The following is a 59,189-nucleotide window of genomic DNA, read 5'->3' on the forward strand; positions in this document are numbered from 1 at the left end:
GCTTCCAGTAATTGGTCGTTCAAAGGGAGAACAGGCCGTTGTTGCAGTGCGGTGGGCCTGGCGGTGAAGTGGAATTACCTGCGTGATCGGAGTAGCCGAAAGTAGAAAATAGAGGTTGTGTTGGTGGGTGCCTTTGGTCATTTGTTTAGCTTTCTTTCCCAGCCCTTTCTGCTTCAGAATAAACGTGGCCATATGGTCACCCTCTCGGAGTATCTGACGGGAATCTCTGATTGCATCCTGCACAAAATGAAATGCGCTCTTTACTGCTCGGTGTGAATAGCAAGCAAACTATGAAAAATGGGCCTCCTGACAGATGCAGCACTGTCTTGGGAGCTGGTGGCCAGTAAGAAATATCGAGGTGGGGGGAGCTGTGACAGGCAGCAGGTTCGGTGCTGGGGGGAGTGCTGACCTGACCTGATTGTGTCCAACAGTGAGAGCAGTTCTGCTTCAGTGCAAAGCCATTCAGGAGGAAGCTGCTTAGGCAACAACAGATGGTTCAGCAAGCAGCTGGTAGGGAATACTTGAAAGAAACTGTACCCTGTTTCATAACATGTTCATTCCTTTCATTTTTCTATATGTTAGTTTTGTTGTCTCCTAAAAGCACAATTTAGGAAACGTTATCCCCTAAAAGGTCCTGGATGAAGAGTTTTTTCATTGCTGTTTGCTGCTCCTTTAAAAAAATTGCATTCAAATTCTGTGCTACTCCATGTACAGATGAAATTTGTACTATCCCAGGAGTACAGATGAAAAGACTTAAAAATGCTGCTTTTAACCACACAGGAAAACAATTACATATTTGAGGAAAGGGCACTGAGAGGTTAAATGAAAAGTTGGGCCTAGAGGAAAGCTGACTGCTGTGGAACAACACAGCAAATTGTTTTTAACATATTACCCAGCAGAAGCTCTTATTCAAGTTAAACTAACTTAAAACAATTATATTCAGCTGTTTTGAAATCCTTAGGTTTAGACCTTGAAGCCTCTTACATACCCTTCTCAGCAAAACTCCTGGAAACTTAGTCACTTTCATGTACAATTGAGGATTTTGGCCTGTTAGGAAGTGTGCTCAAATGTTTTCTTAAATTACTGAAAAATAAAAATTCAGCAGGTGTAAACAGTTACATGACCATAAACTGTTGGAGAGTTGCAATAGCCTGTATTAGCTGCCTATCCTCACTGTAGGCTATCCCCTTGATTTCTAGGAAAAAACAGAGTCTAGAGTCCTTTATTCCTTTGCTACTTCAACCAGAAAATTCAGTAGCTGGGCTTCTCCACCAAAAGCTGTGACTTAGCTCTGACCTGAAGGGACCATGTCGTTGGAAGAAAGGATAGTTCGCTTTCCATGCCCATTCATTCCTCGGTCTCTTTGTTGGGATGGTCAACAAGGATGCCAATTGTGACGGTGGTTTTCTATAATATGGACACCTGCCTGCTAGGAAATGGACTGAGACCACCAACTCATTTCACATAAGCTAGCAAACAGCTGTCAGATGGTAAACAACTTCTGGTCACTATTGTTCCTGGCTGGATTAGAACCAGTGACCCTGAGGTGAACAGCTCATATCCTGTTACCAGGGACATGTGTCGCAGCTCAGTAAGCAGCTACTGCATTTTATGTTTAATTGGAAAGTTTGAATTGTGTGTACCAGTTTTGCATATTATTGTACATTTCAAAGCTGCTTGCATGGGTTTTTTTCCAGTTTGTACTGTTCAATTTTTTCATTTCGGTTTGGTTTTCTTTGCTGCACTTTTCCAGTTTCTCAACCCAAAGGGGGCACCAAGCAAGAAATGCATCAAAAAATACCCAATATTTTTAGTAATTTTTCACCTAATCAGAAATAATATTTTTCTGCCTGCAGGCAATACAGATGCATACATGTAAAATCAACTTTTATTCGCTTTTTAGAAAGAAAAGGTTTTAGCCCTTAAAATTGCAGGGAAGGGTTCCCACTACAAGCAGAGGCAGCTGTTGTTGGGCTGTCTTCCTGAGTATGCAGACAGCTTTGTGTCCTTGTCACAGCTCTAAACTTTGTCAAACTGTGACAGAATGAAAAGCCATCTTTGATGTGTGTTTTTATTTTTGCTATTCATAATCATGTCAGCATTAATGAAATTTGTAACAGCAACACTGGAGTCATCCCCAGCATGTGTGAGGAGTAACTTAACTCATATCATATGATGGCTTGGGAGATAAAAAGCAGCCTTTTGAAGTGCTTTGGGTTTTGGTTTTGGTCTGGGTTTTTTGTTGTGTAACTTTTTTTTTTTTTTGCATTTGTAGGCCACAGTCTTTTATCTTTGCTTTTTCTTTTTCTTTTTCTTTTTTTTTTTTTTTCCCCCCTCTTTTAAGCAAAAGCAAAGAACCTAGTGTAACCCAGTTCTCAGTGTGACAGAAATGGATGAGATGGTCACATTGCTTCTAGATTTTCCTTGAAGTCAGTGGTGCTAAAGAGAGACTGAAGTCAGCTAAATCTTCACATTGGGATTTGATGATATTCGAGACAGATGGTGTCCTTCTGTTGGATGTTGTAATGGGAGAGAAGGAAAAGTGTAGAGTGTCCACCTGGACATTGTGAAGGGAGATGGTAGGGTGAAGGGAGATGGTAGGCACAGGCAGTCTTAACCTGGGCAGACACAGCTATCACTATTCCATGTGAGCTATACAAATGCAGATATGTGTATTCAGCAGAGTAAATTCCCTTCGAGAAATATGTGGACACAGCATGGAATTTCTGACTGCCTGTAGTCCAGTGCTGCCATAGATCATGTCTAATTACATGATAAAGATTATAATTTTTCATTGAGCTGTTGCACAGGCCATTGAATGACCATGTAATCTCTTTAAGACGCTGATTGCTTACCACCGTGTTCTAGCTCTTGTAAGCTCATCATTTCTCAACGGATTTTTTTTTTCTTGTAGCTCAATTTCAGTCGCTCCCTATGAAGTCTGTATTTTGCATAGTTAAATACATGAGCAGAAAAAAAATCATTGCAGGTAGCCAAAACTTTTTTATAATGTAATCCTGATGGGTTTATGAGAGCCATCTTTAGCATTGTTAGACTATCACATACATCAAATACATGATAGTGTGTTACAGTCAGTAGTTAATGAATTAAGAGTTCAAGCAGGTAAACCGGTAGCAGTTCTGACTCTACAAGTAGACAGCTTTTTAAAAGTTTAAAGAAGTGGACGTGCCAACCAGTCCCATTTCTTGTACTGACTTAAAATTTAAATGCATGTGTTTTGCACTTGCTCCCAATGAACAGTTTTACCCCTGTACTCTCCCAGTCAGGCCTAGAGAATGATAGTTCTGAGGAAGGTGCTGTCTTCCCTGCTCTTCTGTCAGGATGCTAGCTAATACTGTCTGTGTGCAGAAAAACTATATTCTGTTCCTGACAAAGAGCAGCACAGACAAGCTCAAACATCTGAGAGAACGTGAAGACAGAACTCCCTAGAGAGCAACAGGAAGCTTTAAATCAAAAGGCCGTTATTTTTCCATGCCCAATAAGAGGCAGGCTAATCTTCATATCTGCCAGAGAGCTTCAACTCTATCTCAGTTTCTTTGTAGGAGGTTTTGATCCTGTGTGAGTAGTACTTGGCTGCTATGTTTTGTTTTCATGAGGTGTGTGCTCCTTTATCTCAGTAAAAATGGAAACTGTCATTGGTGTCATTAGGTACTGCCTTCTGCTGTGTGGCAGATGTGAATACTTCTAATCCTGGTACGTAATTAGAAGAGGGAGGCAAAGGTGTGGCTGGCTGGCTTTATCTGCATACCATTGTAATGGACTGAAACTAGTTCCATTTCATAGTTTTTGAGTAACACCGGTATACACGCGTAATAGAGATGCGCACAGTAACAGGACAAGGAAAGACTACATGAGAACGTGGAATAGAAGTAAGCCCTTAACAGCAGTCAGAGTTGAGGGAGATAGGCTATGTAGGATGCCAGGGAGAGAGGTATGAAAACAAGGACCCTTTTTGGTTCACATCCCGGCAGGGAGAGGGTGCTGAAGGGTGAGAAGGCAAGGTGCCTGCAGCTTTCCCCAGCGGTCACCCAGGGTGGAGCACATTGCATAGTGGAAGCGCTCTCTGGTCTCCTTGCAAGTCTGAGCTGTTCTTGTCTTTCTCTGCACACTGCTGTTTTTTGGGTTGGTTGGTTGGTTGGTAAAGGTTGAGTCTCAGAAGAACACACTGGGATGCTATTCTCAGTCTTTTTGTTTATATGTTTATTGAGTAATGAAAGGTATTTATTTTCTGTTTCTCTTTGGTTCCTGTTGTGGTCGTAAGAGGTATGGCAAATTGCAGCAGAGGTTGCCTGCATTGGCTGTTGTGCCAGCTGTAATGTAAGCATTGTAAGGAGTATGTACTAATCTACGCGTCTGGTTTATCAAAAAGGGTCAGCATCTTTTGGAGGGGTGATAGGAAAATATTGTTTGTGTGAGGTGTCTGTGACTATAAGAGGTATGATTTTATTGTTTTGAGTTGGCACTGTCAAAAGGTTGGGCTGGATTGTTCTAATGCTACACATTTACAGTCCTGGAAAAATTAGAAAGATGGTGTTGCTCAAACAAAGCAGAAGCGTGCCTGCCCCCCAACAAGTGCTCAAGTGAAAACATGTTAAGGCCCATAGTCTTCAGAAACGAGATTCTCCAGAAAATTCTGCTCCTTTCACACACCGCAAGTTTGTCACAGAAGAACTTAGGCTTCAAAACCAGTAGATATTTCTGGAAGTCTTGGCTTTGGTTTCTCAAAGTCTGTCCTCCATATTTGTAGGCAAATGTTTTTATCCCCAGTATTTGGCTTTCAGGAATGTTCTTTTTTAGAGAGAGCTTGCTGACGACTGAGCTACTTGTTGCACAGTTGTGCACAAGGTAACTATTGAACAGTTAATAGAGGTAGTGTTCATGCCTGAAAAAAAAAAACAACCAAACAACTCAGGCAATTCCAATAACCTGAAATGGAACATTGTAAGGTATTCTGAAAAAGAAATATTTCTTGCCTTTTGAGCAATTGGACAGTAAATTAACAAGCAGTGATTTTTGGCTATCACTTCTTGCTTGATTTAGGATTGATGTCTTAGTGTAGCAGAAGTCAAACTTACTCCTGAGACTACTCAATGTGGAAGGGACTGCAGTTCCCAGCGGTGGATTCCAGAGTTCTTTATAAGCATATTAATGTAATGCCATGTAAATTTTGAATGCTAATTGTGAGAAAGGTGTACGTAAGACAGTGACATTTACAGTGGAAATGAGCATATGAGCTGAATGACCCAGTAACTTCAATATTGCTAGTGAATCAGTGGAAGGAAAGCTGTCAGAAATTGTGCCAATGAAAACAAATATGGTTTCACTCTTATGATGTCATTGGAAGTTGCATCCTTGTTGTGCAAAGGTACACTAGAGGCAAGTGGTTTTGTTTTTCTGGGTGCTTCCCACTTAAGATGCACCAAATTATTTTAATGCGTGATGACTGAAACACTGCGACTGTAAACTCAGTGCTTGGTAATGGGATCTAGAGCCTTTCACCTATAGGTCATGGGTTCAGGTCTGCCTCAAGTTAAGGATGACTAAAACTTGTTACCACCTGACAGCTGTTCATTGCTCTTGGGGGAGGGAGACATGGTGGTCCTTACATAGTTCTTAGCAGCCCAGTGTCCATAATGACAGTTACTGCTCTCTTCAGGCCCTTCGGAAGGGTAAAGAATTTAGTATTGACCAGCTTCTGTTCAAGTCGGTGGGGAAGTTCAGGAGGAGCAGCAGTGTGTTTCATGGTATGGGATGCTGACTTGCTGAAGGTAGATCTCACATGTTCTGGCAAAGAGCTGAGGGAAGCCTGTGGATGTTGGGGAGGCGGAGAAGGAGAAGACACTTTCCTCTTCTCTGGAAAAAACATGTTTTTAAGAAGAATTAATACTCAGCGACAAAGATGCTGTCAGTCAAACTCTCTTATGTTGAACACTGGCCTTCAAACACATTCTTGAGAATTAGATAGTGATGGTTTCAGGTGGCAGGACACTGGTGTTATTACTTTTCTATGATTTTTTTTCTTTTTTTTTTTTTTTTTTAAATTAATTAGCTAAATTGTACAGATTATATAGTATCTCATTTCTAGCAGAATCTGATGACGGTGATGGACGGATAGTGTACACACTGCTGCATTGTGTTACCGCCAGCCATGAGACAATGTACCTATCCGTTATTTAAATCAGCATTTTGGCTTGTGGTAATTTTTGCCACCAATTCGGCCATCGAGGCACTAAATTGTAAGGAATCATGTAATAAAGGACTCGAATGCCGTCAAGTGGCTTTTGATATATTGGAAAAGGAGAGTGATGTGTAGATTTTGTCACTTGAATATTAAAGTGAAATAGTTCTGTCTGATGTGGAATAAAATGGGAAGTATTGGTACTGTGTGCTATAATTTAAGTCAGTAGCATTTTGAGTGTAAAATGTTGTTGTCACCAAATATAAGAAAACAGAGTCCATAAAGGCAAACCACAAAACACCTGCATTTTGTTCGCTGGTCCCATTTCCCATTACATCATTTGTCCTATAGTGTGGAAATCCTATGATGACTATAATACATGTGTTTATTTTTTTTTCGTACAAGTGTAAGCAATGACTTTCTGCAGAGTGTGCAAGAATTGGGCATAGTATTCTGTATCTTCAGCACGGTGAGGCCAAAGGCTTCAGGTACATTTCAGTACATTTTTAGTGGTTTCTCTCCTAGGTTGTTGCACCAGCTGTGTGTAGTCTGGAGAGGGAAAAAAAAAAAACCCAAAAAGGCAACAAGAGCACTTGATTTTAAAGAAGTGCATATTCGGTTGATTGTGCTGCTTTTGGAGGCTTAAGATCTCTGGAAGTCTCCAGTGATCTTTGCAAGCTTTTAATTAAAATAAATGAAAATGTAACTGGTACAGACTTTTTAAAGTAGGTTGGGGTTTTTTTGCCTTCCAATTTGCTCTTTATTACTTCTGATATGTTGAAAGGCCAGTGATGTATCTGCTTGCTTCTGCTCTGTCCTTATGTTTTCACATAATCTGATTTTGGCAGTCAGAATTTTCCTCTGCAATCTACATTTACAATTTCTTTGTACCTGAGTACTACATTGTATAAAGTATCTACACTTGCCTGTGGAGTTATCTTTACCCTATTTGGCTGAAGAAATGTACATAATGGACCCATCAAAGAAATAATTAAGCAGTGTAATGCCTTAAGAAGAATGCGGAGCAGATCTGCTGCTGGGTTCTGGAACGTGCGCGCGCCTTCTTGGGTGGTTTTGCTATTCCTGTTTTGAATGTTAAAAAGGGGGAAAAAACAGCTTCTGTTCTCATGACTGACTTGTGCGATGCAATTTTGATTAGCTAAATCTGCCTTGTTCAGTGAAGTTAATGTGGTTTGACAGGACCTTGATTAGGAAGCAATCATTTCTGTTGATAGTAAACAGTTGGTCACTTTCAGCAGAGATAGGAATGCTGCCCTTTGTCTTGCATGAAGTATGATTTGTTGGTTCAAGTCCTGGTTAAATTCAAAAGGAATGTATGGGTGGAATGGGAGAGAATATAGTACCAGGAGTAGAAGTTAATGGTAGACTCCACAGTCCTCATAGAATTGGAACTTTATTGTCTTGGCTGGCATTGAGACACAAAAGAGGGAGACAGACATTTTGTCTTTGGGAGCCCTTGCAGTGTAAAGGACTGAAAAAGAAAGCTCTGGTTCCAAGACATACAGATTATGGTAACTCTGCTCCCATACTCCCACCCCATATTCCTGTGAGATGAAGCAAAAATTTGTTAGTGTGTCATGGACTACTGGTTGATGGAAAAAGACGGCAGTGAGCATGAACACGAGCCTGATTTTATGGTTTAATTCTTGATAAAAATTAACAATAGCTTTTTGTTACCATGCATGTGCAGTCTCAATGATTGTATGTTTTCTCACTGTAGTAAGAGGGATATTAAGAAGTTATAAAGGGACTCTAAGTAATGAAGTTGTATTTTCTTTTTTTTTTTTTGTCTAACCATGAGCTGGTCACTGTTACTTGGTGTGAAGGAGGTAATGCCACATGTGACAGGCTGAAAAAACAGAGTGTTGTGGAAACACTTATTTCTTCAAAGAATTCCTGAACTAGAAATTAAGCAATGCATTGTGCCAGAATGGCTGTACGGTTTAATTGTTGAGGGTCTCATTCTGACAACTTTATCCATGCAGGGGCCCAGCTTCTTGCCTGGTGGTCCTTTTAGCCCCAGGGGGGTTACGGGTGGGTTGAGGGCCCAAGTGATTGAAAAAATATGTCCCTGTTCAGGCTTGGGAATGTCATCTCCCACACTGCCAACTGGTTACAGATCAGTCTTCCGTTACGTGGCCTAGGAAGATATAGATGTACATGCCTAATTTCTGTTCACACTGTTGCAGAACTAAACTTTGGCAGTAATTCAGATCACCAGTGCCAAGCTGACTAGGACTGAAAAAAATGTAACAAATTAGACCAGGTCTGTAACTTGGACTTAGCAGAGCAATAAAGGTAATAAATTGTAAGGGATGGAAACAACATGTTGGTGGTATTCTTGTCCCCCTCATCTGGATGTGGTCTTGATTCAGCTAATGGGATGAATTAATTGACCCCGCCTCCCACAAGCGTTTGCTAGAGAGACTACAGGGAAGGTTATATAAAGTATATGAACTCTAGCTGAATGCTTTTTTGTAAGAGGGAAGATAATTTTCCATGCTTACGTAATATTTTCTGGCAAGGCAAATTGAATATGGCTCCCTCTAGAGCCTGTCGACTTTGCAGTCTCTGTCTGCCTTTATCTTTTTTATTTTTTTTTCTTTTTTTAATTTTTTTTAATCTGTGTTTTAATATGGAGCACACCGTTCAGCTCATGTGGGTTTAAAAACAGATGTCATGTGTGAACGATCTCCTGTATCGCAGCATTTTATGCAGGTACTGGACCACTGGAGTAAACTAGCTGTAGACAGTCCTTTCTGCTGCACTCAAAACTGCATCTCTTTATGTTAACCTTTTTTTCCTCTTTTTTACTTAAGGCTGAAAGAAGTACTCATGCCCACTTACTCTTTTACTCCTCCCTTTTTTAAACTGAAGAGAAACATTCCCCTTCTGCCTTTGCCAAATTATTTAGGAGAAGAGTGTAAATTAAAGCCATTTATCTTGAAATGTGCTATTGGAGCAGACTGTTTATACAAGTGTAAGAAATTCTAACATAGTATTTGGTCTGGTCTGCAAGGAAAAGGTTTTTCTTTTTTCTTTCTTTTTTTTTTTTCATTTTTTGCATATGGTATATTGGTTATAATGTAGGTAAGAACTGTTTGAGGCTCCAGCTTATGCATCAATGTTCTACTGCAGTAGAGGCAATGGCGTTTTAATGAGGAATATGGTTTTTGTTGCAGTGTTACTAAAATAATTAGTTCTAGAGTTACACTGTGAACAGTTTGAGACAGAATAGTCTGTGCACATCCTCAAGTTTTTCTGAGTGGAGAGTGCTCATCAAGTGAATCCAGAATAATCAGTTACTGGCTAATAAAAGGCTGTTGATATTTATCCATCAGTTGGTGGACGAGTGAGTCGGGAGTTAAATTCCACACGGCAGAAGATTGGAGAAGAAGCCATGTTTAACCCCCAGCTCATGATCCAGACTCCACAGGAAGATGGTGCTAATGTACTAACAGCAGAAGCGCTCCGCCAGCACCTTGACTCTGCACTTCAGGCCAGCAGAGTACATGTCTATATGTACAACAGGTAAGGGGAAAAGCAAAAGTTTTCTTGATCATCTGTAACAGCTGAAAAGTGAGTACATGCTTCCCTCCATGTATTTTTAAATGGTTAGTGCTTCAGAGACTTTCCCTTAGGACTGTGTTTTGATTTGAATGTCACTGGTTTCTGTTACTTGATTGTGGCATGATAGCAATGGCAAGTTGGCTTTTAACAAATAAGATGGATAAAGTGCTGTTGGAAGAGATTCTGAGTGTACGCCTATGAGCAGTGCTACAGTATCCAACATTTGTCTTGGTAAAGGAGTAATGTCAGTGCTCTTAAACATAGGACCTTACGGTTGGGATTCGTAACAATGAAAATCCTTCCATATTAGAGTGGAATTCACTTGCTGACACCATCATGGGGTACATAATGACTGAACCGCAGCACAGGTTACTATCCTTCCAGTAGTTTGGATATAAAGGGAAATGCAGCTGTGTGAGAAATGGCAGTGGGTGGAATAATAGCTGTCTAATAACATAGACATAATAGGTTTGGCTGTCTGTGTGAACACAGTGCAGGTTGGGAGTTGTGTATTGTCCAACAAAAAAATAATAAAGATGTACCTTAGGCAGGTACCAGCTTTGGCCTAGTGAGATGGGCTGAAAAGTGGTTCCTCCAAGGTTACTACTTACACAGTGTGCCTAGGGGTGCTGCCTGCGAGGCATGAGGCCCCCTGTCTTTCGGCACATCTTTTCAGCACATCCAACTGGTGCCTCAGTGAACTAATACTGAGGCTCCAATTATCTTTTACTTAGCTCCTACCCTGTCTAAGGCATGAGAAATCATGGCAGTGGAAGTTGTACCATAGCTGAAAAAGGAGGGCAGAAATCCTAACGGTTTCTTTTCTCCTGCATGTGTGGGTCAGCTGGGAATATTCTAGTCATCTGAAACGGAGCTGGCTTCCCTCTCACTTGTGTCACTGAGTGATATCACAAGTCGCAAGTGGTTTCATTTATAAAAAGATGGATTTCTGTCTCTTTAACACGTGTTGACTAGCCTGTACATCCAAAAGCAGCTCCATTATTTTTAATGAGTTTTACAGAGAATGTGAGAATAACTGAAACAAATGTCTAGTCAAACTGAAGCAAATGTCAAAAAGAAAGGCCTTTGCTTTTTTTGTGAGGTATAATATATCTATGCTGAATAATATTTGCCTTTTGCAATGATTTGCTGCTTGAGGCCAATATGTGTATCTGAGTTGCAATTTTAAATATCCGTTACAATTTAAAAATCACTTTTCAGTAATTGTGCAAAAAGAAAATATTTGTTCTTTATATTTCTTACAGACAGTGGAAATTGGAACATTTGTGTTATAAATCAGGAGAACTCATCACGGAAGCAGGTTATATGGACCAGGTACGTGTAGCAGGCATTTAGTTAAAGATTTGTGTAGTCTCATGATTCAGTTTGTGCTGCTTTGATTATATTCTAGTATAACTGTGGTTTTCCCCTTTCTGATTTTGGCAGATCATAGAATATCTCTATCCTTGCTTAATTATCACTCCTTTGGACTGCTTCTGGGAGGGAGCAAAGCTACAGTCAGGAACTGCCTATCTATTGTAAGCATGTTTTTTTATAACTTTCTGTTGTCACTGATTTTAACTGTATAACTGTGTATGCTTTTTCAGTTGCATTCCCATTGTTTATTCAGATTCTGGTGTAAGAGAAAAATAAAAGATAAATTGTAATGTTTGTACAGAAAATGTACATGGATTTTTTTTCATTGAACAAAGATTCTCCTGTTTCTAAGAGATGATTTCTAGGCATGGATTTAAATCCTACGTTATTTTCATTCTGCTAGCATGGAAAATAAAATGTAAGTTCTGAATTCAAGCTTTAAGGATTTTATGCCTTTTTTTTTTCCCCCTGAAATAAACTTTTTTCTGGTTGGGTTTTTGTCCGTCAGTCTTTTGTGTATGCCAGGAGCAACAAACGTAAAGAAAACTGAAGAGGGAGCTGGGAGCTATTTTGCAAAAGCACTTCACTTTGCAAATATCTTTTTCATTGCTGAAGTTTGTTGTGACTCTGCACATGTTTGGTCACTTCTTGTATGTAAAGAGAAAAATGGCAATTTTCATCATGGCTTCCTATCCTTTTCATATGTAAATGTTAGTGAGTCTGACCTGAGTCTTGAACTGATCTCTAAAACAGCTTGAAAGGACTAAACTTAATTATTTGCTGAAACTCTGTTCAAAACTCCAAGCTGTATGGGTGTACAGCAGTGTGTCTCTGTAAAAGCAATTTGCAATGGCCATCTTCTAACCTTTAGTGTACAGTTTTAGATGGGGAAATAAGGGGGTTTGTGTTTTCTGGTTGGGAGATTCGGAATAATGACTTAAGCCTGGTTAAGCAGATACAGTGTGGTTTGAACCACAGAATAAGGCAGCCAAAAGCCTTTCTAGTCTGTCAACATCACAAATTCAGAAGTGGGGGGTGGGAGACGTGACAGTGATAGTGGTGACAGCCATGGTAGCAGGAAAGCTTGATCGTTGATAGTCAGGCTGCCAGGGCATTTGAAGGAGTGCAGTATTGTTATAGATAAACAAAGATCAGCTATATTGATTGATTACATTTGCAAGATGATTATTAGACTAGCAAGAAGTAATCTGATACAATGAAGAAAGGCTTTCTTTTCTCAGCCCCCTCTCTTCTTTCCCTCTCCCCTCCCCCCCAAATTCTTTGAAGCAGCAGTTGGCTGCTTTTTTGTTGTTTAGGTGCTTGATGATTTGTTTTGCTTTGCTTGTAAATGGAAGTATTTTTAACCTGTGAATATTCTGTTTTATACAATAACTTTGTAAGAACTAAGTATTTTTGTTAAAATTCAGCTGGGCTGCAAGAAAAGTACATAAACAAATGTGATTAAAATACACCTTACATTTTATGAAACTACCTTACCAGAAAAAAAGTTTTAATGTGTAACGGAAAATAACTCAATTACTTGTGGCAACATAAATTTTAAAAATATGTTTGTTTCAGTACTACTTTTGTCTTTTTTGTGTGTCATTTTCTCCTGGTTTCTCTTGCAGGGGGAAGCCTCCTTTGCAGTGGATCAACTTTGACCCCTTAGAATTCTTAGAAGAGTTAAAGAAAATAAACTACCAAGTGGAGAGCTGGGAAGAAATGCTGAATAAAGCAGAGGTTGGTCATGGTTATATGGATCGACCTTGTCTGAATCCTGCTGATCCTGATTGCCCAATCACAGCTCCCAATAAAAATTCCACCAAAGTAAGTTTGCTTGTCCTTGTGCATTTCTTTTCAAGAGAGGCTGGGGTGGGGGGGAGGTCAGAGAGAAAATTTTCTTCAAAGCAATATGTAGTTCGTGTTCTTGAGAGATGTAATTTTTCTGTTCCTGTTTCATGACTGTGGGCTAACAGCATGTACTTTCCCTCATTCAGTGATGCAGTGCTTAAACCTGCATATTTAGAGTGAAAGTACAGTTGTCAGCTACTGGCTGGGTGTGGCAATGCGATGATGTGGCATTTCAGCAAACCTGATGCAAACAGACATAGCCACTGCTGAATACAGCTGGCACTGTACACTCAAACTGTGCAGCAAAGCCTTCCTTCAAGTAGTGCCAGTTTTGTGGATGTTTGTTAGGAATTTGAAGTCATGGGCCCCAATTTTACATAGCCCTTTATCAACCACATCAGGCTTTGGAGTGGTCAACAAGTATCCGGCTGATTTGTTCAACTCCAATTTTTTGAACACACTTCTCTTTGTAGACCTCCTAGATTGTCTTTAATGTCCATTATCTTATTACACTGAGTGTTGAATTAGAGTATGAATTTGTCTGAAGTTATGAAACTGGTTAATTGCTTTTTTATAACTTTCTCTAGCCTCTTGATGTAGCCCTTGTTTTGAGTGGTGGATGCTATGGCCTTTCAAGAAAATACATGCATTGGCAGGAGGAGTTGATTATAGGTGGTACAGTCAAGAACAGTTCTGGTAAACTTGTCAGGTAAATAAATGTTTAAAGAAAACGTCAAAGTTTTTCTTTGTTAGAATTTGTTTTTTGGGTACAGGGGGAGGATCATGCAAAATCTACTGCCCTTCATGTGTATTATGAACCCCAGTTTAGGAGGAAATGCCTCAAGAGAACAGAATTTGAAAGGCTGATTAGGCAGTTGTTTAAATTTAAGGAGGTATCATTGCTTCCTTCTTTCTGACCTCAGAATGATAGTGTACGTACTCAGAAAGAAAGCTTTTTCCTGGCAACTTTGTTGTTTAGAATGTATATATAGTGTTGAACAGTGTTTAAAGCACTGACCACCTTTGGTCGAGTTTTGAAATACAATCAAAGGAAAAAAGGGGAAAAAAGTAATTTGGATAATGTGCTCACTCATTTAACATCTCTTGGAATTCCAAAATCTCCACTGAACTTTTTGTTCAGGATCAATATAGAGAAAAATCTATTTTTATGTCTCTAGATCTTGAATACAGTTTTGAGTGGTAAAACTTTGTTTCAGCTTTGTTACAGACTTCTTGAAGAAGTCATGGAACGCTGGACTTCAGTGAGGGGAAAAAAAACATGAAATAGAACTGTTCTGAAAAATGTAGGCCATACTAAACTAAATGAAGCATAATTCTTCCATATTTAATACAGAGAACTTTTACTAGAACTTTTAATATGAATTTTGACCTTTTTTACATTTGCTCTAAACATTGATAAGTCTTTCAACAAGTAGCCAAAGAATGTATTTTTAGTGAAAAATAAAACAGTACCTTAAGCTTCTAAAATTGTTGAATACGGTTGCATACTGTGGAAATTCAGTATGGATAGTTGCAGCCATTGTGTACTCCTCGCAGTTTGTCAGGCATCAGGAGTTTAATCTGCCATTTCTCTCCAAGGGGTGAAAAAGACCAAGGTCTTCAAATGACAAATTGCCGACAGCAGTTATAAGATCTTGTAGAAATAACTGTTCCTGCGACATCCTCACAGTAATCTGTCTATCAATCATGATCTTTATAACTGATTTGTAGGGTTGCATTCTTTGCTCCTTAAACTGATCCTATTGAAAATAATGGCAAAACTCTCATTAAGTTCAGTGAAACCAGATTTAGCCTCAATACTGCGTAGACCACTACAGCTGCACCAGATACACAGTAGAATAATTATACTCTGTTCAATTTTAATATGAACACATGCCCTATAAAATCAAAAACCCCATTAAGGTGTCATTTGGGACTTGATGCCATGAAAATAATTTCCTGAAAATGCTCATTTTATGCCTTTTCCTCCTCTCCCTTCTCTCTATGTCTCAGTGCCCAGGCTTTGCAAACCATGTTTCAGTTAATGACTCCTAAGCAAATGTATGAGCACTTCAAGGGGTATGAATATGTTTCACATATCAACTGGAACGAGGATAAGGCAGCAGCAATTCTGGAAGCCTGGCAGAGGATGTATGTTGAGGTAAAATCGCAGATAACCTAGATATCATACTAGTAAGTCCAGTGACTTCTGTCATGGCTTTTTACAGCATTTCTTCAAGGAAGATGCTTGAACTAGAACTGAGTCATTGCCTCCCAGTTTTTAAGCTGATTTCTTTTTTTTTTTTTCTTTTTCCCTCAGTTAGGAAGCTGCTTGGTTATTCACATATGAGAAGCCATGAAGGTTTTGCTCTTTGCTGTCTGGGGCATTTTTGCTTTGCTGGGGTTAGAAGGAACCAAAGAGCTAGCTGGAATTTAAAAGCTTTTGGTTGGCATGGTTATTCTAAAAGTGTCTGGAAAACATTAGCCAGCCATAGGCTGCTGTCCCAGCGGCAGCCCGGGTGGGGAGGCTATGTGACAGTGCCTGGCCTCTGTGTCCTAAACTCTGACCTCTGCTGCGCTGCTTCTGACCTCTGCAAAAGGCCAGGCAGGGGGAAAGAGGAGCACCCTGAAGAGATCGCTGGCCTTGGGTTAAAGGCAAAATTCGTGCTGCAGCAAACCCACAGTGGAGTTAGAGGAAGGGTGTTCAAGCCGAATGTTTGGAATAGGCTGGGAATGCAGTAGCCTTTCCTGAAGGATGCAAATTCTTGTTTGGTAATAGGTAGCTTGCAAGAAAAAATTACCAAACACATTTGCGTAGCATCAGCATAATTTGTGTAGGGTGCGGGCTTTCACAGGACCATTAAGGCGAAAGTGCTTGAGAAGTGTTGTAGAAGATGATAATGAGTTTTTTCTTCAGTCACACAAAGTTTTATTTTTCTTTTCATAGGTTGTTCATCAAAGCGTTGCACAAAACTCTACTCAGAAAGTGCTCTCCTTTACTACGACTACCCTGGATGACATCCTGAAGTCATTTTCTGATGTCAGTGTTATCAGAGTGGCTAGTGGCTACTTACTAATGGTAATAAAATAAATATATTTATTTTTCTAGTAGAGCAGGACTTAAATATCTGCTTTATTGTTACCAGTCAGTAATATAGAACATTTTAGGCATATTTAAAGGAAAAACTACAGTTTGTAAACTTTTGCCTCAGGCTTGTCACCTGTTCCTTTGTGTAGCAGCTGTGATGTGTCTGTTCTGTTTAAAAATCTTTGTAAGAATGTGTATTTTGGGAGGGGAGAGGTAGCTATAGAGAAGAATCCATTCTAATATTTTGCTTTTTTTCCCCCAACTCCTTCTCCTCTCCCCCCTCACTTTAGCTTGCCTACGCCTGTTTAACAATGCTGCGGTGGGACTGTGCCAAGTCTCAGGGTGCCGTGGGGCTGGCAGGAGTCTTGTTGGTTGCACTGTCAGTGGCTGCAGGATTGGGCCTGTGCTCATTGATTGGAATTTCCTTTAATGCTGCCACAACTCAGGTATTTAGGAGACAGAAGTCTGCTGTTAAGTTACAAGTACTCTGTTAGTAAATGAACACAACTGAATCTTTGAGGGGGGGAAAAAGCCGCAAAAGTACTTTGGCTCTAGATTTTTACTTGTGCCTTTCTCCTACCTCATCGCTTATGCTGTGAGAAATTAAGTGATCGTGCTGCCAAATGATATTAAAGAAAAAGGCAGGTATTGTGTAGTTTTTGTAATTACTGTATTCTGGGTTGTATGATTTTTCTGTGTCCCAATATGAGTGGAGGCACCCAATTGTACATAAGAAGCTGCAGGTTTTGTCTTTATGTCTGAATATATGAGGATGTTCAAATTCTGAAAATATTTTTAATATAACTTGAATTATTATCAGATATTCTTTGTCTACCCAAAACTTGAATTACTCTTGGTGAGATTTTGTACCTGTAAATGGTATACTCCAAGTTCCTCAGCGGCATTCCAGAATAAAAGTTAATAGCTGTATTGCATCCTTTCGATTTTCATTTTACTCTTGGATTGTGTACAGTGTAATGTAAAAGTTGTTTTAATTAGCCATTTAATGGCTGGCTACATGGCAGATCATAAAACAACCTTCTTGGTTTTTGTTTGTTTTGTTTCTCCCCCAAGGTTTTGCCTTTTCTTGCTCTTGGAGTTGGTGTAGATGATGTTTTCCTTCTGGCACACGCATTTAGCGAAACAGGGCAGAATAAGAGAATTCCATTCGAGGTAATGACAAAATGGGGATTTGGGGAAAGATAAAACAAAAGGCTTCATTTAGGAAAAGATAACTTTATCCAGATATAATTAGTAGTGATTAAAAAAGCCCAGTTTTTTTCTCAATAGCTTTTCCTAGGGTCTGGAAACTCTTATTCCTGTCAAAATAGGAAATGATGGCAATATGTGAGTCCTAGAATGTTTTGGAATGTTCACATTCTTTTTTTCTTTTTTTCCCAGTAGTATCTTAGATTTATTTTGTCTTGAAATTTCAATTTATAGCTGTCATATAAAGGCTAATTTACATATCCAAATTCTGCCCAAAATTTCAGTGAAAGTTGATGTAAATTTAGGAACAAACTCAAATACAAGTCTGACAACTAAATTGTAGAATGCTTTTAATGGAAGAACACAAAAACATTAAGGTGACAAGAAAGGTAAGGACAGCTTAGAAAACAAACATTTCTTTTTATTTGTATCAACTGTTACCTTTACTTATTTGTTATGGCTTTAGATTTGAGTTATTTTATCTATTTTTCTCTGTTTTTCTTTTCTGATGTTTATAATTGACCATGACATTTCAAAGTGTGACATATTAATGTTATGAAATCTAAGGTGTCATCACTTTTATGATCCTTTCCTTTTATTGACCTTTTTACCCTCAGTCCAAAGTTTCGTATCCAAAGTACAAACCATTTAAAAGCAATTTATATTTGCCATTCTGTTTTGTCCAAGGAATGTCTTCCATGTGCTCTTTCCAGCTGGTTTGGCATGCAGGCACTACAACCTCACTCAACTATAACCTCCATATGCCTGTTGGGTTGGGAAATGGTCCTGTGTTTGTCTTGATTTCTCTGGGGTTTTGTGTGTGGTCCCAGGGTTTTGGGTTGTTTTTTTGTTTTGTTACATACTTCTTCAAGATGTGTAGCTGTGTTATGCCTCTATGCTGTTAATACATGCTTATTTCGTCTGAAAAAGGAGAACACCAAGTGACTCCACTGGTAGAAAATACAACCTACTTAATTACAGATATATTTGATATAATGTCAGTACCCATTTAGTTTTGTGTTCTGAAGTTAGAATCAGCTTTGATAATGTTTTCTACCCTCAAAAACACGAGCACTTCACGCACTTCTGCTCTTCTCCTGAACAGTATACTTAGTATATTGTTAATTCTCACATACTCCCAAATGTACACTTGTATTCAGAATTTCACTGTAATAATTTTTCATTGCTACTATGTTATATCTGTAGGATGACCCCTTCATTTGTGGGACATCACCTTATTCACTTGACTTTTAAGATAAATCATTTGTTTTGCAGGACAGAACAGGTGAATGTTTGAAGCGAACAGGAGCAAGTGTAGCCCTTACATCTATCAGCAATGTTACTGCTTTCTTTATGGCTGCCTTAATCCCTATTCCTGCTTTACGAGCATTTTCACTCCAAGTAAGTTTATATGCTGTTTTGTTAGCTCTTATGCATGGTCCCATCATGGAAGGCCAGTGATGATTCCTGCTAGTGGTAGTGTTAAAGTCTGTGTTCAGTGCTGCTGCAGTTCACTGACCCAGTGTGTGATCACTGTTTACCATAGATCTGGGTAATAACAACTGTTGTCTGCCCTTGATTCTGCTCCTCTCATTTCTCATGCCTGGAGTCTCTCGTATCCTGTTAGCAGGTGAAAGATCACCCTGCCCCGTTATAGCTGGGTTGAGTGCAAAAATGATGATGTATGCAACTAAGCAGAAACAAGTCTCCAGAAAGATTTGCATTCTCAAGTCAAGAGGAGTAGACTGTACTGTGTACTGTAACATTCCTCAGTAGGAATTTAATCGTTTCATTCACGTTTGTGCAATTTGCTGCTCTTAAAAACTATAACCAAAGTGCAGTGACAGCAGCGAATATGCATTTACCGTATTACTTACTACTGTAGCAATTTGTACTGCCTTACTCCCAATGTAATTTTAGCAAACTTGGAGAAAACGTCAAGAATTTTATGTTTCCAACTGCTTTGAGAGAAAATGTGAATTTTATGTGCTGAACCATGTATTGCTCGCTCTCCCTCTCTCTCTTTGTCTTCTTGTATTTGTTTGTGGTAATGTACCTTCAGGAATACAGTATATTAAGGTTGCTGGAGAAAGCTTTCTTCTAAAAGCAAGGGCTCTTTGAAGAAAGCTTTGAGAGTTTCTTCCCTGACGCAAGCAATTTATAGCGCTGTTTGACCTTGGTGTGGAGCAGGCAAATTGTACTTTTTCAGTAGTTATTTGTTCTTCTGCTGTAGCCTGGTTCTCCAGTTTTTCATTTTCCTGGAGCCCTTGGCTACCTAGAGGAAGCAAGGGCTGCAATTTTTCTTAATATATGTGGCAATTATTGCTGTTTTCAGAGATTTAAGTATGCCTGCATTAAGCTGTAAAATGGTAAGCTGTTTGTGATTGCAGTTACCTTTCCAATAAGCATTAATAATTTGTTTACCATTTCCTTCTCAACAAGGCAATTTGGTAGTGAATGATGGAGAAAGTAAAGGCCTCATTGGTTTTCTGCATTGCTTAGCAGATATCTGTGGCGACTAAAGCTAGATCCTTAGTCCTGAATGGTTAGCAGTATTCAACTCTGCTAATTTGCCAAAACCTAGGTGTCTCTTCCTTACAGGTGATGTGACAGTGAATTGTTTTATTTTATGGCAAAGACCAGTGTCAATGTGTGAAATATTTTTGGAAGTGTACACTTCTTGTATTGGAAGAAGTTATTTATGTCTCCTAAATCTGTGGCCCAATTTCAGACATTCAGCATGTACCTTAAGCAGCTAACAGAATACTGGAGATACTCCTGAGGAATCAGAGGAGAAGGCTTGTTTTGTCAGGCTTTGTAATACCTGTGCTTTACAGAAGTTACTTCAGCCTAAATGCATCTCATAAGAAGTACTCAACGGAGATGGGCCATTTTGTCCTAAACATACTGCTAAGCTGTTGAGTTGGAGCCACCAAAATGAATTCTTTCTTATCTGATCAAATTTTGCTCAGCCCTTCTCTGTTCTCACTCTCCATATCATAACATGACAAGTTGCCTTTGGAACATATGTTTGGGTGTAATTGTCACTGTAACTGTAATCTGACTATAAGTTAAATATACATTTCCCGAAGTCTGTTCTTTTTGCCTGCTGCCATGCTGTAGACTGAGTCACAGAAAGTTCAGAAAATGAAGTCTGCATAGCAAAATGACAAACAAAAAGTTTCCAGTGAGATTTCAACATACTCATGTATGAACATGTTGATATTATTCAGAATGAAAACACCACGATCAAAGTCCTTTTTAAGGCAGTGATTAATATGGAATCTATGCGTAGAAACGTTTGGGTGTCCAGAAATTAATGTTTGAGTTGCTCAATCTTTTCTCACATGCATTTGTAATTTGTCTTCGCTTGCACATGGTAACCCCTTATATGTATATAAGAGATGGAAAAACGTGCAAAAAAAGGGCAGCTGGAGACCTGCAATGAGGATTTATTGATGCTAGAGCACTATATATAGCTGATATGTGTATAAGTTAGGAACCACTAAAATAACATCCTTTGTTGTTGGAAAGGAATATCTATTACTTGCTTTGCCTAGCTTCACCAGGTAAAATCAAAATTGGGTGATACATCAATCACAGCATTCAGAATCAGATAACCATGGCAGATTTTGGTGGGTGGTCTGCATTTATATATGGATTTCTTTATTTACAGTCTTCTTCCTCCCTCTCCCTCTTACTCAGGCTTGTTTAAACAAGAAGTTCTTGCAGTCTTTGATAGCTTCCTAGCAAGACTTAGGAAGCAATGAAATACTGCATTTACTTTTCACAGATACTGCCTTCTTCTCATCTAGATAGTGGATTTTTAACAGATGGGCTTAAAAAAAGGATTCCTCTTGACCTTGTTTTGCTCTTCATTCACTTTTCTTAAGACATTGCAAGATAATTGTCAAAGTTTCCATAACTTTTGAGGCCCAGTATCTGTAAAATAACCCAGCTGCTGAGGGAGAATAAATGGTTTCCTGCATCTGTAAGCCCAGCTTTTAGTTAGAAACTCAGGTTTTGCATATCAATGCTTTCTTCTTTCTCAGCTTCTGTTCTCTTCTGCCAGCTAAAGCATTGATACCTCTGAATTGTTCATTTACTTTATGGAACGCAAACAGTGCAAGTCTGATGTTGTTTTAGGAGTGTGCTACAGTTAGCTCTTGCCGAGTTTTAAAAAATGGAAATCAGTCCTTTTGAAAGTGCGATTTTAAAAAATAATTCCGTTATGCAAATAGGCACTGTTTTAGCTTTTTCACCATTTTAATTTTTTAAATTTGTTTATCTTAGTAGCCCCTTATTTAAGCAGTTTTAGGGTGTTGAGATGCTGAACACGTCCCAAATACTCAGTCACAAGCATCACCTGTAGGAGTGCTCAGGACTTTGAAGGAGTAGGTCCTGAGTTTTCAGATGTGTTTCATTTCTTAAAATTGTGGCAGAGGAGGAGGGTGTCAGAGAAATCCACTGTAAGTTTTTGAAGTTTGCAGTAGGAATGTCTTAAACATAGCCCTTTGTTTTGAGTATAAATGAAGGAAGGCCAAAGCGGAGTGTAACTACCACTGGGTTGAATTCTTTCCTCAGACAGACTATTCGGCACAGTCATGGAATAAATTCTGCCCAGGAAGGACAAGTTACTGTTCTAATTCTCGCTTGCACCCGAAACTTCCTCCCCTAGCAGCAACAGAGTGGTGTGGATTCACTAATGAGCAGGGGTGGAACTTTTCCCAGTAAGTCTTAGCAGTAACTTATTCCCTCACCATAAGAATGACGAGTTTTTTTTTCTTAAATGTAAAAGTGCATTACCAGGTGGTGGTGGTGGGTTTGTGGAGAGAAAGAACCTAAGTTTTTAAGCTCATTTGATTATCTTACTCCGCTGAAGTGGTTTGTCCCCCTCCCGTTACCCACATCATTTACCTTTCCCTGCTCCTGACACGAGAATTTAACAAGCAAAATTAAAGCCAAAGAGAAAAGGCGGGGAGTGGGGGGTTGGGGCTGTAACGGGGGGACCCAAGTCTGTAGGCTGTCAGGAGGGAGTTGCAGATAGGCAGCAGTGGGGTGGAAGTTTCCCTGACAGACCTCATCGTCTATTCATCACCTCTGGCTATGCAGCACACCCGTTCTCCTTGGGTGGGCTGCCAGGAATGGCACATAGCAGCACATACCTTCGGTGGGGCCCCAGCCTACCAGCCTGGCTCGCCTCTCCCTTGCCGCCTCCAGCACAGACTGCCATTCTTCTGTCTCCGGTAACAGTTGCAGCAGCAATAATATTTTTAGGCTGTGCATTATGAAAAGATGCAAAAAGCGGAGCATGTTTCTCAGGAAGTGACCAACATTTTTTTTCTGATTAATGGATTTTTTTTTTGCTACTCTCTGATCTCATTTCACTGAATGCCTTCATTTTACACCCTTGACTAGGCCCCATTTTATCCCTTCTAGGACTAATCTTACCTTTGTTGATTTCTCAAGGAAAAGGTCTGAAGCCCTTTCCTCTCCCATTTGACCATTCCTCTCTGAAGGGGTGAGAGAAGGCGCCTTGTCCCCAAATCCTAAGCATTCTCTCAGCTTTGGTGCTGCTAACAGATTTCCTGTACTCTGGAGGCTCTGCTACCACAGTTTTTTGTTGGTGCACTTCCATTCAATGTAATTGTTACAGGTACTGCCAAGATCGCATTTCTCACACATTCCCGTTCCCAGCCACCAGCTGTATGAATGGTACTGGGAGGGGAAGTGGTGGCTGATACATCAGGCCAGAGGTTGAGTCACCCCTCAACAATTCTTCTTTTCCATTTTCCTTATCAAGTCTCAGGGTGTTTTTTGAGAGGACAACAGATTAGAATTGATACAAGAAAAGTATTTTCTGTATTTAATTGTGAAAACTGAGGACTGCTACATCCTTGAAATGCTGGGGAGGTGGGTGAGGGAGAGACAGTGTGCAATACATAGGAACTTTGGTGTTAAACTCTAGCAATCTATTTAAGTACAAATCAGAGCAGAGGATTGTTTAAAAATGTTTTACTTGCAGGGTTAGTACATCGGAACTGGGATGGCACAATGGAAAGTGTAGTTGTTCTAAAAAGAGATGCCATGTTAATAGGCAGATTTACTGTGTGGTATTGGGTTAGTTTTGATGCTTCTTAAATAATCAACTGTGAATATAATTAACTCTAATGGCATCTCTACCATACATTTACATATTGGAAGTCACATTTAATGGTATTGAGATTCAAGGATGTTGGGGGTCTACAAAGGGAAGTGATAAGGCATGAAGTATTTGCAGTTTATGGAGCAGTAACAGAGGACTTCTGTCAGTTTTTCAGCCATGCTGGGAAGAGTAAGAGTTACTGAGTCAGGCCTCAGCTGTTTTTTCCAAATCTCAATAAATCTTAGCTGATCCTTGATAGAAGATCTTGGTTAGACACAACTAATTATTCATGTTATATGGGTGATTCAACCTTCTCTGGTTTAGCAGTAATAAAGCAGTTGTATGAACTAGGTCCAACAAACACCTTGCCTGCAACAGCAGCCATTTGTTTTTCTGACAGATTCAATTAATTCTAGAGAGGATCAAAAGGAAATCACTTAATTTAAAAGTCTTGGCTATGACCTTACATACCTTTCTGTGTGGATATTTATAAATCATGAAATAGTCATTGGATCTTTTCTCTCAAAGATGGCTAGATACTAATTTGGCTTTAAGTACTAGGTAAATTCTGGTTTTCCAGTTATGTCTACAGACAACCAGCAGGACCAAAATCTTACTTCAAGCAGGCTGGAGAACACAAAAGAGAAACATCAATAAGCAATTTTATATATGATATATTTATGATTGAAATGACTAGAAAATATTTACATAACTACTTCATTCTATCATTCTCAGAGAAGTAAAAGCAATAGCTAGTCTTTTTGTTATACTTTGACGGCTTCAAAACCCTGAAAATCATCCAGTGTGTTAGCGCTTTGATTTTCACAGAGTCACAAAAATAAAAATTACATTATTTAGGCAATTAATTATGTGACATTTAAGTCCATTTTTACAAAATAGATTTTAGATATCACATCTTTTGAGCTGCCATTTTTGATGCCTGATTTTTTAATGCCAAAAGCAGCTATATGTTTTATTTTGGAAGAACAAGGGCCTAGTAATATCAGATCAGCAACTTCATTTTTGATGCCCAACTTTTGTTCTTTTTTATGACTGTTTTAACCCAAGTGATTGTTACTTCAGAAGTTACAGGTGGAGGCACTCGATAGTTTGTATGATTTCCGTAACATGAAACTGCGCTACTATTGAGATGGCTACTGCTTATCTAATGCGTAAAATATAAGGATTTCAAGGGCTTTTTTTCACCTATTGATGGCTCAACCATTTTTCTCGCAGCGTCTCTCCACTCTTACAACTGCCTTCCAGTCCCATCTGTGCTCCGGCTTTCCCTTTGTGATGACTAGTGCTCCTAACAATTCTGCATTACAAATAAATGCTATTAATAATAATGATAGATGCTGCACCACATATGTTTATGGAGATTCTCTGGGAATCTCTGTGTGGGAAAGGGTTTGATGTATGGTTTGAAAGGGGGTGGGCGGGGAGGGTGGTTTTTTTCATTACGTAATGTTCGCTTTACAAATTAAACCAAGTATTCTTGTTCCAATTTAAGATGTATTCTTGTTCCAATTTAAGACTCGTTTTGGTAGACTGGCTCATTAATCAAGTTCTGCTAAACACAAGCATATTAATACATAGATTTACTATGTGGTGTTGGATTAATTTTCATTATCCTCTAAAAATAATCCCTGATAAACCAAAAATGTTGCTTTTTTGGCTAGACCTTTAAGTAAGTACATCAAGTGCATAATATTTTACTACAAAGAACAGTTTCATTAAAATTTACTTAAACTTATATTTAATATCTGATTTAGTAACATGCTTTAATGTTATTGTGATGCTTAAATTACTTCAGATCCTTTAAATGTGAGAACTTTGGTTTTGCTTTTCCTTCCATGTTTTTTCACTGCGAGACTCTGAATATGGCTGAATCTCATGCAAAAGTATGATTTGTTGACTCTGTTTTTCCACTTAACAAATCATCGCCACGTCTCCAGGCACAGATGCATTAAAGTAATATCAACTTTATTATTAAAAGAAATTAATTAACAACAGTGGGCCTATGATAATGAAACGGGAATGTAAAAGTGTATCTCCCAGTTTCCTCAGGGAAAAGCTTGAAAGCATCTGACGGGTTGACATGATAAATGGGTGAACGGATGAGAATTGAAAGGAAGTTTTATGCTTTATAAAGCTGATGCCCTACATGAAGCTTGGTAACGACATCACTTCTCCTGTGATTGATCTCTAGGCAGCAGTTGTGGTGGTATTCAACTTTGCTATGATTTTGCTGATTTTTCCTGCTATACTGAGCATGGATCTTTATCGTCGGGAAGACAGGAGACTGGATATATTCTGCTGTTTTACAAGGTGAGAATATGTGATAGATTGATGTAGGAGGTACATACATCCTTTTTATGGTCACCGATCAGTGCTACCATTCCTTGTCAGGAGTGGGAGTTCTTTGTTGTAGCAGGGCCAGTGTATTATTGTTACGATTTCACTGGTAGTGACCAGCTTACATTTGCTACCTTTGTTTTTACCTGACTGAGGGGAAAAGTTGAAGTACCCCTCCCCTTCCCCTTTTTTCATAAGTATGTTCATTTTGTCTGTTGGAGGATGACTTTCTGAAAGCAGATAAAAGGTCCGTGCTTTAGCAGTATCTTCAACTATTTTTTAGAATGTTATGGAGTACCGCAAGGTGTCCGGTGCTAGCTAGTATTGGATAATCTTGGAAGACTGTAAATAACTCAGGATACTGGGAAAGGAGCCTTACTTATAGTTAACCAGTGTGCTAATTTTTATGCTTTTTATACCTTTAAACTTAAATACATAAACTTAATGTATAAACTGTGAAATTCCTTCTCCTTACCCAAGTTTTTCATAGGACTATGAGGAATGCAGGATGATCAGCACCATTACAGGATAATGCTTGATAAAGTTTCTGTTATGGCTGCAACAGTAATTTAGAATGGTAAATTCTAATGCTGTTCTAAAGAGCATATATACAGACTTCTACCTGTTACACAGCCAGCTCTGAGCATAGAGTGTGGCTAGGAGGAGTCTACTGTCATCAGTGGAGCCACTGCTTAGAGATTAAGCATGTTTTGTACCTTACATTTTGCTTTTCCCTGCGATGAAGAGGTTCAGCTACATTTCTACACATACACTCTTACTGTCATAACCAGGATGTCATCTTAGCCTTTCACAACCACCTAGCAGCAGACATAGTTGGACATTTTTATTTTAATGTCAAAGAGAGAAAGCACATTTCTAAGTTTATTTTTGAGGGAGTAGTTAGAACAGGGAGTTGATCCAAGCCAGCACCCCGGCTTTCTGATTCAGTCATCATTTCAGTAGATGGCCTAACGTGCTTGAATTTTGGAGCCCTGATTCTCAGAAATACAGGGCAATTGGACCTTCCATTTATTCCCTTATCGAAGGTTGTACCAAATGTGTATCAGAATTCAGGCCTATTTACATATAAAGAAAAGCAGTTAATGAGAGCTTTCTTTGTTTAGGTAGGCAACATTCTGAATTCCTCTTGTTTTTGTAGGATTTGTCCACTTGGTGAAAAATCTCTGATACTGTTTTCTATCATCAATTTGTCAATTCTGATTTACTTTTTTTTATAAACTAGGTATCTGTTAGGGTGTTGCATAGACTAAAATAAAGGGAATGCTTCAATTACTTGTTTAATTTTGTCTCTTCATGTTGCCCATCCTTCCTAGGAATTAATCCTTATGTATGTTTACTTAATTTTTAAAACATTCAGTCAGTGTATGGCAAGTGGTTTCAGCCTGCCTCCCGTAAGTCTGAGATCTTATCCAGAAGGCCTAAATATTATTTAACAGTTAGTTTAATAGTTCTAAACAGAAGAACTCAGTATGTCATGTGTTTACATTTTGATCTAAATAGCTTAATTCTCAGCATGGGCACGTAGTTGCAAACTCACACACCTATTGTGCATTCAGATGGTGTGCAACTACCTGAGTATTGACCTGATCAGCATGTGTAATTAATGGAGTGGTGTGGGTAGATGTCAATGTCTTCAGATAGATGCTGGTTCCTTCTTCCCTGAGCACAAGAAATTTGCACGTATTCTCAGAGGTGTAAACTTTGAACCATGTCAGAGAAATGTTTCTTAAAGGTGCAGAATAAACTTCGCATCAAAGCGTTACACTTAATTAATATATACCATCTAATAGTAGTAGAAGCAGTCTCAGATGGAAACAAGTTCTTCTGTCTAGCCTGATTAAAATAAAGATCTACCTAAATACAAACAGATGTTGTTCTCTTGTCTTACAGTCCATGTGTCACTAGAGTGATTCAGATTGAGCCTCAAGCATATGCGGAAAACGACAATACTTGCTACAGTCCTCCACCCCCGTACAGCAGTCACAGTTTTGCACATGAAACTCAGATTACAATGCAGTCCACAGTGCAGTTGCGCACGGAATACGATCCTCATACGCAGGTGTACTACACCACAGCAGAGCCTCGCTCAGAAATATCTGTGCAGCCAGTGACAGTGACGCAAGATAATCTTAGCTGCCAGAGCCCAGAAAGCACAAGCTCGACGAGGGATTTGCTTTCCCAATTCTCAGACTCCAGTATGCATTGCCTTGAGCCACCCTGTACAAAGTGGACACTCTCATCTTTTGCAGAAAAGCATTATGCTCCATTCCTCCTAAAACCAAAAGCTAAGGTAATCAGGGAGCTATTTACCTCTTTTTCAAAAAGACTTCTGCCTTGCCCAGGAGTAAAGTTATCCTGGCAGTGGTATTAAAGGTAAAGAATAAATAGAATTCTTTTGGAATAGAAATTCTTAATAGTTTTATAGCTAATTTCATACTTTAGAAGTTTTATCTTGCGAGTGCTGTAGAGGCATACTTTTCAAATATAAGTTACAAGTGAGGGTTTTGGTGACTTTCGGTAACATAAGCTTCTGAATAGTGAAACTGAAGCCACTTTTAAACTTTATTGTGATAGAAATTTCTCATCCATAATGCAGAGCCCCTTCAATAAAGCACAAATTAGCTTAGCCTTGTAGTGTGTGTGTGCATGAAAAGAAAATAAAAATAATAAGAGCTTTAAAGTAGACTGATGGGTATTAATTTTGAACCTGGCTTTGTAGTATGCCATTATGAATTGTTAGTTTCTTTAGAAACCTAAACCAAAATGCATTTCCATTTTCTGTTGCAGATTGTGGTTATTTTTCTTTTTCTGGGTTTACTTGGGCTCAGCCTTTATGGAACTACCCGGGTGAGAGATGGACTAGATCTCACAGACATTGTACCACGGGAGACACGGGAATATGACTTTATTGCCGCACAGTTCAAGTACTTTTCGTTCTACAACATGTATATTGTGACACAGAAGGCAGACTATCCAAATGTCCAGCACTTACTTTATGAACTTCACAGAAGTTTCAGCAATGTGACATATGTTTTGTTGGAGGAGGATAGGCAGCTTCCCAAAATGTGGTTGCACTACTTTCGAGACTGGCTGCAAGGTAAGAGAGAGTTACATGATCTTTTCTTAATTGTACAGTGATAACCACTTTCTAGTAATGCTCCCCTCTTCAAATATAGTCGCATGGTTAAAGACTGCGATCAGGAGGGAGAATGCCTAGGTGCTGTTCTGAACTCTCATGTTGATGCACCATTTCTCCAACAGGTCACTTAAATTCTTTGTGCCTAAGTTTATGCCCCAGTAAGACAGTTTTGAAGCTTTAGGAGATTGTGTCTATGAGAGGCTGTCTCATGCCTTTAATTTCTAAGCAGCTAATGAGGAGCTCTGCTTTGTAATTAATGGCCAAATATGGCCCAGTGTCTTGGGAAAATAAATGTTTGCTGAGTGTTTTGAGAACAGTAAATGAAAGGTCCCCATCCAGTGATGTATTTTGGCACAGACTTTACTTTCAGCACATGAGTTACCCTGTTGCCTTCAGCTGGGATTGCTGGCATGAAGAAAATTCAGTGTGGCTTATGTGTTTTATTGGACTGGGAACTTATTATACATTCTAGATTTCCAGTCAAGTATTCTCACTCTATGGTGCTGCTTTTTCTATGCTGCATTGTTATGGGTCAGGGGAAGACAAGACAAGGCATGGCTTTTCAGGTACTATGAGGATAATTATATTGAAGTCAGCTTATTAAAGATATTGAAGATCCAGTAATTACACGTATTGAGACAAATAACTGGTTTGTATTTAAAATAAATAGTACTGTTACATCTCAGCAAATTTAACAGCAAACATATTCTGTCCAGGAGTACTTCCGTCCTACCTCTGTCTTTCTGTTGGAAGAATCTCCAGGAAGCTTTTGCCAACAGAAAAATAAATTGTGCTGACCTAGTGAGACCATAAATTTTAACCGTAACTGTTTACAGATGACCCATGCAGCCAGTGATTCTTAGAGAACATGTAGGTAACTGCCAGTATTTGGGGTGTTTTATTCCTTCTGAAAATATGTTGGGCAGTAATGGCAAAACAAATGCATCTAAGTGAGGCATCTAAACAAAATGATCGAGTTTCCTGTGTAGTTAATGCACTGATAAATCATGCAAAGCAGTATTTCAGCTATTAGCTTTGTGTTTTTTTAATGTTTTTTCAAAATATTGGATCCATTCATTACAGTCTACTTACTGGAAGTTTTACTTAAAATATTTTGCTCACATAAGCATATTGAGCTGTAATGGGAGGTATTACTGGCAGGAAGAAAACTCAACATAGCTTAAATGTTTTAGTGGATCGGAACCTAACTATACTTTCTAGATTTCAAAGCAAGCATCTTTCGACGTGTTTTTCCAAATTCTCTTGTGCCTCTGCTGTTTGTTTTATTTCTTTTGTGAGTATTTTTTGTTATTGTTCCAAAATAGTAGGAAAAAATGTGTCTGGTGCTCTCCCGTTCCACCTTCCACCCTGCCCCCAAACCTGTGAGGGAGACGGAAATCTGAGATCATGTTCTCAGCACAGTCTGCCAACGATAAAATTGGGAAGAGGTGCCCTTAGATCTGCTCCCTTGCTGGCTTCTCAGAGTGAAATGCTGGAGTCTAGCCCACTTGGTGTTGCTCCCAGAGGTGCTCGCATTCCCACTGCCCCTCTCTCAGGCCCACCACGTACTTTCCCGCACCATTTCCGCTTTGGATGCCTCTCTGTCTTCTTTGTAATCACCTTCTTGTGCCAAGGGCTTGTGCTAAGGGCCCACACGTCTCCTTCTCTGTGCTGTATGTCCATGCTCATATGTGACCTTTCCAGATCTTCTCTTCTGTTAGGGGTGTTCCTGGTCTCTTCTTATTGCCCATAGTCAACATTTCCCCTTCCAGCCCACATTAGCCTGCCTGTCCTTCTTCTTGTCCTCCACTTCTCATCCACCAGAGGAGCTGTGAGTATTGCTAGTACCCTGGATATACTGATGGGGTGCATGGAGCTAAAACATTACGCTGGTACGGTCAGGGAACTCCAGGAAGCAGTGACTTGCGGAGATGGTTCAAATGGATGTGCCAGCCTGGTGGCAGAAGGTGCATTGCTTGGCCCATTGATACCCACAGCTTTAGAATTAATCGTTATGATTACTAATTAGCATTTAGGTCTATGTCCTTACCCCTTCTCCCCACCATCCCCAAGAGGGGCACAACTAATACAAACCAGCTACTTTGTAAAGGCGCAGGGCTGTCTTCACAGAGTGTGGTACTGCGTTCACAAAGCTGTAAACAAGAAGGATATTGAGATGTATCAATAGAAAGAAGTTATATTTTAAAATGGTACAGGGCTTTGATGTAACAGGGGGCAACTAAACTATTATACTAAAAGTTTCCACACTTGTCGTAGTTAGGGAATTATCTCAAGGTGCAGACACTAATAGACAGAAGCATACCTGATCGTTACTGACTGGGGCTGATGCTGAGGGAGTAAAGGGGAAGGAAGGTGAAAACAGAGTTTACAAACAAGGTACCGTTTTGGGCTGGATTCAGGAAGGATCCTCTGTGAGGTGGGAACAGTTCTACTGGTGCATTTTTATGTGCTGGAGGAGCAGGATGATCAAAGTAGGGACAACTTTGAACTTCATGGGTAATTCCTGCCAACTTGACTGCAAATTCAGTGCTAGAGATTAATGGCTCAAGATGGCCTTCTCACATGTACTCATTTGTCCAGCAGAATGAGGGAAGCAACAGCACATGAAGAAAAGCATATTTTGTCAGGAAGATATCCTTGGCCTTAGCTGTACATTTCTCCTCGTTTACTGGCCTTCAGCCTAATGCACTTCTTTTTTCAGAGATTCCCTTGTATTTTGCTTTCTGGTATCATATCATGTTAGCCTATTTTCTGTTAGTGAAAATGCAACAGACTAAGAGTTAACATTAATCATGCATTTAAACTGGAAATGTTAACATTATTTTTGTAAGTGACTGAATGTAAATGAGGTAGCTTGAATTCCCTGATGGCTTGTAATTAGGCTTGTTTTTGCAAAGGGTAATCTTATCTGGTGTTTCATGGTGCCAGCTGTTCACATGAGTAAGTAGGAATTCCTTCTTCAACCCCATTCCTGTATCCCACATAATTTTGGAGGATTTTATTTTCTTCTGATGCGTTAAGCAAAAGTGACTGCTGCTATGAAAAAATCCCATGTATAAGATTTTTAAAATTCCCTTAATTTTTATAACTTTTCTGCAGAAAGAGGTCAACAACTTACTTTTATCTTTCTGCCCAGAAACATTTCATTAATCCCATTTATAAAAGATTATATGTCTTTTAAAATCATTGGTATAAGCAATTTATAATGGAAGTATGGTTTGCTTTGAAAGTAGCACCTCTGCTATTAATTTCATAATGTTATGGGAAATTTTAATTATTGAAATTCCGTAGAAATTAGGCACAACTGATAGTGTTTTCTTGGTATTCTTTCTGAAGACTTTCAGTTTCAGGAAGGTCAGTAATAAAATAACCCAGAGCATAAAGTGCTTAAGCCGCCTGAGGGAGCACGGTTTGAGGGATGACCAAACTTGTGAGAACAGGGGAGGGGGGGAGGTGCAAGAGAGCTGAGTTTTCACCCGCTGCAGTAATGTTAAATGTACGTGCCCTTTTTTGACCTACCTTGCAACCACAAATTGGTAATGTCACATGCCAATGGACGTATTTGTTATTGTGTGTCTGTGGAGCCCCCTGACAGGGGTTGGATGTTAGTCTGAGAGCTCTGCCCCCATACACTGTCTATTGTAACAATTTGTGTGCTCTTCATGCCGAAGGGAGCCGTTTTTACTGTAAGTTAAGCTGTTCTTTGGTGGTCTCCTTTTTTCTCATGTGCTTTTTTGACAGCCTTCTCCTAACCTCCCAAAGTCATCTCTCCCATGGTTGTTACGATAGCACAAGTGTTCTCAACTGGCAACTCATGTGGAGTTGAACTTGGCACAGGAGGGGTGGATTGGTATTTTTGCATGTCCTAAGCAAAGTTTTCCCCTCTCCCCAGAGCACCAGCAAACAACGCTTTTTTAAAGGAGGGCCTCAAGGTACTTGGTGATGCCAGAAAACCTGATGGCAAATTGTCCTCCTCCTGGCCAGGTGCTGGAGGGCTGCATGTGGAGATCTGGCAGGCTTCTTTCATCACTTGGACATGAGAGGCAGTTTTCTAAGGGAGAGGGGATGAATTTGTAAATGGGAGCGGGTACTCTGGCCTGGAGGCAGTGTCGGCTGGGTGCTTTTTCTCTTCCAGCGCTCTTATCTCCGTACAGCTGTAGCTAACCTATCTGATCTGTAATGACGGTTTTCATTAGGGCTCCTCAGCACAGCTGCAAGGTGGGTCTGCGATTTCCTCCACTGCCACTCCCCCGGCCTTTTCCTTCCCTTCCCTGGACATGCGGTTTGTCATCTGCTTGCACAGAGCCTCCTTGTACTGGGCTGTGGCTTCCTGTACTAAATCTGATCCAAATTTGTGCTGTGAGGTATTCCCTCCCCCTTGAAGGGTGGCAAGGAGGAAAATAACAGTTGAGAGTGAATAGGTGTTGGCTGTGATCTTTACATGTGCTGGCAGCAGATCCCACGACTTGTATTAGCTGCACAAGTTGAACAGATGGAACAAATTGACAAAATCATGTTCACTCACGCTGTGCTCGAGGAGCAGCTGAGTTGCTGTTTGAAGTTGAAAGTTTGAGTGTGTTTTTTTTTCCCCTTGTAGTGGAATTTCTGCTTATATCGTAGAAGCTATTGCCTCGGTGCTCTGCAGTAGTCTAAAACAGTTAATGAGAGCGGTGTGTGTCCTCCTCTGTGGTTCAGTGCACTCAGCCAGGGTTTTGGTGAGGCAGAGGGGAGTGTGGAGAGTGTTTCCCTTTTAGATAACAGACTAAATGCTCCCTCTGGTTTTAAGTCCACAGTAGGCGGTGAAGGTGGATCAGGGCTAAACTCAGCCCTTTTCTGTTCTGGCAGCATCCAGGTCAGGGCAAGAAGACTTCAGCTTTGTCTTGAGGAGAGGCTGTGTGAAAGAGGTGATAAATGCAAATACGCTTATGGAGTTTTGAGTGTGATGATTCTGGAATTGTGGTTCACAAGGAGAAGCACTTCATATTCTAGACAAGCTTAACTCTGCCCCATGTATTCCTCCAAGCAGAGTGCTAGGTTGCTGTCGAAGGCTCTGAGAGGAAATGGGACTAGAGGGTCCTAATCTCATCCAAGATCTCCCTTTGCCCTGAAGGGAAGCTGGTTTATGTCAGTGCACATTGCATCTACAGTTTGCTAGCTCAGTTTTGCTGATCTGCACAACATGGGAGGTTTCTCTTGAGGCTTGTCCTTTGCACTTTCTTGCTTTCTCTGCCTTTCTTTGGGCAAAATACTGGACATGTAACTGGTACTTTAAGCTTCCCACACACTGACAGTGAATGAGGACACCCCAATTTAGAAGGCAGCAGGTGGACGATTTTCTTCCTGATTCAGCTATGAAAAAGAGTCATGATTCTTTCTTCCTACTGAAATGTGTTTCTAAGAGTGATTGCTTACCTGCTTGTTCTGTTTTCCCCTTGCCTCCTTTAACTCTTCAGGACTTCAGGATGCATTTGACAGTGACTGGGAAACTGGGAAGATCACTTACAACAATTATAAAAATGGATCTGATGACGCTGTTTTGGCTTACAAGCTCTTGGTACAAACAGGCAACCGAGCAAAGCCCATTGACATCAGCCAGGTACTGTATCAGAGTCCATACTGGTTTACACAGGAATACACAAGTCATCAGAAGTGGGAGGAGATGCAAAGAGCCCGTCAGTAATTTTTTTTAATCTTGATTAACTGAATGCCTGAGTTGCACCTTACTGCATGGCCTCCCTGGCTTTGCTGAAACCACTTGTTAGCTGCAGTCTGGCCTGGGTTGCGAAGTGTTCAAAAGCAACACTGGGAATGCCTGTCCTTGATTATTACTGGTTGGCATGTGTTCATTGCTGCTCCTGTCAGACACACTCAATTTCCACTGAAAATGTAAAAAATGCTTTGCTGGATCTATAGGTAGATGGATGGAGTCTGGTCCTATGCCAGACAGAGCCAACGTTAGCCTTGTTGCCTGGAGTGGCATTGTTTCTGATTTGAATCAGATTGCCTTATAGGGTTGACCTTTGCTCAGCTTTCTGCTGTGGCTTTGGATCTAGCATGTGCAATTATTTGGTTAGTTCCTACCCATTTATGCAAAACAACATTTTAAGAAAGATGTTGGTGAATGATAGCAGAAAGGGGCTGAAATTGTTACACGCTATATCGTATTCTTGTACCATCGTCACTAAATACATCTATACTGTTAATAGCACTAGGAGTGGCAGTTGTTTGAGCTGCCTAAATAAAATGTGTCTGAGGTTCTTTTGCAAGGTTATCACAGCATATGACTGCATTAGCCGTAACCATTGGTAGGTGGAAATACATTAGATTTGACTCCTTACACCAAAATTAGATTTCAAATCTCTAAGAAGAAATTCTGCAATAACCTAACTTCTCCTCTTCTAGAGTCATCATTGACTCACTCTGATTTCAGGCAGAAAAATAGTCTTTCTAATGAGCTTCTTGGCAGATCTGCTTATTGTCTTTCTTTTTTTCCTGGCATTAAAGGTGACAGATTTACGGAGTACATTGTTCAAAGTTACTACGGTGTGTAAAACACACTGCTGTATAGCAACATGCAACATGCTGTCAGGTCTGAATGAAGCTTCAGCTATGAATTAAGCAAAGAAAGGGAGTTGAAGAGAAAACCTTCAGTGAGATTTTGTTTAGCAGAGTGTACCAGGTACACTGTGGAACAAACGCGATTGGACTGCAGCTGCTGATATAATTTCCTGTGCCTGGGAGGGAGAAAAGTGCGGTGCACCCACAGGGGCTGAGCGCTGTACTGTGCAGTTCCAGAGACAGCTTGAAGACATACAGTTGTTGCATATCCTGTGGACTAATTGAATCCAGATCCTTGGAATCCAGCTTTTTTTTTTTTAACTGCTGTCACTGTTGTTTTTCATTTCATTAAAAAGACCTGAAACTGGAGCTCAGCCAGAATTTTAAATAAACAAAACAAAAAACCCCAGTAATACTTTTCACCCACAGAGTCCTCTGTCAGAGCTCTAGCTGTGCAGGATTTGGCTACAGAACCCCAGAAGTGTACCACTGCTGTTTACCCCACAGATGCATTTGCCCACAGTGACCCAAATAACACAGGGCACTCGTCTGCTTTCTTGACGCTGGGCATTTTCTGAATACATAGGTCATAGGAGGCAAGTGTTAGCAAAATTTATACAGATGTTGTTTTATTTTTATAGCTCTCCTCCATTTACTGGGTGGCATTTCCTTCAGTGTTAACAACAGAGGTTAACTGCACACAGACGTGTATAGGGACTCTTGCCAGGTTTTCTTTCCCTGTCTTTAAATATGTTTCTCCAACTTTGTTGTTTTTCACTCTTGGCTGCAGGCTTTCAGAATTTGGATTTAATTGGTTCAGTCTATTCTGGAACTGTCTGCTGATTTAGTGGTTATTGTAAATATTATATGAGTATTAATTTATAAATAACCACTTTCTGCTGTCACTGTAGTTTTTTAGATTTTTTTCGTTGTCAAACAATAGTTTACTGATAAGTCACTTCAAGTGAAGATTCATACTTTTTTTTCCTTTTCCCTTCCTATATGTGTGTTGCATCTCCAGGCCGTTTGTTGAAAGCTTTACAGCAAAAGCCCCGAAAGCAAAACTCATTCTGAAAGGCTTCTAATTTTTTCCATTTTGCAGTTGACTAAACAGCGTCTGGTGGATGCGGATGGAATCATTAACCCAAATGCTTTCTACATCTACCTGACAGCCTGGGTTAGCAATGACCCTGTGGCCTATGCTGCCTCGCAAGCCAACATCCGTCCTCATCGCCCAGAGTGGGTCCACGACAAAGCAGACTATATGCCAGAAACAAGGCTGAGAAGTAAGTAGCATTTCATCTTAATGTCTTACGGTTTATGTAAGTGCCCCACTCCTTCCTTCAATAACCAGTAACTCTGTAGTTGGCTGATGCTGCACAGGGCTCAGAAGCGTAAACAGGACAGTATATTGTATTACTCTGTTGTCTTAGGAGACCCATGCACCATTGCAAATGTGGCACCACTGCAGGGTTTTATCATGTTGAAAAATGAGTTTTATAACAGTTTAAAGCTCTAAAAACTTACAGTAAGCATGGCTTTTTAGTGTCACCTTATAGTTTTGTCTGTGAGAGAAACCTGGAGATGGCATGAAATTCCTGCCTATGTCATTCTGAAATTTCATCACTGAGATTATATCATGTTTATTCTCAATACCTAAGGGATTTTTATAAAGTTAGTTCGTATGCTAAGCTACTGACACTGATACGGTACAAGAGCTACTTAGGTAGCAGAGCAGTCCCATTTGTGCCACTCACTGTTTTCCTGAGCATCAATGCCGGTTTGCATTGCTTTGCTGCAGCTTTCAATCTTTTGGAAGGATTGCTAGTTGGGCACCAGTGGGGAAGGGGAAAGGGCATATGGGGGAGGACTGGTGTGCTCGGAAATGTGACTGGGTAACCAGCTACCCGTGCTTCAGTGTATCCGAACCCTAGAGCTTTGTGGCAGTCAGCCAAGTCTTGTCTTAATGAAAATTTATAGTTGAGATTATAATAGGGCAAATCATGTTTAGCAAGTAAGCTGAATGACCCTGCAGGGTCTGGAACACACAACGGCAGTAACAAAATGCTTGTTGTGAAGGTGGTTTTTTCTTGTCATACAGTAGACTTAGCATTATGCTCAAAAAGAAGTATGGAGAGTGTTGGTTTGTCAAATTATTAAAGGATAAAAACTTATGTATTTGCTCAGTAGACCATTACTTTTATATTAGGTTTTTTTACTGGTCATTTGCATCAGTAACAGAACATGGATTTCTGAGTCTGACTTTCAAAATATTCAATGGAAATCTTGAAACCCAACCAGCCTAATTAGAGCATAATTTTTCTCTAGTCTTGTGTCAGTGGACCTCAGTAAATCTCAGGGAAATGATCTTTGATTTCAAAGGAACTGCACTTGCAAAAAAGAAGAGCATTTGGATAAAATGTTAAAGATTATGTGATCTTCTACTTTATATTGCAGTTAGGGATTTTTGGCCAGGTATTCAGTAAAATGCACTATAAGACTGATGAGAATTAAATACATGTATTGAAACACATCTGTTACATTATATAGAATTGTTCGGGGACTTGGTGTAGACTGTGTTCATCCTGTTGCACCGAATGATAAAATACAGTAATCTCCTGTACTGCTTCAGCTTTCAATTTATTGGGAAGTTTTTAAAATGTCCTTGTTCCAAAGAAGTAAAATTTAAATTCAAAACCTCTAAGCATTTTGCTGTGGAGAACAAAGTGTTTTGTTAATCGTGCTCTCTGTGCTGCTGCTTCTTTCCAAACACATATTTTAACACTGCTATCCTTTTCTTAGTTCCAGCAGCTGAGCCTATAGAATACGCTCAGTTTCCTTTCTACCTCAACGGATTGCGTGAAACTTCTGACTTTGTGGAGGCTATCGAGAAAGTGAGAGCTATCTGTAGTAACTACACCAGCCTGGGGATTGCCAGCTACCCAAACGGTTACCCGTTTCTGTTTTGGGAGCAGTACATTGGGCTTCGTCATTGGCTCCTCTTATCCATTAGTGTGGTTTTGGCTTGCACGTTTCTGGTGTGTGCCCTCTTCCTCCTAAACCCCTGGACAGCTGGGATCATTGTAAGTTTATTATAAGGGTCTTTGTTAAAGTCAAATTCCTTTCAGCATAGCTCTTGCTGTAGTCAGGAAGGTTTTGTTTATGTCTGGGCCTCTAATGGAGTATGTATATTGCATCATTCATTATATATTTATTCAACTTGAGGGGGTAGGGTTCATGCTAAAGGTACAAACCTTAATAACCTTAATCCTTTGGCCACCTTTTTTGCCGCTTTAAAGGTTTCTTAGAAAGGTACATAAACTTTTGCCCTTGCTCAGATGCACGCTGCTACCCTAAGAAATAAAGACACAGAGGAAAATTAGAGCTTTATTAAATATTAAAGTTATTTCTAGTTATGTATTGCTTCTCCCCTTTTATCAGACACAGTTATTTTTCAAGGCAGTTGCTTGTGACTGTAAATTTGCCCACTGATTTCTGAATGCAGTCTTTCTGGAAAGACTGAAATGGTTAGATTGTACAGTACACACTTGGAAAATAGTGTAATTGGGCTATTGAGGAGAAAGAGTTATAAAATTATAAATTGAAGAGGATATTCCTCCATGCTTTCTGCAAGGCACCATAAGCCTCATAATAAACATTCAAGTTAAATTGAATGATGATGTTCCTATGTTTAAATTCCATAAACTATCGTATGGTTTATAAAATGCCAGAAGTAGAAAAGCGTAAAACAGTTACTAGTTTTTGTAATGTACGTTTATACGACAGGTATGTTAAAAGGTAAATGTTTAGTCTAGAATATTTTTCATAGCACTTAATCAAGCAATTTATGTTATTACTCTTGATTCATTAGCTTATAAAATCATTTATTGTAGTGCATACTTTTTTCCCTTGGAAAAGGCGTTTATTTTCAGAGTCCACCATTGCTTTTATAAGTATGTCTATCTTTTTTTTCCTGCTTGGCTTTAGCAACTTTTAAAGTTGATTCTACAGATTTCCTCCCCTCCCTTTTCCTCAATTTTTTTTACAAGGTAGATGAAAGAAAAATAAAAGCTTTCCCTTCAATTTAACTGTTCACTTTGTCCATGTCAATGCCTCCAAGTATCTTAAAAGCTCAAAGCCCCTTTGTAACCTGACACTCATCAGCTGATTATGCCATTCACTTTCTTCTGGGCTTTATACCTACTCAAAAGTCATCCTCACTTGTATTTGCAGTTCTACAAAAAGAATTCCAGTACAGGTAGTTGAAAGTTACTTTTTCTGGAAGGATTGTCTAAGAAACAGGTGAAAAAGAGAAAATATATGTTTTGGGGGATATCTGTGATAAGAATAAATTGTTTTTCAGATCACTGATAAATTGTAACCAATACAAAATTGATGCTTGGTTTGTTCACTGGTTCTTAGGAGTATAAACTGGCTCTTTGGCGAGTCATTGCCATTGAGCACAATGAAACAAGGAAAAACAGCTTGTCTTTGGGAGCATAGGATGGCTTTGAGGAGTGTGTTTTATAGTCAACATGTTGTTCTGAAATGTCTTTCTCTTCATTTTTATGGAATATAAGAAGTTACTAACAGCTGTTTGTACTTATCTAGGTGGTGGTGCTGGCTCTGATGACTGTGGAGCTGTTTGGCATGATGGGTCTAATTGGAATAAAGCTGAGTGCAGTGCCTGTAGTTATCCTGATTGCTTCTGTTGGCATTGGCGTGGAATTCACGGTTCACGTTGCTTTGGTACGTAAAATCAGGAAGCATTTTCAAAACATTTAAAAATAAAACATTATTTAGTTTTAATATTTGTTTATTAATATTTATTTATATTTAGTATTAATAAAATAAAAAAATTGTGGCAGTGTTAGGATCACAAATCCTTACTTAGTCTCCTGAGTCAGTGACATGATTCTCAGAAAATAATTGGTCACAAACAGTTTTTTGTGCTGTTAAGTTTGTCTTGATAGAGCGGAGTTGATCTTGATGAGGTAGTTCCTAACTATTGAGTCAGTCTCCCAGGAGATAAGAGGGGATACATTACCTGTGATATCTAGTTGTCTGAGTGATGCGAATATATAGACAAAGCAGATCTGTAAATGCACCTTACTTCAGACTCTCCCGGTCCTTGTCTGCAGCCTTGCTTTTTTTTTGCCTCAGTGCTATGTAGCTGTTTGTTGCCTCTTGCATGTAGATTCGGTATCTTGTGGAAGAGGAGCCTTTAAAGGAGATTGCAAAATCACATATAGTGTAATTTGATCTCTCAGAACCACTAAAATTTGGATGTGTTTGGATTAATTTCCCCCTTGAAAAATTGGCACCTTCTTTTCAGAACCCATCAGTGGTTAATAGTGGGCACAAACATGCAGTCTGTAGGAAAATAGTTTTTCAATGCGATGAACAGGAGCCAAAAAAAAAGAGTAGGCTTTATATAAAGATTTTCAACATTTTCAAGGTTAAGTGTCCAAATCTAGAGTGCACCTACTCACCCAGTTTAGTCAACCTGGTGTCCAGAAATGCACAGAAACAATAGTGCGCTTGCAAGGGGGCAATTTAGGGTGTTCAAGATATGCAAGAGTTACCTTACTTTATTTGGTGACAAAGAACAGAGTAAAGGGCTATTCTTCTGTGTCACATTTGACAATGTCAGTGCTGATCTTTCCAACATTTTGCTCACTCAGCATAAGTAATTTTCCTATAAGGCTGTTCTGGTCAATATTTCAGAAAAGTTTTAAGAACATCATTGTCTTCATGGATTTTAATTTTACTGTATTAAGAAGTAGGAAAGGATGAGGGGTCAATACAATATAATTTAAGGGAGGAGGTGCTTGTAGTCTACTATGATCTCTAGTGTTTTAGTACTGTAGCAATCCAAAAAGAAGTGAAGGGAGGGGGCTGGAAAGTGGTGGTGATATTGGATGGGAATGCAACGAGCCTTTTATGCTCAAAAGGAGGACTGGTAGACTGCTAAGAAGATCTGGTGACAGTGAAAAAGAGAGGAGAACTAACGGGGATCTTAGCACACTGGAGATGGCCAAATACTGGGAACATGTTTTACGTGAGGTACAGAGTTGGGGCACATCAAGTGGCAGGATGGAAAGAATAGTTTTAAGAAAAATTGTAGGAGAAGTAGGGTAAGGCTGAAGGAGGAGTAGCTGGATGCCTGAAGTGGTGAAACCTTTTTTTTCCTCTGCTGCTATGGATAGTTAGGCTTTTGGAGATAAACCTGTTTGCTAGGACTTGCAATAGTTAGGGAAGGGTGAGAAACTAATACTGTGCAAGAGGAGGAAAGAAATGACAGTTTTGTAGAATTGAAGATTTAAAACAGGAAAACTGGAATAAAAAAGGACAAAACACTTAATTGGTTCTAAATGAGAAGAAACTAATCAAATTTACAGGATGTCAGAGATACATATGCAAAAAAAAGTAAAAGTTACCTGTGGATGAAGGTAAAACGCCAAGCAAACTCAAAATTGTGTTTTTTTCACATTGTCTCTGGAGTCAAAAACTTTCAAACGTAGGCTTTAAATACAAGAATGCCTAGTAGACCTCAGGTGATAGCAGCAGTACTGAGCTTCACAGAATGTCCTGCATATAAACTGTCAAACAGTATTGCATAAACAAAAAATGCAATGGTGGATATGGTGGATAGACAACTTAACTGTACTTGTTTAAGAGTGATTCAGAATCCACTTGTGGCTCAGTTCTCTGCTACTGCTTGTGAATTGTGACCTTATTTTTTAAATTCTGCAAATAAATTCTGAATCAGTAGTAGACTCTTGTATTATGTCTCCTTTAATTACACACCCCCCCCTATGTTTATATAACGTGTTAATATTTTTGTGGATCAGATGCCTTAGCTCCCATTCATGTGAGTCGTCTCATTGACAGCTGGTTTTACGCTGAAGGGGATTCTTGATGCATTTATGTATTTGGGAATGCAGAATGTCCTTGATACATTGATTTTGCACAGGCGCATTTTAGTCCAGTACTAGAGATTAATAATGCATGGTGTGGTTACCTATAGAAGTGAGGTTCGGGAATCTCCCTCCACATGTACCCATTTTTGGTCTGCTTGTCCCACCAAAAAACTTTTTAATGTGTTGACTGATTTCACCCCAAGTTTGCCAGATAAGTGAAAATAAGCCACCAGAGAAGACAGACTTAAATTCCAGGACCCAAGAGGAAGATAGCTGCTTGAGCTTGTATCTTAATAGGCAGTAGGAGAATCTGCCAAAGAGAGAGGCCTTATAAATCACAGGAAGAAGATCAGCGAGGTTCTTGTCTTCTTAAACCATTAAGTCATACACAGAGAAGACAAATTTATATGAAGCAACAGCATTTGAATGTTCTTGTTACAGCTTGTTCACTAAGGAGTTGGAGGGGAAAAAGACATTCCACTAGTCATATTGTTGCTCAGGCACTACCGTGTTCAGCACTATTCCTAAGGCAATTTTATATCTATAGGCCTGCTAGCTTTGAAGTACTAGAAGTTTCAGGAACATTTATTTTGAGTTAAATAGAAGTGTTAAAAAAAGTCACAGAAGTCGTGTCCCCATGAGAGTGAGAGGAGTAGCCCTGTAATTTTGACACCCAAAGTGCTTTCACCATGAAATAAATTTTTTGCAGGTGGAAATAAGCAAAGCTGGAGACAAAAGCCTACTGATGCAAGCAGGCATTGTTTCCAAAATTATTACTATGGTCTGACTCTGTAATCAGTGCTTACTCTGGTCATGTGACTTCAGCACCAGCAATGTGGTATGACTGCAGAATCGGGCCTTCACTTGAAGGTTAGCCAGCCAGAGAGAAGTCATTAACTGGTGAAAAACCATGCATGCTATGAGAGAGGCTGTTTGGAAGGTCGTGTGCATCTGTCTAATGAAACCGATTTCATTGTTTTACAGGCATTTTTAACTGCCATAGGAGACAGGAACCACAGGGCTGTCCTTGCGTTGGAACACATGTTTGCGCCAGTGCTGGATGGGGCGGTGTCCACTCTGCTTGGAGTGTTAATGCTCGCAGGATCGGAGTTTGATTTCATTGTCAGGTAAAGCATTTGTGTGTGTTTTGACTTTGTTTTTAAAATAAAAATAAGTATGCCTTAAATTTTTAGTCACTTCAGCGTATCTGTCATTTTATTACTATGCATGGTGTGTCAAGCATGCTTACATCATGGTCCTGCTTTCCCTCTGTTTTATTAACTCCTTGTTACATGCTAGACGCGGTAGTGTTTCCATTGCTGGTATTAAAATCTGTTCCAGGAAAATCTGACACCCAGCATGAAAGAACACAAAAATGGCCCTCTTTAGCAAAGTCTGCTAATTCTGGGTTTAAGTCCGTTCAAAGCGTCTGGTATTGTCCAGTATTAACTGGGTTTGACCTTTAACCTTTAGGTCCTGCAGACTTCTTGTATGCACAACAATTTGCGTGCAAAGGACACATGAACCTACAAACATGCTGCAACTGTGCTGCAAGTAACTCTCTCCGGGCCTTCTCCTTCTATCGTTATGTGAGGTTTACAGCAATGTGTAACAGGGAGAGGAAAAAAAACACCCCGTTTGGGAGCTGGGGAACCATAAGTATGAACACAGAACTTCATATTAAAATTCTGTAAAGCAAAGCCTGAAGGCCCTTCTGTTTAGAACTACAGGCAGACTGTTTCTTGTGAATTTAATTAAGAATGTGAATTCATCAAGTATGAGAGGAAAGCAAGTTTTTCGTTGAGGGGAATTTGAGAAGTGCAATGAAACAGATCCTATTCTATTACAAACAACCTGTGGAGCTCTGCAAAATGGCTAATCTTAGAAGTAACACAGGTTCTTTGTGGCAAACTACAGCACAAAAAAAAAAGATACTCCAAGCCCTAAAAGGAATCTGAGGTACAACTGGGCCAAATAAAAATGCTCTGAAAGATGACTTAACTGCTTAGGTAGACATAAGCTGGATAGATGACTAGACTTAGCTGACATCCATTTGACAACAAGAACAACAAAATGTCAGAGGCAGGAACTGAGAGAATGGCTGCTAAATCTCATCAAGATTTTTTGTTTATATATGTAAGATATTTGAAGAAAGCAGGCAGTTTGCAGTTAGACCTCATGAAACCTACATGAGGATTATAATTATACAGATATTGCATGTCCTGAAACAGAATTTTTTTCCCCCAAGTCCATATTTTTTACTTTATTTTGTTGGTATAGAAAAAATAAGGTAGAATTATTCTTTTAGGACCTGATCTTGTAAGGGTTGGAACACTTTGACATATATGTTGCTAATAGATTTAACCTAAATTTACAGGGGTACATTTGGTGTGCTACTTTCCTACTTAACAGACAAGATTTTGGCAAGCATATTTTTGTGTCATAGCAAATGGAAGATTGTAGCAGCCCTTCACACCAAATTTGGATTGTGTGTTCTCTCAGTTTATAGAATGAGCCTTTCAACTTTTCAACTTATGTTATTTTACTTTTTTTGGCCATCAGTTTCTCATTTTCTAGCACAATCTGACTTTAGTTTGCCTTGTTTAAAAAATAAAATTAAATAAACTATGAGAGCCTGAGTATTGTTATAGTGGGCGAAGAAGATCCCAACTTCCGGAAAGCGATAGATTAGTCCAACAATGTGGAAGATTAAGTAAATTAACAGACATTGTATACACCAAGTGGTCAGAGCTATAATCCTCCTGTTTATCCTAGCGCTAGATGGATGAGATGCAAATGTTTTTAATGCCTGTTGTTGATCTTTGTCCCAGCATAAAGTTCTGGTGGTTTATGTTAGTAGAGTAGATTGGCTTGCTGATTTTTGCTAATGCAGATCAGAAATTCCCAAATGTTTACAATAGCAGGATATTTGTAGTTTTACAGGAGTCTGATATATTTGATCAGATGTGGAAACAGGGAGGCAGTAAAGTTTGTTGCCAGCTAGACAATGTAATCAGCAGACCCATTAGTAGCAAAGTTGCCCTCCGTTCTTCTCCTTTGCCTTCTCCTCCAGGAATTTACCAAGACTGAGTCCTTGAAATCATTAGTTACAACGCAGCCTTAAGTTTAGTCTGAGCCCCAGCTGTGCTGAATACCAACTAGCAAGGCTTTCCTTTTACTGACAGGTTTACCTTGGTATTCATGAAGGATCCCAGACCTTAGCCCTCAGTGGTGGGAAAGGACAACCACTTGTGCACTTTCCTCTTCTTCCATAGTACTTCAGCCTTTATGTTTGAATTGGCTGACGCAAAACAAGAGTATTCAGAGATGCTAAATTGTTCAACAAAAGATTAGCCTGCAATGCAGCTCTGCCATTGTGGAGTGCTCTTACTCAGTACAATGCTGAAGCTTACTATAGAATGGGCAGCATTTTCTTTGCAGAAAGCGGGTTCCTGTGTTGTAAAAAGGTTGCAATTTGAGCTATTTGGTAAAACTGGAACTCACAGAATTCTAGGCAGAAAGTTGTGATTAATGAACAGCAAGGGAAACCCTTACCTGATACACTGGAGATTTAATTAGAGATTCTGCTGTAAGATGCAGAAGCATTTCACAGTGGATTAGCTGCTGGGAGAAGAGGGCTTCTTTTCCTTCTAGGCTAAATTGTTTAAATTCTACACCCTTCACTTCATTTGTTTGCTTCTGCTGGGTTTTCACTAATGGGGGCCCCTTTTCATTGTATTTGTGCTTTCAATCCATTCAGCTATTCACTGCACATTCCATATTTTTGTGTTTGTGTAACACATTCATAAATAACATTACATGCTTCCAGATTCTGGGAAATTAACAAATGTAATTTTTTTCTTTCCTTTATCAACTAACACTTTGGGTTGTGGAATGTAGCTTCTCTAATTCAAAAGGTAAAAAACCCTATATTTATATATGAAAAGTGATATAATTATTTAGTAAAATGTTAGTAAAATTTTAGATTTAATTCGTATATGTATTATTTTAACATATGTAGGAGTAATTTGTAACAATATTTGTGGCCATTCTCTCCCCCAAACCCCTTAAACACTGCTTCAGGTATTTCTTTGCTGTTTTGGCAATCTTAACCATTCTGGGAGTTCTCAATGGATTGGTGCTGCTTCCTGTTCTTCTTTCATTCTTTGGACCATACCCTGAGGTCAGTAAAATTAATGGTGAACAGAAGAAATAATACTATGTCTGCACCCCTGCCCCCCTAAATCATCCTCCCCCCTTTTAAAAAACTTTTTATTTTTAAAATTCTCTTGGATTTTTTTAGTTTTTATGTTTCTTGCTTTAGTTTTTTTTTTACCTTCATTAAAAGTGCTGGTTGTTATTTAGTTGATATTCTTCTACCTATATTTTAAATAAGTATTGTTTTGGAAGCTGCAATCAGCAAACTTGTGGGATTATTTATGCTTTTAAGAGCATAATTTGATATGCAAACTAGTTTGTAAAATAAGGATTTTCCCCAATATTTTGCAAAAGACAGTTCGTTTTGTACACATATCTTCATCTTTCCTACCTCAATGCCTCTGTTGCTTTCCTCAAAATATTTAACTGAGCAGACCACCAGGAAGGCCTGTGTGGACCAACATACACCAGTGGTGGTCCACAGACCACACCTTGATTAACATGACCGGTCTGCCAGAAGGTCCCCCCCGTCCAGTCTCCCCTCCTTGCAGTGTGCTCTTGGCTCAAGCAACATTTTTGATAGGTGGAAGGCTTTTATTAGATGTTGATGACTTTACAGTATAAAGCCCAACTCCAGCAAAAAAGGATTCATAGATACCAAATTTGTATTTGGTTGTTGATTATTCATTACCTCCTCTATAGTTCACACAATTACTGCGTTACATAGGGCTATCTTTATCACATTTTAGTAGAATCGGTGTGCTACGCTTCACGTGTCTGTATATATATATCTACGTGTGTGTACCAGAATAAAACACAAGGTACGTATACAGCACTAGTAATATTTCAGAAGTATTTATTTTTTTAGTATTAGCAAAACAGTTTTGACGACTGTGTAAGCTTTTGTACTCCTGATAGTATACACGATATGTCCCTTACTCAAGCAATATATATGTGCACATGCTATTACCACATATGTCGCTATTATGTGTGTGTCGATCTCTCTTTGCAAATTAACACTGGACCATACTATACATACGCATTTGAGGTGGTTGTATGAAATCATTGCTAATGTATGCTGAAGGGGGAGGAAGTCTGTGTATTATTTTTATAAGTGTAAGTGCATGTGTGCACACATACATGCACTTCCTGAGACAATGATACCCAGAAGAATCTGTGTAATCCTGTTTACAGACATATCCACAGATGGAGATCATGTCTCTTTTTCTTTCATTAATTTTTCAGTTCAGTATAAATGTTCATCAGAAAACTGGTGCTAAGGTTCTGGTGGTATGGGAGGTTATATTTGGCAAAAGAACATTTGTGTCAAGCACTAATGATTAAAAGGGTAACGCTAACATAATGTTACTGAATGCATTGTCATTATCAGGTTTCTCCAGCCAATGGGCGAAACAGATTGCCCACACCGTCTCCTGAGCCACCCCCCAGCATCGTGAGGTTTGCGCTGCCACCTGGGCACACAAATAATGGGTCAGATTCCTCTGATTCGGAGTACAGCTCTCAAACCACAGTGTCCGGCATCAGTGAAGAACTTCATCAGTATGAGGCCACCCAAGGCCCTGGGGCACCAGCCCATCAAGTAATAGTGGAAGCCACTGAGAATCCTGTCTTCGCAAGATCCACTGTAAGTAGCTTGCATATTGGCTGGCAGGAGGGCAAGAAGAGTGGGTTTTTTTAATCTAAATCGATCTATTTTTGTGGAAAGCCCTTTCATATTTCTGGCTGATTATGCTTTGTGACTTTGTGCCAAAACTTCTAAGCAAGGAGTGAAGGCTTTCCTCGTCCTCTCCTTCAGAATCAAGTTGGGGGTAAAATGATGGTACGAAAGCAGAGGTCTGGCATGTATAATTGCTGTTACATCCTATTGGCACCAGCCACAAGAGAGAGCTCTCAGTCTGTTTGATGGCTTTTTTCAGAGAGAGAGATTAAAAGATCCAGACCTCTTCCACACAGTGTCTTGTGGATCAACATCTTATAAACCTCTCCCTGACAGCACATTTTTGGGGAGAAAGATTGACAGATCCACGAGAAAACAGTTTCAGGCTTGTACCAAGTCTTGGGCCTGTTGCATCTTGCTGCCGGTTGGCATAACGGGGATTTCAAAGGAAAGTGGAAAAGCTCTGTCTCCTACCCCTGCTGATGCTGCATGCTGAGCTGCAATGCGGATCTGTTTTTGTTCAGCAGAGGCCTAGAAATAGGTACAAGCACAGCCACATTTGAAGTTGGTCACGGTTTATTGACTGATGTGGCCGCTGCGCTTCACGCTTTTTACGGAAATCAGAAAACAGATTCCTACAGTCTATACAAACTACCCTACTAACATCCTGTGTATGTACCCTGCGTGGAATAGAGCCTTTTCCAAATGCCTGCGATTCTGCTTGTTAAACGAGTTCAGATCAAGTGCTTGTCACCCATCCCTTTGAAAAGATGGACCAGTATGCAGGAAGGTTACAATAATGTTTTCAGCTGTCATCCTGTGTTTTTCTGAAGGTATGCTTTCCTGGTTCTTACAACTCCAGACAAAAACTGTCTGGAAAAATCAACAATTACCAGACTGCAGAACATTACCTTTGTAGAGTTAGAGCCAGGACAGCATTATTATAATTGTTCTCAGCATAAAATATAAGCGAGCAAAGTGTTTGCTTGCCTCGCTTTGTCAGAGCATAACTGTACATCTCTCTTTCAGGTGGTTCAGCCAGAGACAAGGCATCCGTCAAGTCCCAGATTACAATCAAATCCGGAGTCCGGCACGCAGCAGGCGTGGCGTCAGGGCAGACAACCCAAACGGGAAGCGAGGGAAGGGCTGCGACCACCTCCTTACCGCCCTCGCAGGGATGCTTTTGAAATTTCTACTGAAGGGCATTCAGGACCTAGCAATAGGGATCGCTTGGGCCACAGGGCTCGCTCTCATAACATGAGAAGCCCGGCATTCGGTGCCGCGGGCGCCGCAGGACCAGTGTATTGCCAGCCTATCACTACTGTGACTGCCTCGGCTTCAGTGACTGTTGCTGTCCACCCTGCGGTGCACAGCCACAGCTCTCGGGGAGGGAGCTTTCCATCCTACGAGGGATACCATGAAGCTGACCATGGGCCATTTGAGGACCCCCATGTGCCTTTTAATGTGCGGTGTGAAAGAAGAAATTCTAAAGTAGAAGTTATAGAACTGCAAGATGTTGAATGTGAGGAAAGGATACCTGGCAACAGCGCACAGTAAGGTAGGTCTGTCTCCTGTAGCTGCAGGCTTTGCCTGTCTCGGGCAATGGTGTGATCGAAAGAAAGGGGAAAGATAACATTTCTCTGAGGTACCTTTCCTTCAGGTAGGTTTACTTATTCGTCCCTGGTCATCTTAAATCTGCTGACGGTGAATGTAGTACATTTTGCACTAGAAGTCAGGCTGGATAAGATTGTACTTTCCAACACTGAGAAATTATAGTGGGTTCAGACATGCACTACTTCTAAGAGCCTTGCGAAGCGGGTAAGTACATCGTACAATCCCAGCTTACCCGATGAGGAAAATGAAGCAGAGATGTTGTGTAATGTCTTCAAAGCTGCGCAACTGCATTTACTGTTGATAGGTCCTGTCTTCTGATTCCTGAATCGAGCACATTCTGAAACATTATATAGAATGACGTTGCCTGGGAGAGTGTAAAATTGCCAGCCACCTTAAAAGTTGTCCTCTCTTGAGTAAAACTCCATGAAAGAATTTGAGGTCTGTAATGGACTGAATCCCTCTTGTAAGAGGGGCTGAGTGAGAGGTGGGAAGGCCCCGCCATGCCTAGTGCACTGCTGTGTGGTGGGGTGCCCCCTGTGCCTTGGGGGGGCGTGCAGAGACCCACCCAGCGAACTTGCATGCTGGGGGAGTCCTTGGGCCAATCTCTCCCGTGCCAGGGGCAGCTGCAGTGGCGATTGCAGCTGTACGTCGGGTAGAGCTGACCTAGCACGGCATTTAATGTGTTCCCGTAAAACAATAGATACACCCAAGAGCTTGTGAGGCTCGATACCTAAATCATTATCTGTCCTCAGGCTGGCAAGAGGAGGTTGCAGGAAACAACAGGAAACGGTGCTGTTTAGAACAGACAGGATATTTTAGTAGATTTTTTTTTTTTAATTTTCCACTAATTTTATAGGGAATACTTTGAAGGGTAGAAACCAATTGAGTTTTTATCCTGAAAGCTTTGTGGGGCTTACACCTGAAAAACTATTTCTCACTATTTTAACTGTTTTTTGGGGGAAAGAAGAAGTGTTAAAACAGTTAATTACCTGTGGATCCCTGTTTTTCTCTTTGCTTTTCAGAGCTTTTCAGTGACAGACACTAGTTTGACCAGAGCAAGCCACTTTATTTTGGTTGTGTAATATTTTACATGTACACATGCATACACACATGCATACACACACGCGGAGAGTTTTGATGGAAATTTTTTGATGACTCATAATAAAATCACCTTCTGATTTATAAAACATCTCCCCAAACATCTCAAAGTGTAAATAGACAGTAATGGCTTTAGCCTCGCAGTCTAGAAATATGGCAAGTAATAGTATCCTCAGAATAAGGAAATACTTGGGCTCAGCTTTTTCAAGCTGAACTGCATGGTAATATGAGATTCTTAACTGCGCACAGTATTCGATGTAGCACATTTCTCCTTGAAGTGTTCATTGGTTTTGACTGAATTTGTCACAGTTAGCTAAAGCTGGGGACTCAGAAATTAAGGCATCTGCATTTTTTTAATTGGCATCAGCATTTCTTTTCTGGGAAGTTCATGACTGAGATGAAAGCAGAGCCCACGTTTCCTGACTGCTAACTGTAACCACAAGAATCATGAAAGGAGTTTTGGATTAGCTTGATTTGTTTGTTTTTCTTGAACTTTAATGAATGTTTGTTATTCTTCTCTCTTTATTTGTAAAGAGTAATAACTGAAGCAAAGAAGAGGCCAAAGATGGAAAACTGTATTTCCAGAACTGCTTGAAGAGAAGAACTGCTTGAAGTTGTAGAAAAGGACATGCTGCATCAGGACAACAGTTCACTGTTACTGTAACCTATTGTATTATTTTGTTAAATATTTCTTTAAGTATTTAAAAGATGTACACATATGTAATATACAAAGAACAATGTAAAGTAGTATAATCTGGAGTCATTTGCCTCTGGGCAATAGAATGGGGACAATATTGTGTGCGCTTTGTACTTTTAGTACATTGATCTCTGTGCCACAACTAAGCTTAATCTAGTTCTAAATTTCAGCATAAGTTGCTGCTGCTTAAATATTGTATAATTTACTTGTATAATTCTATGCAAATATTGCTTATGTAATAGGATTTTTTTTAAAAAAAGATACATGTCTGTTTAAAATATTTTAAATTTGCGTATCACAACCCTGTGGTAGTATGAAATGTTACTGTTAACTTTCAAACACGCTATGCGTGATAATTTTAAAAATAAGCAGATATGAAGAAAAGCAAGTTAATCTGGGAAGCTTAAATAGATTTAGCTATGCGCAGGTTTTGTTTTGCTTTGTGTATCCGTGTGTGCATCTGGAAGCGTGCATGCTTTTGTGTGTATGTTCCTGGTGTACTGTAGTTTCTCTTTTACTGTATGGCAACACTTAGTGGGCTTATAATTCCACTGATGCTCATGTGAGTCTGGCTTTCCCTGTTAGTAGGCACTAGTGAAAACTGTGTTGGTGTTTACCAACATGTACCGTAGACTGCCATCATCAAAGGCCCAACTGAAATAGAAGAGAAGACAGGAAGTCGAGGTTTGGGGTTGTGGCTCAGTTTCCCACACTCTGAATGACTTGGTTCTCATGGCTTTGGTCAAGTCACTTAACTGCCCTATGCCTCAGTTTCTCGTTCTGTAAAATGGGTATAATTACACTTACCTACCTCCCAGGAATGTTGTGAGGCGTAATTACTGTTCTTGTAGTGCTTTGATTTTTTTTTTTTTTGCAAAAAGGTGCCAGGTAAGTGCAAACACTATAACCATTATTTTTTCACTTCCAAAGGTGCTGGATATTGAGAGGTGCTGGTGGTTATAGAAATTCAATAAGCATATGCTTTATTTTGAAATTGATACTGTTAACTATGAGTGGCGTTAGAAGCTGGATAATTGAGTTGTTTGATGGTGAGCCACAGCTCAGCTGTGTCCTTACAGCATTGAAAGCAGTATCTTTGGTCACCTTATTTTCATGGCAGGAAGGAAGTTAATAGTAAGTGATAAAAATCAAATGGAAGGATAGAAAAAATTTGTTTTCACTTTTTAAGTATAAATGGCTTTCTGATAGGTCCAGGACTGTACAGACATGTAAGGCCTGGGATGTCTTTTTCTCTATTATTTGTGTTTTCCCATGCTGCATCGGCACTTTTAATTAAAACAGCTAAACTGGGATCTCTTTGCGAAACTAATTTAGCTTTTTGTATTATTATTTTTAAACTAAAAGGGGATTGCTGCAGGTGAAGGGTCTGAAAAAAAACACTGCAATCTGTGTTCCAGTTGGAAACAAACCCTAAGAATGGAGAACCTTAATTTAAAATAATAGAACATAAGTTTTCGTTATCTCTGACTTCTTCTTTCTTCATCTTTTTTCTGCCCTTCTCCAAGCTGTTTTTTAGAGCCGGTAGATGTTCAATTGTGTATTCAGAGCCAAACAAACACAACCAATATTCAGTTTCTAAACACAGCAGTGGTGGGGCTTTTCTTTTAAGTATGATGCCTGAACAGCAGTGGCCAATTCTTTGATGGGAAAGTGTTTTTCTCCAGTGGCTTCAGGGAGTCTATCTTTGCCCACAGACCTTGCCAGCATAACGAATGGGGATAATTAAAATGCACAAATTTCCATGCCTTTTTTGCTCACTTGAAAACACTTTGATATGAGGCACTTGTTTACAGATCTCCAATGTGAACGCTCGAAGAGCAGGTGGTGAGAGCCTGGTGTCATTCCCGTGATACATAAGCTACTGTTTCAATGAACACTAAGGGTTAATGTCGCAACTGCCTACTGGTCCAGTTCACTGTCTAACATGAAAACTCTTAATGACAAAAAGACGAGGGGCCCCAATTTAGCACTAGCAGCATAGTGACCTCCGATCATACAAACTCTGCAACAAAACTGTATGACACTAATTGGAAGCTACCTTCAACCGCCAAGCGTGTGCGCTCCCGTGTCAGAGGTCGGCGGGGCTCCCACTGACACCGCTGCCGCCGCCGGCTGCCTGGCTCCCTCCTCTTCCTCGGGAGGGAAGGGGGCCAGGGCGAGCCGCGGTGTCTGCCACCTGCCCCTGCCCGAGCCCTCCTGCGTGCTTGTGTGTGGGTGAGCTGTCTGCTGCTTCGTGCGCAATGTAGACCTTCTTCTCCGATAGTCACATTGGAAAGGGGAGAACTCAGTGGCTGGCAACATTTATTTTGTTTTGGTTTTGTTTTTTAACTTTTTTAATCATGGGTGATATTTATATTTTTGTATCATAAGAATGTTTTCTTACAGTATTTGTCATGCCAGTTTATAACAAACAAGATGCAGGGATTTTATTTCTATTGGAAACACTATTACAGCTATGTTTTTACTGTTTAATGGATTTTTATTTGTATAGAGTGCTTACTAATGTTAAATAGGAAAGATTATATAACATTTACATTAAGGACTCGTAGCTTTTAGCGTAAGGAGTTAAAAGGAAAAAAAATATTCAAACTGGGTCTCATTCCCTGCCTGTTTCGGTAGGAGTGGGTTTGTGTCATTTCAGTTACAAAGGTAAAATTATGCCATATAATTTATTTATATGAAAATTTATTTTTGTAGTGTACATAGTAGTCATCAAGTCTTTTGACAGAAGTATATTTTTAAAGAGTTTATATGTAATGATGATACCATTATGTTTTGGAACACTGCTGAGATACGATTACGGTGCACACGTTTTCTTGTAAACCCCCTGGCAGAAAAGAAAGTGTTTAACAGTGTTAAGAGAGAAAGAGAGTGTGAATATTCATACAAATCTGAACTGTGTTTTAGTTACCATTTGTGATCTAGTGTGGTTCTCATTTTAAACTTTGAATGGAAATTGTACAAACTCTCTAAATATTAATGTTCAAACACTGATAGAAATTCTAACATGAATAAAAAATATTATAACTTACTGGTTACGTATTTGGTTGGTTGGTTGTTTTGTTTGTGGGTTTGGGTTTCTTTATTTGCTTCTTTATATACTACTGGTCAGCTGTTCAGGTACTACCGTGCAATCATTCTGATTTGGAGCATGAATTTGGGGTTTTAGTATTTGGAGTGTTTGGGAGATTCAGATTTGCCCGTTTTGAAGCAGGATCCAAGTCTAAAATCCTGTCTAAATTGTAACACGCTGGTGCTCATCTGTTGATTCTGTTACCCTTGTTATGTCTTGGGGGATGGATTTAGGACTGGATTATACCTTTCACTCTCGCTGTGACCAAAGCATTTTGTGTAGACTTTGAACCCTTTGGTAAAGCAGTTTATGTACAGGTTACTTCTCCTTAGAAGTGGGAGGAAGTTCTTTGTCTTTCTCCATCTCTGTCGTTGTTCCCTAAATTGGATTTTAGAAATAGTCTATGTTTCCCACTTTGGAACGAAAAATAAATAAATATGGCGTTCTGAAAACTACAGCAGTTCGTAGACAAAGCTCCTTCCAGGAGGCGTGCTAGCAACTGCTAGCCAGGGTGCAGGTTCCTGTGGGCCACAGGAGTGCTGCTGGGGAAGGAGGAGAGGCTGCTGTGGGCGGCAGGGTGAAGGCTGTAAGCAGCAACATCTGTCTGAAGTCACTTGCATCATAAACCTCAGAGTGTTTTGTCCTGTGCCAACATACTCTGCTGAGCATCCACCAAAGCGCCACAGAGCCAGCAAGTCTTTACTTTATCCTACAACCCTTGGGAGACTTTTTCATGAGTCTTCTAAATTTCTCGTAAAGAAAAAGGCCAACCATGTCTTGGGTTAATTTATAATTCAGCCTCTACTTTTCACGGTCAGAGGAAATACAAATACAACTTTTTATGTTTCTGGAAGTTTAACCAGAAAAGGGAAAAATACAGTTAAAGCCTTGAACTGCAGAACTCCTACACGTTTTTTTTGCTGCTCAAAATACTCTCCTTCAGATCCTCAGGACTAGCCAGAGTCAGGTTGCAGGTTTGGCCTTAGTGGCTCACAACCTGTGAGAACAGTGGCCACTACAGTCTTGCGTTAGCTCAACTCACTGACTTTGCCTTTTGTGTCCCAGCCATTCATGGGGGCAGCTCCATTCCCAGGACTGTAAACCATATGAATAAATCAATACCTTCTGCCAGTCAGAACACAGGATTTTTCTTTTAAAATTCCATTTTTCATCAATGATAGCTATTTACCTTACATTGCTTGTCATATTTAGATTTCTTATAAATGGCTGTTCTTGCTGTCAGTCTTATTAACCCCAGGTAAGACCTTAATCAGATTTTTGTCACAGACTGGCAATATTTATTCAGGCCTTAAGTAAACATGCGGCCAGATTTTTGTTGGCATAATGCATGTATTTAACAGCTTCAGGAATGCTACGTGCTGCTAAACTGCAGCAGCACTGATGTATGAACAGGTGTTTCATTTTTGTTAACTTTCACTCCCAATGAGCATCTGAGACACCAACTGTTTATATCTGAAAACCACCATTGCCAAATTGTAATTACTTTTAATGGCTGCTGCAAGTAATGAGAACAATTACTACTTCCTTACTCCATTTAATCATTCTTGTCCTTTTTGTTGCAGACATGTTCAACTTTACTGCTAGAACAGGATGCATGCCAGGAAACTGCACTACCCAGCCTGCGTGGCTTAAAAAAACACATGCCCAGTTTAACTTTACATGGTTAATTGCAGCTAATTAAACACAAAAATGAAGCAATATTGCTGCTTTGACAAAAAAAAAAAAAGTTTAACGTATACCCCGGCGTATTTGGTACTGCAGAAACCATTCTGCCTCTGTGGATACTACGTAAGCAAAGGAAATTTCTACTGCAGATCTTTGGTTGTCTGCAGCAGCATCCAGGCCACTTTACTGCCCTACAATAGCTTTTCTAAGGAAGATTTCCACCCTCATTTTAACAGCTGTAACTGCACGTCACTAGTGTTTCTGTGGCCGTGGCAGCTGTACCTGCGTGCCACTGATGCAGGGGTAAGGCTGCAACGGAGAAAATTGTATCTCCCTGGGGTTAGCAACTGTGCTGTAACTCAGCTTGCCCTAAGAAGCACCGAACACAAGCCAGCATGCATTTTAATTTGTTTAGAGCATCCTCCCAGGCTCTTCTCCAGGCATGACTCAAGCTGCCAGTTAGAAGTTGCTGGATCTTTGAGTCAGCTAATTTGAATTAGGACCTCACATTCAGACGGTGGAAATACACTCTCACGCAACAGACCACAAAAACCCGTGGCTTTTCTGTCTGGTCTTTCCATCCCTTGAGCTCAGACCTTTGCAGTGGGGCTGCCTTCGCAGATCCCCAGCTGCCTACAAACACCACAGCCCTGTGAAACCTGCCGGGGAGCCGGGCCATAAGCCCCCGCAGCCGGGGAGGAGGAGGGGTTGGAAGCTGGAGGTTGGAACTGTTTCCCAGGGCAGGGGAGGGCTGGGAAGCAGGGGCCATGCTTCATTCACGGATGAGTGAATTAGGTGGGTTTCCCCATCTGTTGAGGGGGAAAGACCATTGAAGTGTTTGAGAAGTGATTTATGGCAGAAGTGTGAGACCCTGGGTGCTCTGGAAGAGGGAGAGCTCCACCATCTGATTTAGGAGACCCAGAATGGTATTACAAATGTATTTCAAAGCCTAGGTAAGAATAATTTTTCTGTTCCAGGTTGTGTCCAGTTCAGCAACCCTGGATTTTTATTCTGAAGTTTACATTGGGGAACAGACATGTAGGGAGGAACGCCTGGTTAGCCTTTTGAAAGAGAGGGGAAGTGAAAGGAATTAAACAGGAATTATTTGGTAACTAGAAAGGACTCAAAGGAAGAGTATTATTATGCTTCTTTTTCCCAGCTTTTGTTACTTTGCCGGAGGGAAATCTTTCCTCTGTCTTTCCTTGGTGACAGATGTTGTGTCTTGCCCAGAAGACAAGAGGTTGGACCTCTCTGTGGCAGGGCTTTTGAGTGGGGAGCTTCCTTTAGCAGACCCTGTGGCCACAGAGTGCTGCTCCTGCATGAAGGTGGCTTTATTGAAAGTGACTCTGTAAGTCTCCAAAAGTGGGGGACAAATGACCTTTGAGATGGCTGGATTTAAACTAATAAACTTGAGGTTAAAATGCCAATTTGCCCTTTCCTAGTTACCAGACAAATAACCCGTCTGTAATTACATTTTACCTCTCTGAGCCAAATGGGTTACTTCTTCTCATTAAAGAAGGAACCAGATATTTTATTAGTTGTTAAGACTAATAAAGATAGAAGATTTGAGTACCTTATTTCAGTAGAATAACTGGGGTAAATAGGAAACTCGCAACTTTCACCTCAAATAACTAGCATTTGCTGGAAGAGAATTCAAACCCTCTTCCACTTTATTGCTTCTCTATTATGCAGTCATTTTAAGTAGGCTATTTATTTTAACTTAAGAGCATTTACTGTGGTAGCAAGCATAATATGCTTCTGTACCATTTTGCAACATTTTAGAAGACTAGCAGGTTCAACTTTAAATGGCTGTAAAGACTACAGGAGGGTGTTACTGTACAGCATCACACACACACCTCTCCCCCCCCCCCCTTAACATAGCACTTAGGCAAATTGTCAGAGGACATCTAAAAGACATCTAAAACTTTTCATTTTTGAGTTAGTAGTATAGAGCTTTCTACTGGGCCAAAGGGCAGGGGGAGGCTCTTTTTGTTCACTTTTATCTTCTCAAAATTTGCAAAAAATTGCCAACAAAGTGCTTGTGCAACTAAATGAATGGAGCAGAAGTATCCATGGCATGTGAATGCCATGCATTGATAGTTTCATTCAGTCTGGCCCATATTGAATCATGTGAGGAAATAGAACTATAAATTAAGATAAGTTCTTTTTAGCCTCTAAAAAGATCTGCATATGAATATAACTAGTTGTTAAGCGTATAACTGGTGAAAACACTAACCAATATATTAGCTGTGGTGTCCAGCTCCTCTGTTTAAGTGACTTAACATTGCTCCGTTTAGTTAATTTAACTTTTCACTCTGTATCTGTATGCTGTTGTCAGGCATTTCAGCATAATTTTGAGGAAAGGTGCATGTATGGGGGCAAAAAGTGCTTTTAAGCACATTGTCTGTGAAAGCTTTAATCTCATTCATAAATAGCTTTCCCAATTAATTAGACATTACATGGATTTAAACCAATTGCAATGGATGTTCTCTAATGCAATAGACTGTAATGCTCCAAAGTAACTGTTACAGTCCATTGAATCAGCAGCCCATGAACTAACACGGATTTACACATTAGTTGGTTATGATTCCTTAGGAATCCTCAATTTAAGAAGGATGTGAAGGTCATTGAATGCGTCCAGAGGAGGGCAACAAAGCTGGTGGGGGGGCTGGAAGGAATTCCTG

General features: G+C 39.8%; 1 protein-coding gene across 1 annotated transcript; it reads left to right on the forward strand.

Moving 5' to 3' along the window:
- The first annotated feature begins 9,551 nt into the window (after positions 1 to 9,551).
- PTCH1 (patched 1) lies at positions 9,552 to 49,873 on the forward strand. The gene is made up of 21 exons (XM_009885833.1): positions 9,552 to 9,751; positions 11,056 to 11,125; positions 11,237 to 11,328; positions 12,796 to 12,994; positions 13,606 to 13,727; positions 15,032 to 15,179; positions 15,966 to 16,097; positions 16,397 to 16,552; positions 17,181 to 17,279; positions 18,591 to 18,716; positions 25,673 to 25,791; positions 27,730 to 28,129; positions 28,627 to 28,936; positions 34,453 to 34,595; positions 36,660 to 36,843; positions 38,366 to 38,640; positions 40,169 to 40,306; positions 43,465 to 43,607; positions 46,564 to 46,663; positions 48,029 to 48,283; positions 49,346 to 49,873. Exons 1-21 carry the CDS (start codon positions 9,621 to 9,623, stop codon positions 49,871 to 49,873), a joined length of 3,870 nt encoding a protein of 1,289 aa, XP_009884135.1. The 5' UTR covers positions 9,552 to 9,620.
- The last annotated feature ends 9,316 nt before the right edge of the window (positions 49,874 to 59,189 follow it).

This window comes from Charadrius vociferus, unplaced genomic scaffold (assembly GCF_000708025.1).
Source record: "Charadrius vociferus isolate BGI_N301 unplaced genomic scaffold, ASM70802v2 scaffold235, whole genome shotgun sequence".
Classification (NCBI taxonomy): domain Eukaryota; kingdom Metazoa; phylum Chordata; class Aves; order Charadriiformes; family Charadriidae; genus Charadrius; species Charadrius vociferus.

Coding starts and splice junctions, on each gene's coding strand:
- PTCH1 (XM_009885833.1), top strand. CDS start 9,621: ATGTTTAACCCCCAGCTCATGATCCAGACTCCACAGGAAGATGGTGCT. Junction 11,126..11,236: donor AAGCAGGTTATATGGACCAG/GTACGTGTAGCA, acceptor TGATTTTGGCAG/ATCATAGAATATCTCTATCC. Junction 46,664..48,028: donor TCTTTGGACCATACCCTGAG/GTCAGTAAAATT, acceptor TGTCATTATCAG/GTTTCTCCAGCCAATGGGCG.